The following is a 71,781-nucleotide window of genomic DNA, read 5'->3' as shown; positions in this document are numbered from 1 at the left end:
TTTATCAGGTGATAAATAGGAAAAAGTTACAACTCTTTTGAGTGTCTGATATAGGTAGTCAACACAGTTTTACAGCATCAGTAACTTGCAGCATTAACATGGTAAAAAATTACCAGCACCGCATATTTTGCCTTTTCTAGTCAAAAAGTTCACATCTACAAAAACATCAGAGGCACTTGCCATTACTCTTATCTGAGAAGAGTTATCTGTTAAGACACAGCTGATCATTCTACTTGTCACGTATCTTAGTAAGCAGTCTTAAAACAACTGAACCATAACAAATATGAAATTATTAATATATTGAAAAACAGCAATTATACTAGTACAACACACACAGGACATTCTACATATTTTACTGTAATACACAAACAGTGTATTTCTAAATCTCAGTAACAAAATATGAAGTGGTTTTGTTACATTGTATAGCAACATTTCATAATGTATTAAAAAGAATAAAATAACTAAATATAGACTATTTCTTATAAAACTTGCAAATATATTCATTTGAAAAAGTTGGAAATTCACAGGGATCCCTTTTTCTCACTGCTACAATTTGCCAATGATAAGTGTTCCCCACATGGATACATGTCCTAATCTACATGCTTCTGTGTGTATTAGACACAGAATAACCTTTCCTATGCTAATTTATAATCCAGTCTCTAGAACAGTCATGTTCACAGTTTGACAGTGTACTTTATAATAATGAATATGTTGGTTAATTATCCTGGCTAGAGGGAAAGGGCAGAGCCATAATTCATTCTGGGAGTAGAGRTATGTGATCGGCATTTCTCTGTAGAAAGGCATGGCACTGACTGGAAAAAAACAGAAGCATCCGTTGGGAGGAACAACCAGTCTTGCTGAGCCTTAAAAAGAAACACAAGGCCAAGAAGGCTGGATTGTGCATGTGAGGTATCGTGGTGGCATCGAGAGGYATGAGACAACAGAAACAGCGATGAAACTGAACCTGCTTTTCTCCTCCATGTGAATAGCTCTGTTGTATGTTTGGATTCTGGCAAAAAGGACATGGAACAATTAAAAACTTACATATTAACAGTTGTTGTTTTTTGTTTGTTCAATTGGTTGAGGTTTTTTATGTCAAAGCATAGAGCCATAATAGAAAGCATGTTTTTTCCCCCTTCAAGTGTGTAAATGCTCTCTTTCAGCTTTAGTAAGTAGCTAAAATAAGTTACAAATTGAAAGTGTGGCATTTTTTACAATCTCCCAGGAACTTTTCAGAAATCAAATTCATGGCATGTAACAAAGCTGTTAGTTCTAATACCGTTCAGATGCTTTCAGATAGCAGAATTCCTTTGCCTTAACCATAACATTTTCAGGTTCTAGATGCCGAAATTATACTAAAATCCAGAGGAAACAGACCAAGAATTTAAAACATTGGCACACCACTGCTACAGCTAAAAACAAATGTTGTCTCTTACTTGAAACTGGGGTAGAAGTAAAATATATTTCTGAAGAAGAATTGACTCAGTTAATTAACATAATAAAAATATTGTGTTTACAGCTATCCAACATAGTTCTGTGTGTTCACCACTCTTCAAATAGTCTACTGACTACTGCATAAACATTAAAGGATACTGTGCTTACATTTAGTGGATGACAATAATTGCTCAGGTGACTCTCCAAGGAGGCCCTTCAATTTCTTCTTCAGCTCTCTGCTGGTTTTCTTATAGAAAAATAAATCTTTTTCCAGTTGCTGGATTTTAATTTCATACCCTTTCAGGGTTTCTGCAACACCTTGGCTGTCTTGTTCTAGGAAAAATAAACCCGGTTTAAGTTTCTTAATTAAGTTTCTTCTTGTTGTTGTTTAAGAACCAAATATCTCTGTGTCAAAAATCAAGATGCTCAGATATACAGACTATTCAGTGACACTTTGCTTGCAATGTGCGCATTTTAATTAATACGAAACAGGATCAAAAAGGCTGTGCCAATCCCTCTTGTTAGTTTTAATAGTATTTAGAAGATCAAGATCAGCAGCACTGGTATGTTTCAATTTTCCAGTATCAATAAATTCAGTATGAAAATACAACAATTCTGATACTTCTTTAAAAACTATTCAATTTTCCATTCATACAGACACCATATGTCTGTATGTTCCTTGACATCATACATAACATCAAATTAGTGGCAGCCAAAATATATCCCTGAACCTTATTTTTTTTTCTGTTGAAATACAGTATTTCTCTGTTAATGACCAAAGACAATACATGATGTATAATCCCCACTCAAGAAGAAAATACCTTTGAAATTATTCAATATAAACTGTATTTTTTTCTCATGTTCTTGACGCTGGTGAGTCAGTTGCCTGTCACACTGTAACTTGATGTGTTCGAGTGCAGATTCTAATTCATGCAGGGTGTTTTTCTGCTGTATGGACTTCATTTCCTGCTCTTCAATCTGCACTTGTAATTTTCGTTCAGACTCACGTAAGCCAACAATCTAAGAAAGAAACACACTTATTTGGATTTATCAAACCATTTTAAGAAAACCTTTTACTCTGCAGCCTAATAGATTAAAACATACAGAAGCAATGATCTCTATAATTCATTACGCTTATACTGGAGACAGACTTGCCACTTCTACAAGCTGACACTTTAGAACTGAACTGCATACATTTTGATCACACAGACTAGTGGATTTTTTCAAAGTCCTGTGTGAAATTTAAACTGAAAGAACAGTCCTTGCCAGATTTTGAAAAACTTCCAACTTGCCTCCCACAACTTGCTTACAAGGTTACCAAAGGCTCACCCAAGGTCACAAAGACAAACCATGCATGCAGCTGCCCACACTGCAGGCAGTGTATGCAAAATTAATTGATACTGGATTTAGGAAAAGGAATATAGGAGTCTAGCCTGAGCTTTATGAAGCTTTCTGAAAGCTTTCAATCAGAAAGAATTTGAATACATCATCACTGTTTAAACTGTGTCTCCAAAAGTTATCAACATGGAGCACTGGAAAGGGGCAAGGTAATTTCCAGATTTGCAGCATTTTTCAAGGTAATGACCCCAAAACAAAACATTCAAAATTAATCCACAAGTATCCTGTTTTAGGTTAACATAAAAATTAAAATTTAATAGCAAATCTATGTAACCTGAAGCGATTTTTACCAAAAGCTTTTAAAATTTATTTTTACTTCTTGCCACCATCACATTATCTAGAGTATAAATAGAAAAYGTGATAAAATAATATTCATTAATCAAAACAAACCTTGTTGAAATAATTGATGATGATAGCTCTGAGCTCAGCAGCAGACAGGGAAACTAATTTCCCTATCACATTATGCTCGGTCTGTGAAAGACTCTGAGAGGATGACCGAAGTAAGTGCTGGCGATTATGAATACTTTCATTCTTGAAATCAATTGCAGCTACCAGGGCATCAATGCCTTCTTCTAGCTGGAAAAGAACATGCTCTTCCTGCAGAGAAACACATGAGTGAGATCTTTCAAAAATAAAAAAAAACTACACCAAATCCAAATTAATCTTTCAAGGAATCTTTAACTTCATTTTTAAGTGCAAAACTGAGCTTAATGGTAAGATGAACTAGTTGTAACAGACAATGGAGTAGGGAAAATAAGAAATAGAGTGCAAATCTAGAATATTTGTCTTTTCTTGCCATAGCATTCCTACCACAATACAGATGTTAATCAAATGGTTCATCACAAAACTAAAAGTCATGTTTCTTTTTTTATCCTTCCCTCATCCTCATCACAGTTTAACATCTGCTTGCTTTTTTTTTTTTTTTTTTGGATTGTACTAGTTTTCTGTTGGATTAATGAACAAATTAGGTCAGTAAGGAGTTTGGTGACCGTAACTTGTATAGGGAAGTGGCAGAAATGCTTGGYCTGAAGCACTGCATATTTTGCTGAGTGAGGCAAATAAGGCTCTTTCTGGAACATTATCACCTCAGCCATAATCTTATATTGCTTCTCAAGACCTAAAAGTAATCTGCATTTTATATGAACTTATTGTATCTTCAACATAATGAATAATACCGATCAGCTCCGGCTAATGGGCCATCTATTAATACAACTTGTTTTCTCATAAAAATATGGAATGCTCCAAGTGAAGCTTGCTTTACATCAAGATTCTATGAAAAAACATTATAATTATGTGAATACATTGCTTGTTCCGTATCCTGACATTTAAAAATCTGCCTATGATAAACTGATGAACTTCGAGTTCCCTTATTTCTCATTATATGACTCTTAGACCAATAGAGTTTGGCAAGGCACTACCTAACTTAAGTTCCTCTGAACTGGAACTTTTTTAATAGTAAATATTTGGTGCTATCATAGCAGCATTCTAATATTGCTATTTACAAAAGTACCCAAACTCTGCTCCTTATTTCTAGCTCATATCTGATATTTGGAGGCATTTTAGGTTCTCATTGGAATGCTCCATTATCGAACAATACCTAAAACCTGTATTTATCTCAGAGGTGCTTACTTACTTCAGCCGACAACACTTTATCATCTTTCAGTTTCTCAGCCATACTATTTCTCCTTCTGAGCAGCTGATCCCTTTCCATTTGGAGAATCTGAATTTTTTCCAAAATGTCTGACTTATCTTCAGGGGTGCTGCCCTGAAGCTGCATATTTTTATCACACAGCTCCTGATCCAGCATACTTAAACGGGTAGACAATTTCATACTATCTTTGTTTAAAGCCTAAAAAAAACCACAGCAACCATMGATATAAAAAGGAGATACTCCTTTCCAGTAAGAAAAAAGTAGGTGATACTGTCACATTCTGAGGTTAAAATATTGCTTGTTTCTTGCAATGGGACCCRTTTACTTTGAGTGGACAGCTACCATAAAATATACTATTTACTCAAAAAGCAAAACAAATATGCGCAATGTGCAGTTTTCTACATAATAAAAATTTAAAGGGCTAGTATCATTATAAGTAACAATGATAATTTGTATAGATTTTTTCTGGTGAAAAAGAAATATTGCAAGATACTCCCCTTTTATGTTCTCTAGATTGCAAAAGTATTGAGTCATATTCATAAATGTGTCATARATGTAATATAATTTAATGGTCTGCAGTAACAGAACTCCACAGTTCAGATTTGGTTTGGTTTGCTTGGTTTGTTTTACTATTGCAATTTTGGGGGAAAAAATGAATAAAAATTTTTGTCTCTGTTAATTACATTTTAAATGTTGATTAGTCAAAGCTACACACTATCTATATCACAGTGGCAGAGACACAGGAGGGTCACTTGAGCCTCCTCTGCTATCTTATCTGTCTTCCCCTACCACCAGTCTTTCAGTCAGCCTTACAACTGTGGTGAGTTTTATTTTTTTGCCTAAATCACCTGACTAGATCTCAATTTCTTGATTTCCAGGTGGCTTTTCTCTTGCAATAATGCTTCTTTTTTTGCTACAATGGCTTCTCTCTTCTTTAAATCTTCTTCTAGTTCTGCTAACTGTTGGTGTTGTTGAAGAATTCTTTCCATTTCTTCATCCAGCCACTTCTTCTGCTCTTCGAATTTCTAAAGTTTCAGAAGAAATCCAGAAAGTATTAACCAGGACATTTTGAGTCAGAATTTTATGATTGTGTTTTACCTTTCTTCAGAATTACTGATACAACTGTGGGATATATTAATATTTCTAATGTCAATATCAATTTTTTCAACATAAACCTTATTGAAAATAACACAGAAAGTGGACTGACTTAAAAAGGGCCTCAGCAATATTACATTGCTACATCTCATATAAACAAACTAATATCAAATGCTATGTTTTCTAAAGAATATAATTCTAAGACTAGTTATATAAATAGATGTCATCTACCCAAGCAGAGCAACTAGGTTTAGAAGGTRCTGCAAGAATTCACCTCGTTGCATTATAATTGCCCCAAAACAGCTCTTTGTGGAAAAACAGTGACAAGAAATAACGATACTGAAAGAATAAAAGACAATAATGACAGCTCTGATCCTGCTAGCAGGGTCCATTATAAATTTATTCTGAAGCCATTGTTTATCAGTGGATATACTCCTGTTAAGGCTAAAAAAGTTTCCTTTATTTAATTGCTAAAATTTCTTTTCACCTTTGAAGACTTAGGGTAATTCATGTTCCAGTGTCCACGTGTGAAATAATGTTGGGGCACTGCTACATAGGATACATACTTTTCTAACACTTTTATCAATAAACAAAAGCAGAGACCACTGTAATTGATATCAGGATGGAAAACAAAACAAAATAACCAAACAACCCATGGAATTTACAACACAACACATCAAGGTCACCCTCCAACCCACCAGACAACAAACTTGCTGAATTCTCAGGTCTTTGAATCAGCATTTTTGACAAATTATAGAAAAACAAAACAAAACAAAAAAAAAACCCTCCTTTCTCTGATTCAAAAAGAGTGCAAGAGCTGCTAGATTGTACTTCCAATTTTTGCAACARCAAAAGAAAAAGACAAAACTATGACAGAGTACTCCTCTTCCAGTTTACAAAAATAGATTACAAGGGATTAAAAAGATTTTTTTTATTTCAGGGCTCATAAAGGTTTAGAATAGATTTGGAAACCTGTAGTTTCTGTGGAGTTCCCGCTGAGTTGTTTTTCTTCCTTTTAAATGCAGCAATTTCTTTATCCTTAAGTTTAAGGATCTTCTGTTGTTGCTCCATCTTAAGTTGAAGTTCCTATGAACAAACAAAAAGCACCATTCTTCCTACATCAGTCAGTCAAATGCATTTCATGTGAGAGTCCCCACAAGATATAGTCTGAAATACTGACCCTAAATTTATTTATAAAATTGCAATTGAGAACTAGACATAAGGTAATAAAAATTTAAATAAAAGAAAAAAGCAAACTACAGATTAATTACAGACAATTTCTTTGGTGCATTTATCAAAAAAGTCATTAAGTCATTATTGAAAATCAGGGAAAGCTGGCAGTATGATTTATTGGGGAAGAGGGGCAAAACGGATTAATCTCATTCTCTGTCAAAAGAAAACAGGAAGAACCCTACTTTAATTTGTTGCTGGTCCTGTTGAAGCTCTGCTTCCAGTTGCTTCTTTTTTTCACTTTCCTCACACAGTCTCTTCTGTATCTGGGATTGCTGATGCTTCATCTGAGCCACTTTTTGCTCAAGTTCTCTTGCTTCTCTCTCACTTTGGTTAGATAACAAAGCCAAATTCTTGGTGTCTTGCTGCTTTTTCTGTAAAGTCTGAATGTTCATGTCAAATTTCAGCTTAAGAGCAGGAAAACTTGTAACTAAAGTATGACTCCATTTCATTCTTTATTTCACTGAATTCTTAGGGTGAGCAAGACTTACTAACTTCATACTGTCACTTGTTGTTGCTGTAGTTTCTGAGCTATCTGATAAAGTTAGCACAAGCAGAATTAAACAATATGAAACATACAGTTCGTGCTTGGCAATACAGTGAAAGTACTAAAATCTAGCAGAAACCACAGCTMTGGAATATTTGCAAGGGCACAATGGTGTCAGAATGCTGGTCCTGAGCTCAAGTCAATAACCCAACTACCTCTTTCTCCAAGGCAGTTTTCTGACCTGCAATTCTAGGATAGAGAGGCACAGAGCACCTAATCTAGTCCGACACAGAATATTAAGTTAGATGTATCCGAACTTAAAAACAGAAGGTCAGTGTCAAACCAATATGCCTGTGTTGGGCCTGATCTTGCAAAGCATCACAGGGATTTCCTTAGAGATAGAATTTATGTACTATTTTAATAAAACATCCTTTTTATTTATGGCAGATAGTAAATTTGTAATATCCTCCCTTGGACAGGTTTTTCTATTGGACTATATATAATGATGCATAGACAACTCATATCTCCCACTTTCTTAGCTTCTTATATTACCAAGAAGATATTTTATGTATCTAACCATGCGGATGTTAACTAGCATTTTGAGTATAACAGTATTAAGTTTCTCATTAGCTACTTCAACCAGCTTCCAGTGTGTGAAGCTGATAAGAATTTTACATGCAGAGTGTTAAGGTTCAGATATGACAGTAAGACAGAGATTTGTAGATCTTAATGATCAGATCAGATATACCTGTACTTTCAACTTAGCTGCCTCCATCTTCTTCTGGCACTCTTTTTGTAACATGACTTTCTCAGTCTCTCTCAGCTCTTTACTGTCCAGCTCCTGAAGCTGCTTTTGTGTTTCAGCCAGTTCTCTTTTGGCCTGCTCAATTTCTTGCTCCAGTTTAGTTATCTTCAAAGAATACTGCCTGCTTACAGACTGAGCATCCTTACCTTAAAGACAGCATATACAAATAGTTTAAAAACAACATGACAAGCAGTTGAAACATAATACTCACTTTTGGAGTTGAAACACTACTTATTTTGTTCTGGCGAAGTCACTAATTTCTGATACATTTTTTCTGATACAACACTAAAGGAACATGCAATTCCCTTCTAAAGAGTCTTAAGTCTGAATTTTTCATGAGTCACCTCATGCCACCAAATAAAGCCAYCTGAGTATCATAGCTAAATTCTTCTGCCTACTATAGATTTTGGCAAAATTGCTCTCCAGTATTTCATGATTTTATTTGGGTTTGGGTTTTGTTTTTTTTTTTCCAAAAGGATATACCATTTATTTGTTATTCAACTTTCAGCTTAATAATTAGTAAATAACCTTGGATTGTGTTTCTGCTCTGTGACTTGCMCTGTTCAGGCAATCTGGAGTGGCACAGAATCTTTCTCAGACAACCTCAAAAGAGGGTAAGCAAAGCAGAAGAGTGAGATTGAAGGGGCTGAGGAAAGAGATCCTTACTGTGATCATAAGGCTAGTTCCTGTATCAGGACAGATGTGTAAGGGATATAGACTGACCGGGACACTTTCATCATCCACTTCTGACTCCTGTTTCTCTACTGTCATAGAATATAGAATATACAGTGATGTGTCTTCTCTCCTATCCCAGACACTATRTGACAAATACATGTCCACAGAGAGATCAGTAGCACTAAGCATACATTAAAAATTATACTGTTAGATACAACCARTAATCAACAAAGCACAAAAAATATTTAACAAATTATCTGCATATCACAGTAAAGTAGGCTATAATAAAAATKTACAGCTTTCAGTGCAATCATAGCAAGTAATTAGCAAAAGGTACGAATTTTTAGRTTGTTGTAAGTATTCTTGTCTAAGATAGTTTTGTAAAAACTAAGACATAAAGGACTTCAGGTTTTCTATGCCTTTTCTTTTGTTTCTGAATATCTTCATTTCTAATAGTCAGTTACCTGTTCGTACTAACTCCTTAATAAGTTCCTCTTTCCTTTTGATATTAAGTGCAAGTTCTCTTATTTTATGCTCAGCCTCAGCAAGTTTCAATTCTGAATTCTTTAACTTCTGCATGTTAATAATATGGATTTTCTGGAGGCTGTTAACCTCTTCACCTTGAAAAAAAACCAAAGCAAAAGAGAGTTATAAAATCTGGAAAACATGCTCTATTCAAAAGGTAGTTCTGTGCAATATTGACTATGCGAAGTTCTTCCATATGAAGTAAAAGAGGCAAAAGGAGAAAACAGAGCACAGAGTCTTTTTCCCTGCCATGTGCCTAAACAAGAAAATAAAGGAGGGTATGTACTTGCATTTCAAGGCTCTAAATCAGAGGAAAAATATTCCAGAAACTACGTCAATATTTCTTATAAGATAATAAAATCCATTTTCTTTCATTGAGGCAGTACTAAAGATTTTTATCAAACTAGCTTTTTGATAAGTGAACTGCTTTCTTACTAGCAAGTATTACTTTGAGATTACTAATATCAGCTTCAGAAAGAGAAAGAAGAACAGAAATTGAATTATAATTAAAAAAATACTTGCAACAAATACACTTATTTTGCTGGGAGAAATAATTACATGTGCAAAAGATATTATTACATGTTCTGATACTGTAGTAAGATTTGCTCCTATGACTTCCATTATACCTGTGACTGTGTCAGTCTGTAGTGCAGATTGATTGGATAAACCAGACTTGTCTACATGACATTTCATGGCACTTACATCAGGAAGAAAGCACAGAGAAGTGTGGTTTTGTGTCCATGTTTGGTTTATGGAATACCTATGGAAGAATTATAAACATGCTACACTGCAAATACACAGGGTTTTTTCTTTTCTTTAAGCATCATGCAAAGTATATGATCTTAACAGAGAGGAATCTCAAACTCACAAAAGCATTTAAAACTTCTTACTCATCCACACCACCCTCACACATACCATCCCCCCAACCTCCCAGTCTTCAAGATAGATTCTGACCCCCAAACAAGGACTATGCAATCTTTGCTAAACCTACATTTATTAAACTTATTTTGCAATATGGCCAGTTGGTCCCACAGGTTTACCCTAAGTATCATTACAGATGGTCTCATTTTATGGAAAGATTAAGCAGTAATACTACCTTTGCTATACATTTGACTGTAACAAAAGTCAAGAAAAAGAAAAAGAAAAAGAAAAAATTACTTATATGAGGTTTTCTCTTCATTGCCTGTATTATTTTCCTCTTCATCACTCTGATCAGAGAGGTNAAAAAGAAAAAGAAAAAGAAAAAGAAAAAGAAAAAGAAAAAGAAAAAGAAAAAGAAAAAGAAAAAGAAAAAGAAAAAGAAAAAGAAAAAGAAAAAATTACTTATATGAGGTTTTCTCTTCATTGCCTGTATTATTTTCCTCTTCATCACTCTGATCAGAGAGGTGGCAGTGAAGGACTTTATCCTGATCTTCTATCTTGCTCAGTATCACCTGTCTGCGAACACGGAATTCTGCCATTATCTGGGCCAGGGAGAAGACAGTGGGGCTTGTATACCTCTGTCAAAACGCACGCAAAAATAGTGATGAGTAAGAMTACTGCAACAATTCAGGAATTCTTTACTCATTTTTTAAAAAACATTTCACCACCTTGAGCTTGGAAGCAAAATTACAAAGGTTTTCTATAACAACCCTAAATACCTTTGTAACAAAAGGGTTTGCAAGAACTTAGAGGACTTGTTCCAAGTGTGAAAGAGAGCACTAGCCCTCTGTTAGCAATTCATYATCCCACACACTCAATATATTGGTAAGAACAATAATTTTTTTTTTGTAATGTTTCATACTTGAACATTCAAAACCTCCAGGAAACCACCTGGGGGGTGAAAACATGAGAGTCTTAGCACTTGTAGGTGGAAATTTTAAGCCTAAATATTTTGGATAATTGTGGTATAGCAAGTGTTGCAAGACTAATTTTTCAGAGTCTTCARTGGGAAGTTATGCAGCATCTGAGAAAGACACCATATGTTATCATGTTATGTCTAATCCTTGGCCTATAATCATTATGAAGTACAAGGAGGAAAACTTAACAGTTTTCCTACAGTTAAGGGTAGACCTTACCTTTTGGTTCTCTGTCCCTGAAGGTAGGCAAAGAGGGTGTAGCAGTTTTTTTGTGAGTGGGACACTGTAGGGTCTCCTAGCAAATGCCACAACAGCAGGCCGATCTTCATAAGCACTTGRGAAATCCAAAGCTTTCACATCTGTAAACTTCTCTAATTTCAGTTTTAGCTGATCAATGAGCATTTGCTGTTCCACCATTTTTTCAGTCTCATGGGAAAAAAAACCAAAGCAAAACTGAGCTCYGTATCATATTCATCACTCCTAATTCCTCACAAAGATCATGAATCTTGTAAATCACCCACTGACCCTAAATTATCCTGCAGGGCACAGACAAATTCTATAAAAAAAACTGAGAATTCTGTGACATATCATTAGTCTCTCTCCCCTGCAACCCACAATCCAGTAAATTTTAGACATATTTTTGTCCAGAAAGACCTACCCACCATCTCAGTATCCTGGGTTACAGAAGGAGAATGCCAATGTGGGATGTAACCAGATTGTGTACTCCACTGCCCTCTATGCCATTCCTGACAAACTGTTAATGATGGGCTGTTTGCAGTAGGTTCCCAGTGCACACCTGACACCTCAGGCTACAAGCTGGGTGTTAAATTAGGGAGAAGGGGCAAACCCTGAGAGGAGGGTAGCATTTCTTTTTTTTTCACAAAGGTCCCTGCAGTGGTAAGGACCTTTTCTCAAAGGACTGCTTCCTCTGGGGAAGCATCTGCAGAGTCCTACCCATCTTGAGGGGGTCATCTCTGCTAATAAGCCACAAAGGCTCAGGGGTACCATCATAATGGGCAGCAGTAAGTACTTAGACCACCAAGGATTCCCAAAAATATTCTATGACTCACGGGATTATTTCATTGCCACTCACAAACTGCATGCCCTAGGGGAGATACTTAGCATTCCCACCTGATTCTGACCMTATATAATTGAGGGATTCCCCATGCCTGGACAGATCCAGAGGAGGACTAGCACTTCCACAGAACTCCCACTTTCGGCTGCAACCATCATTTCAACACCATTTGATAGGACTGTGACCACTACCCTCATCCACAGGGTGCTAGGCTCTAGTCTGACTTTGTGGGTCTAAGCCAGTTTTAATGTGTAGCATTGCATTTATTGTAATTTTTCTATTAAATTGTAACTCTGACCTGAAATCTCTCTCATGRTAATTGAGTTGGGTTCATTTTTCCCACTGGTTTACTTTCAAACCAGCACACCCAGTTTAGTTACATTAGCCTATCCAGCCATCTAGTGACAAGTAGATGACATAATTAGGAGCCTATGGTCACTTTATATGTGTGCTTATGGAGAAATAAAATGAGGGTCAAGCATTTTCAAATTCAACCTGTGGTCCGAGTCTTATTAATTAAACATGTAATACTGGCTTTCTCTTTGAGCAGTTCCACTTTAAATACTATTGTATTAATAAACAGAAACATGTACAGGATCCCAGAATAATTTGCTGCTTTTTCTTCCACACAGTCTCAGCGTTGTTGATAATGCTAATTTGAAGACCTTATCTGTTTCTCCCGCAACATGTGTTCTCCATACATTGTTCAAAAGTACTTATGCTACGTAAACAAATTCATCCATAAGACCAAGATTATATACTCTATTGCTTGTGATTCTTTTTGAAGTATGGTTAAAATCTGACCTAGCAACAACAGAGAAGTTGACGAACAGCTTCAACTGTGATACATTCTGCATTCTCCKACTTTAAGTAATTAAATTTTATTCATTCTTTATGTTGTTGTCTTAGATTAAAAGCTCCTTCCAAACACAAATATGCAATGCCTTACAAATTGATGTTGTGTTGGCATAKAATACATCTTATTCCTAAGTAATAGGAAGTAGAATATATGTATGAACATCATATTTGTTATAATTTTGGAAGCAGTAACAGCCAGCTGATCCACCTTAAAGCTATTTGCCCCGATACAATTGTACATAGAACTCCACAGTGTAACACCCTTTGCATAAATACATGTGTATAAATATATATTACCTCATAACTCATACCTATTACAATTAAAGTTCTAATTCTAGCATGCATCATTAAACTACATATATTTGTGAATATATGTAAAACATTTGACAGAAGCATTTGCTTTTCATTATTGTACCTACATTGTATATTTTTAAATATAGGTGACAGTTTAATGAAATAAATGCCAAAATGGTCCCTGAAAACTCAAGTTTTGCTCCTTTCTCTGATACTGAGATAACCTTCTACCTACACTATGACTGCTACTTTGTATCCTCYAGAATTTATATAAGCATAGTCACAGTAGAAGCTGACACTATGGTATACAGGCTAAAAGAAAAGTCTAGCCAGAGGTGACAGAAAAGACAAAAAGTGACAGAGGAAAGAAAAAGATCATGACTAGTTTACTTACATTTACTTACATGCACTGACTTTCTCCAAGTCATCAGCAAAGAAGAGGAAAAAGGAGGAAAAGTATAATAAGGAGAGGAGCGCTAGCTATCCATGTTTATGCTTTTCTCTTCTAAAAAGTCATATAATAATTTATCTATAATCCACATTATAGAATGTTATATACACTAGGAGAACACCAGGGAATGTTATCTGTTCTATTTGCAGTTTTCTAAACCTTGAAATATCATGCACATMCTAGCCATCATAATTTCATTAGCAATCCAAGATGTACAGAAGGAAAGAGGCAAGCAGCCTTTGTCAGTATGTCAATTTCCACTGTGTCACCCAGTTTTCTCTAATGGTAAAAGATCAGAAAGTTAGGATGGAATTCTGTCTTAAAAAGTCAAAAGGGGCTAATACTGTAAGCCTTAATAAAGGTGTAACAAAGTAAGTTTTTATATAACTTTTCAATTAAAGTGTTCTATAGGACCTTTATAGCCTTTTTCAGATTCTAAAGTATCTTTCAAATGCTTTCAAATTCTAATCTATGAATTAGAAGTCCTGAAACTAAGGACTCCTGATACAAATCTGCGGAGAGGGTTATGTGTAATGCTTCAGAGAGCGTGGAGAGCAAGAATGATTCACTTGAAGTCATAYAGGATGCTTGTGGCACAGCTAGGCTCATATACAGTCTCCAGGAATCACATTATTGTGATGCATCCACTAGATGAACCCAATTCATTCAGTGATATAGCTCTAATTCAAACAAGGTGTCTCTAGTATTGACCAGCAGTCAAGTAAAAAAAATTCRGAGGGGCCTGTTTAATGTACTCACACAGCAGTAGGATGGACGCATTTGTACCAGTGGAAAAATACCTGTAATCTTTGTGTTTCTTGAGCCTCTTTTAAAAATTCCAGCTGTTCTTCCTTTTCTTGTAGTAATGCCTTTATCTGATTCTGCAGTATCTGCATTTCATGATTCTTCTGGCTAAATAGTTCTTCATCCATAATTAGTACCTGCTAGATAATAAAAGAAAAGTTCAGCTGGGGGAAAGGGACATTATTATTTCTATAACTGGAAAATTAATCAAAATAAAACAAAACCTCATTTGTTGCTATAAGATGTGATCAGAACAGCAAAGTCTTGGGGTATGTATCACAAATTAAGTGTTTATCTGTAGTTTCCAGTCTAAGTGGTTATCTATAGTTTCTAGCAGTTATTTCTTCAATTCTGTTTCATCTATTGGTTTTGTTCTGACAAGTTTCATTCTTCCAAATGGAATAATCGACTCACAACCAAAGCTACCTTATTGAAGTATATATAAATTCAATTATTCTMTTTACTATGCTTTTACATGTAGCCATAAGATCTCAGCATTTTGTGATTAATACACTTCTCTTGTTGAAGAAAACAACAAGACCAGATGTCCTCAATCTGCAACACAGATAACAGCTTAAAGAAAACATATCTTCAGATATTCTCATGAACAAACTGATYGAAGAAGACTTCCAAATGTTGTTACCCTTCCAGAAAGCCTGCGRAAGCTAAATACAAAGTATTGAAACACGACATCAACCCACAAATCTTTTCAYTTCTGTTCTTCCTGTTTTTTTCTCCTGGAGCTCTGCTAGTGGACATATAAAGTTTGACATATGAGTTTGGGTGTCAGCTATGATTGACATTATGCCAGTATTTTAAGATCACATAAGACAACATCATCCAGGTAATAACAGCTGGTAGCAAAGAAATATGTATRTACAAACAAGAATAGGTCCAATACTAGTTATTAAATCTGTCCACACGTAAACCCTGCTCTAGAGTCTGTAGTGTCTCATTTATTTTAGCCTTTCTCTAACCATATCTTCCCAGCTGTGGATGGCATACCCACTTGGGGAAGTGTAAATTTAAGCTCAGCTCTTCCACTGTTTTGAACCTGGGAAAYAGAGGTTTAAAATAAGCCACAGAAGAAAATCAAGAAGGAAGAAAAAAAAAACCCCTATGATTTAGATTGATTGAGAACAAAGAAAAGACAAAATTTGTTTTATTCAATTGCCTGATAACAATCTGTAGGCTAACCAGGTCAGTTGTAAACTAAAAATGAATTGATGCTACAAAGTTCTAGCATCCTTCTACTATGTGGCAAATTCAAATTAGTTTTTATGAGCTATTCATCTGACATCAGAACTTCACTCTGTTTCCAACTAGTGTACAGTTGTTTTGTCATAAAATTAATTTTGATTTGAGAGTCTGTTCAATGTAGAATAATCTGCTTTTTTGTTTTGTTTGTTATTCACAGTCAAYATTTTAACTCAGCACATTCAGTATACATACTTCCTAAATGTATATAGGGATATTTTCTTAAAAAATTATTTATTTGATCATGTGCCAGGTCTGTTAGGAGGCTTTACCATGTTTGAGAAGGCTGAGAGCTCTTCACCCCATAGGTCATTGTCTAGGCTATTATCAGAGCTACCAATATGACAGGATTCTCATAGGATATCTGCATGCTAAGACTTAGAGATCTTGTTTTGAAATTCTCACCTAATTTGGAAAACTGTAAAGAAGTACGATATTACCAAAAAGCAGAAGTTGAAATTTAACACAAAAGCAAATGTTAGCAAAGTGATTAAACAAAGAGSTCTGCAAATAGTTTAGAAACTCAGTTAGCTAGAGGCATGGCAATGGAAAAGGAAAAMCAGGAGATTTTGTGAAGAAATACAGTTTAGGAAACTACTAAGAGATAATAGATAAGACACCTGTAACTTCCTAATATTAGGCAGAGTAGAATATTACATACATAGTATTAGATAATACTGGACATAAGTTGCAAAACTTAGTCCCTGTGTTATCTGTATATTCACTGATATCTGTGAAAATATATGTATTGTAATTATATCTGTAATGCTTCTGACAGAATAATATATTTGCAGGATCCAAAACAATTTCCAAGTTCATAGGAAAACTGTTGTATGTTTCCCTGAATAGGCAGCTAAGCACACATAGCCACTCCCTCACTTTCAAGCTCCTAACCTCAAGGAAGAGTAAAAGCAAGAAAACTTGACGGTCAAGAAAGAAATTGCTCACTAAGTGAAAGTGAAGTGGAAGAACAGAGAAAACAACACAAGTAATGCAAAGGTAGTTAATTGAGGCAAAACCAATCGCTCACTGCCTCCAAAGGGTAGACTGATGCCCACCAGCTCCTGAGGAAAAAGAAAGCTAATGTAATTAAATCCTCCTCCCCCTCTTTCAATCTCTGGGCATGTCATATGATTTGAAATATCTCTTTGGTTGACTTGGGCTGTCTGCCTGGTTGTACTCACCCTGCCCCTGGGGGCACGCCCCCATCTATCCACTGGTGTCACAGAGAAAGAGACTCAGTCCCTTGATGCTGGGCAAACAATCCCAGTGAGACATAAAACACTGATGTTTTACCAGCATTGTACTAGTTAGAAATGTAAAACATGGCACCCTGCAAGCATTTAAAAAGACAATTAACTCCATCCCAGTCAGACACAGTRTAATCTCCACTCCATATTCCACACCTTTTATGCCACATTCAAACCCCACATTATCCAATGCAACCTTATTAACCATCCTTGCCTTCTCATCCTTTGACTTATGCACAGATGTCATTCCRTTAGAAGTGAGGCGAGCARACAAACGAGTCTTAGTAAAATAAGRAAAAAARMCTGACTGGTTGAATAAAAGAAGGTTATTTAGCTAAGACAGGAAGAAGTTTCTAAATGTAACAGATATGAACCGCCTTAGTCCACAATAAGTTGTAACAAACATTTGTTCTGAAATAAATGGTCTGATGCTCAAATTATTTTTTCTATTGGCTGTTTAGAGGCATGCTATTTTAACGTGATGGTGAAAATATTATAAAAACTGTACGCATTTCTAATGAATGTTTCTGGTTATACCACAACTGGAGACTGTGCATTATTCACAGCCCACAAATGATGCCTGCCTTAACAGGGACCTGCAATCTCTGAGACTATTCTGGACCAGCCATTCCTGYAAAACACTCATAAAATGTCCACTGAATTAATTTAGTCCATGATGTGGGTTTTGTCTGRTTACAGTGATCACTCAGGACAGGAGCCCAGGCTATGCTACAAGGACTCTTGTATGATCCTACAACAGACCAGCACAGACTTACCATGGTGTCACAGATTGAAATGTTATCATTCATGGCTTAAACATTGTCATAAAGATTTTTACCCATTATGGCAAAACTGTATAATGAAGCTGCACCACTGAAGCCCTCACTGAATGGGCCTCCTGACTGAAACTCTGAACTGTGAGTTAAACTAAGGCCATTCAAGTGAAGAAAAAGTGACACACTATTGTTCAAAGTATCTCAGGTCTGAGAAGTAATGGAAAAGGCTGGGAGAGCCTTCACAAAGGGCCAAGACCAGCAGCTTCTGGGTGGAGGCCATAGCTCCAGATTTACTGATTGCTAAGCTTGCACAGACTATTCCCTCCTCCTCCCCCAATCAAAGGAGGGAGGAGAACAGCTTTGGGTGCAGGCAAAAACCTCTGGTCAGAGGCAGTGAAGGCCCATCCTCCACTGAGGGGCCCCCCACCCCGTGAAAGCCACATCCATGGRACATTCACTTGAGGGGCAGCTGAGGAGGTGTTGTGGTCTGTCAAAGACCCCCCTGAAGGGTTCCCAGACCCTGCACCAGAGGACWGCTTGTGTTGCCAAATAATCCAAAGTCTACCAAGGGACAGTGTCAAACTTGCCCACTCTCAGGGGAGGTATCTGGGCATTCCCATCTGGCCCAAACAYATATTAATCCATTGTATTCTATGCTTTTGGCAGGAGACCCTCAYCCCCAAGAAGAACAGATGGAAAGGATTAAGGAGATGTTATTAAGATACATGGAGGGGTAATGTTTCTACCCAATCTGTCTCTGTCACTCTTCCWGCCCCACCCACCTCTTTTTCTATTTCTTTCTATCTCTTACTTACAATGAAAGTCACCTCTTTCACTGTTACATAAMATGTATCAATTTTTTGGTTTCAACATACAACTTGGTTTGGTTTTAATCCCATTTCAGGGAATAATCAAACCTCACAATTCTTCTGTTTTGTTCACAGAGAGAGTTCTCTGTGATCAGGGCAGAATGCAACACGTGGTAGAAGCATGGGGYTCAAACCACAGGGACTTAAGTCCATTGAATCAGTATCATAAAGAGATTACTGCATCTCAGGAATTGCTTGACAGCAACTCTAACAGTAATTTCCTGGGACACCCTTTTTAACCACTGCTTTTTGTCCCTATTCATGTACACAMAGAGTTTCAGGACCAAAACAGGTGCACTGCCCCACTTCTCATATCCTTTTCACAGTCATGGACATAGAACTGGAGAGTAGTATGTGCCCATGGCTCCCTTTCCCTTAAGGAGAGAAATTCCTACTCATGTTAGCCATTATGCTGACCTGCCCAAGCAAGGAGGCAAAGAGATTACTGACATTTTCTTTTGAGTAGCTAGACCTTGTGTAACAATCTTCCCACAGCTGAGATGCAGGCCCATAGCAAGGAGACGGAATAGAGCTTTTCAGTAAATCACCAGGGCTAGCAGACTGGTCTGTACAAAGTTGGTGCCACAGAGTCAGCCCAATTCAGCCTTGCTAGGTTGCTGTTATATTAWGTCTTTGTGTTTTGTACAGACTTATGCCACACAGATCACGGGCACTGTATATTGTTCAGATCTTTCGTGGCCTGATTATTGTCCATGTTATTGCAGACCACCTCCACCACCTCTAATTCACTCAAACATTAGATACATTCCTCTGTGGTAGTCCACATGGCCTCACTGGGTGACAATACCTTCTTAAGAGTAACTTTGTCTTCATGCTCAACAGGAGTTACTGCTGGAGCCTGGAGGTGGCAGACCCTCTTCCAGCCCCTCTGTCAATTCCACAATACCTAGCAAAGGATCTCAGCTGATGTGTTTCCCTACCTTCTAGCTCCAGACTGTTAGCCCCACTATTCCGGTTCTGGAGTAACCAGGCAGCAATTAGCTCATCTTTTCAGGCTAGGTCATGGATAGGGACTGGGTTGCTTCCACCTACTGCAATACCTGTCTCTCTCCTTTCCTATCCTGCTGTGGAGCAAGCTGCCTGTTCTGATTCTCCCTCTTTCCTCCTCTGAGCAGAAGCTRCTTCTTGTTTTACTAATTTGACCTCTGCTTACACTGGTTCTTCTTTACTACAAGATCAACTATTACATTTGAGGGCTCGGTCTCRGGTGTAGTGTCTGTGTGACCTCAGACCAAGTGACCTTCCTGATCTCAGACCACCACAAGCCTGTTTGTGGGCTTTTAGACCAGAATCTCTAGCATTTTGAAGGGCTCTGGACACTGACTTTATAGCCATGGGCCAGATCCAGCATAACTATCGAAGTCACTGTGTTTGACTGTCACTCCTTCAAATTATGTTTTATTATTTGATGGRTTAATGAGCCTGTTCTGACATGAAATCACAAGCTGTCAGAGACAGCAATGGTCCTATACCTCCCATATATACTGATGCCCCAGGGATCAACTACCTCAGAGCATGTTCCTGTGTGGCAACCCCAATAGCTGTTTAACCTTACGAACAATAATCAAAGTCAGGATCACAATACATCAATATGAACAGTCTGTTTACATAAGGATACTGAAGGAATTCAGAAGCCATTACATAAATGGCTATAAAAAACTATCCTGGAGGAGAGGAAGGGATAGGTGCCATTTTTTCCCCTCTCACCACAAAATGTCTCTCAGAGAAGAAGAGGGTGAAAGTATAGTTGCTGGTTTTATCTGTGAGGTGGTTCTTGGAGTACTGGGAACAGTGTAAGATCCAAGTACCAGATTAGGCTGATGACCAGTGGTTTTAGTCTCCCAGGCAAAGGAAACAAAGTGGTAAACAGCAAACAAATCAGCAAAATCTGAAAATAGTAATTAGTGATTCTTGGAGCCTATTGTACTGATTCTTGGAGTCTATTTTACAGATAGAAAGATATCAAGCATTTGAATATTCAAGGACATAAACAAGTCAGCACCCAAAGCAAATATGCAGCTTCATGGCCTGCAACAGTCACTCAGCAATTTAACTAAACAGGGATTAAGAACTGCAAATTTAATCTAGCACATTGTAATAAAATCTGTTATTATCTAGAAGGCTTTGAGCCACAGGCTGAGCTCCCACATTTGCTTTGATGTGTGTTTGCTTTGTGTCTCCAAGTATTCATGTACTCCCCAATTTATTTACTGNGCAGAGGAAGAAAATGAGAAGGCTTGTTGCTGTGCAAAACACCGTTCAGCAAGAGCAGAAACATTACTGTATTATTACCATTGTATTGGCCATAAATCTAAACACAGCATCCTCAGAGATACTATACAGAAAACTAATTCCATCCCAACCAGACCTAGCACACCAGCACTGTTAAAACTAAAAATCTAACAGACAAAACAACTCAGCTTCAAGAATCATCTTGAAACTGACTAGAGAAAATACAACATTACTTCACTTTTCTCTGTTAACACTTCGACATATGGTATGAGACAAAACCAGGATTCCTTACTGCAATATCCATTCCAGATGGATCTTTATCTATCTTTCAAAATGAAATTCGAATTTTGCAGATTGCTTTTTCCTTTTTCCTCATCTCAATAAATAGTTTATAATTAAATACCTGGCATTTCTTCAGTTCCCTCTTCAGCTGAAGAATTGTGATGTGGTGAGGCTCAGGGATGGTCTCAGTCCCTGTGTCAGTTTCCTGGGTGGTGGGAGCTTCCTTCCTTACTTTCTGTACCATAGTGATCCAGCTCTGCAACCTGTCCCGCTGACTTTTTCTTAAACTAACATCATCATTCAAATCAACCAGAAAGGGGAAGGCCTCATCTACACAATTTCTGTAACTGAAATATTGAACCTGAAGGCGGGTGAGTTGCTCCTCAAGTGAACTGATACGAGCTTTGTCTTGATTTAAGTCATGTAAATGCTGATCACTGACATGCTGGTTCTGCAAAGCCTCCCGAAGCAATCTGATTTCAAGTTCCATTTCACCAATGCGGTCCATTTCAGGGTTGTAGTTTACAACTGGTTTATTTCTAATATTTTTGGCTCTGTTGGCATATTTGAGGGAATTTAAAGATTCATCAAAGTCCAGTGAGGATGGACTTATACACGTTATCATAACAGTCTTGGCATTTCCTCCAAGGGAATCTTTCAGAATACGAGTGATTTTAGCATCCCTGTATGGAATATGTGCACTTTTCCTTTTCGGATCTCCAAGGGCACTGATGACATTTCCCAGGGCCAAGAGACCACTATTGATCTGAATTGATTCTTTGAAGCGTTCACCAGTATTTCCAGTCTTTGCTACCCTCTCTGATCCTGCCAAATCCACAAAATGAAACTTCGAAGCAATTGAATCCTGTGTAGCATCAGTATTTTTCTGATACTCTGCAGACTGCTTCTGACAAATACTGATGGTAAAAATGGCATGAGAGCGACTAGAATGCTCATTCATCTGTGTTGTGCCTGTGTGACGAGCTGCATTGCCACTTTCCAGCAGGCTTATCACTTCATCTGCACATTCTACTTGAAATTCCTTAGCACCGACAATCACTTCAAACACCAAAACAGGTGAAAGTAAGAATAACTTAATTAAYTCTAAACACTTCAGAAAAAATTTACAGCAATAACTATAAACACGTTAGAGAAACATACAAGCTTGCATTATTATGAGTCATAGCGTATAGCTATAGAATTAGAACATACAATATGTGAAAAGCATGAGGTATAACACAGATATTTAATGTATGGGTGTATTGTGTCATAACATTTGAAACAATATCTTAGACAGAAGACACAACTCATTTACACATTGCACATTACTTTATGCAATTTACAGTCCAGTGCTAGCTAGAAAAAGTATGAGCAAAGTCAGGTCAAAAGATACTTTGCCAGTTTTAAAAAAAGAGTAAAAACAGAAAAGCTTTTCTGAAAAATTATTCCCAGCCTGTACTAAGAATAGAATTTTTATTTTGAACAGTGCAGATAGTTGGGCCTTTGGGACAGGTATCTGTTAGTAATCGAATAAAGTGTAAGTGCACTTCTACCAAGTACACCCACTAACTCTATTTTTTTGTYGTATTTTTCTTTTAATGAAAGATGGAAAATGTCCTAGCACAATTTAAAGAAGCTGGCTTTAACAGTACTGAAGATGATAAATAATTTAAATTAAATTATGGGATCCTTTTGAAACAATTATATTAGCGGCAAGATTTGTGCTAAACTAGCGCCTTCTCCTAGCCACAGCCAAAAACCCCATGACAGCTCAATACAATACTCTAGCATAGTATTACTAAAGAAAACACAACAATTAGAATATAAAGAAGAAAAAAAAAACTAAACCTAAAACAGATTACATACTTTCAGAATAAAATATCTCTTATGTGGATTATTCTAGTATTTTCATGGGGTGAACAGGATACTTAGAGGGCAAGGGTTAATCTCGAAGCCTCGAAAAACATCTACTTCCCCTCATCTTAATGAAGTGGTCTCTTCCACTCATTTAATTGTAAAAGGAGAGAAGATATTTACACTATAATTGATGAAATGATTGTAATTTTGAATGATTTAATATTGAAATATTTATTCAAGTGAATAATTACACACTATTTTGTTTCTAGACAGAATTTGCAGAAACAGTAATTTTCACTTTATCATTTGTTGCCATTTCCATCCATGTAATAGAACATCTATATTGCTCACAGGCATCTAAACCCCAAACTACTTCAAATCAGTTTAATTGAGTTTATATTCTGAAACTTTCACAATAAGCACTTTCAGAGAAACCAAGAATAATTTGGACACAAACTGAGACCCAAAATACAAATTTTACAGCTGAAATCCTACCTGTATTTCCCTTCTCATCTTCTCGGATATGTAGTTCTTTCACAGAGGTCTCCAAATCCAACAAATCTCGAAGTTCTTCCTTGTAAACCTCTATATATGATACCTTCACATGGAAGTTGATGTTACAGTGTTCAGAAATATGCTGGAATAATTCCTGAATAGCCCGTGGGATTATGCCCCTTTCATCCACTGCAACTGATGCTAAAATATAAGCACAAATGTCACAGAGACTTGCAGTCGTTCTGTCACATAAATTATAAAAACTGAAAATTGAAACAAGTCTGTGATATTTGATATGCAAAATACTAAGGAATCTGAAGAGCTCATTGCTCACAATAATTTTTGTAATTTTTTTTCTGTGTCAGAATTTTTGTTTGCATCCAGTACTAGGATTCAAATTTAAGTTCTCACAGTCATTAATGTTATAAAAATATGAAGTCTGTTTTAAAATCATACTCCTCAGAGTACTGATTTCTTCTTTATCTCTACTCATTATGGTTGGCAATGACATCTCAAGGATTTGAGAATTATAAATTCTACTTTGTCCTGCCCTTGAGTCACAACAGTCTCCTCAAGCACAACAGGCTGGGTGAGGTCAGAGTTGCTGGAAAGCTGCTCAGCCAGAAAGGCCCTGGGGGTGCTGGTCAGCAGCAGCTGAACGTGAGCCAGTGTGCGCCCAGGTGGCCAAGGTCAATGGCATCTTGCCCTTTTATCAGCAACAGTGTGGCCAGCAGGACCAGGGCAGGGATTGTCCCCCTGTATTCTGCACCGGTGAGGCTGCACCACAAATCCTGAGGTCAGTTCTGGGCCCATCTCTGTAAGAAAGACATTGAGATGCTGGAGTGTGTCCAGAGAAGGGCAATGGAGCTGGGGAAGAATCTGGAACACAGATCCTGTGAAGAGCAGCAAAGTGAGCTGGGGTTGTTTAGTCTGGAGAAAAGTGGACTCAGGAAAAACCTTATCGCCCTCTGCAGGCACCCTACAGAAGGATGCAGCCAGGTAAGGGATGGTCTCCTCTCCCAGGCAAAAGCATGACAGGACAAGAGGAAATTACCTCAAGTTGCACCAGGGGAGGTTTAGATTGGATATTAGGAAGAATTTCTTCACTGAGAGGGTGCTCAAGCATTGGAACAGGCTTAATTGTGGACCTGGAAATGCTGGGTTAACAGTTGGAATTTATGGTTTTAGGGGTCTCTTACAACCTAAATGATTCTGTGATCCTATGATTCTAAATAAAAGGAAGACCTTAACAAGAGGCTTACAATAATCTATTTATATCCATTTGGAAGAATTAAATAATAAATTTCTTTAATGTCACAGAAATTTCCTTCAAAAAAATCCAAACAAAGAAACTTAACACAGAGGCAGCAAGCAAACAATTAGGTGCCTAATGCAGGCATTTTCAAGGTAAGATAAACATAGCAAGAACCTTCAAAGCTTCTATATTTCAGAAAACAATTTCAAATTGCATGTTGAAATGTGGAATGTGAAAGAGCACTTAATAAATTCTTTTTTCTTAGATATTTTTGGCATAGTTTAATTTATGAAGAAGTTTTTAGAACTTTAATTATCACATAAACTTTGGAAGCTTTTTCTTTTACTACAGGATTTTTTCTTAGTCTTTAAAATAATGCAGCAGCATCTGCTATGTAATAAATATTTAACTTGCACAAATACTCTTTACCAATTAAAAAAAAACCCAAACCCAAAAACGTTTCTACAACCTACCAATGTGGTCACCACCAATCGTGTAAGTCTTCCCAGAACCAGTCTGTCCATATGCAAAAACTGTAGCATTGTATCCTTCAGTCAGAGACACCAGAAGAGGCTTAATGCAAACAGCGTAAACTTCTTCTTGGGTTGAATTTTTGCCAAATACGAAATCAAAAGTGAAGACATGGTCCTTTCCAATGATAACTTGTTTAGCATTTGGGACTAATCTGACACACACTTGGTGGTTATGAAGTATTTCTTTGGAAAGCAGAGGTCTGATTCGGACTGCAACTTTAACTGGGATCTCTTCCATGCCAGACTCCACCCCTGTGCTTTCCACTCGGTATTCACATAGTCAAGGAGAAATCTGTTACTACTGCTCTGTTTACCTCATTCACAGTTGTCTGCAGCTAAAAAATAAAGATTTTCCATGTTATATAATACAAAAGAATTAATTTCATGAAGTGAAAATTTGAGATTTCCTAAGGAATACATAAGCACTATCACAATCTTGAAAAATACCTGATATAAATGCAGCTCTAATGATAACTGCTTAATCAATTATTAATTTTGCCTCTATTAATTTCAAAGCTAGCAGACTTAAGTCTGAAAGTTGCCTGATTTCCTATTTGAATATAACACAGCCAAACAAAGCAACAATGTTGTCAGAGCTTGTTAATAAACACTGTTGATAAAGCAAAGGCTTATAACGGATCCTCTCATTTTCCTATTCCTGCATTCATATTGCATAGGCAATAAAAATCAGACTAATAGTTTTTCTTCCAAAATTGTGCATATATAYGTTTCAAAACCCTCTTCTACTTACGAAGCAACACGCAATTCTAACTCAACAAATATAAATAAGTGTCATTTTAAAGGTACTACATGTAAAGCATTCCTCTGGTTTTAATATAAAACTTTAAGCACATGTAGTTATCTTTTAGTAATTATAATTTTAGGATTCCTTATGCAGCTGGGTGCATATTCATTCTTCCAGCATAAGCATGGCACAATAGCACACCTGTAAATATTAAGGAATTGCCTTTCTTTAAAGTTGTTTTTCATTAGAATTCAAAGATCTGCATGGGGTCCCACACACATATTTTCTGTTGTTTCTAATTCTGAGAATCTTTGTCATGCAAGGTAAAGTTAGTCCTGCTCTCACACACATTGCATTCAAGAAAGCTGTATTACTGAACTGGCAGAAATCAGCTAAGCCCCCCAAATTCAAGTTTGTTGAAAACTAACAGCTTAAAACGGTGTTGTCTTGCAGCTGCAGAGAAAAAGCTTTTGCGTTTTTTATTTTATTCCTTTTAGTTTGAGGACTTGGCTATCCACAGCTGAAAAACCATCTGAAGTCTGAAAAAAGAAAAGCCCCATTTTATTGACTGAGCATAAGAACAAGCAAGCAAAACACGAGTGAGTCAAGACRTGTATCATAAGGGACATGGAAATCAGAAACAGATACATAAACATACCAACTACAGATTAAAAACACATTTTGAATGATAACTGAGCTATCTGGATGCAAAAGAATGTAGGAATATGAAATATGCCTAATCTAGAGAGATACTTCAGCGCCAGTGCCGAAGTTGGTGGTTGCCATAAGGCGGGAGCAAACATACTGGCAACCTTTTCATTTGCAGTGAAACTGTGAGGGCGGCCCAGTACATTTTCCGTGTTTGTCGCGTCTGCAAACCTGAGGATAGCTGGGGTCGGTATCACATGAGGGTGTCGGGAGACGCCGGGGCCGTGCCGGAGTGCCCTGGCCGGAGTGGGGTCCGGAGGGAGGGCCGGAGAGAGGGCTGGAGGGAGGGCTGGAGGGCGGCTAGAGGGAGCGCAGGAGGGAGAGCAGCAGCGAGGGCCGGAGCGAGGGCAGGAGGGAGGACAGGAGGGAGGACAGGAGGGAGGGCAGCAGCGAGGGCAGGAGGGAGGGCAGCAGCGAGGGCAGCAGCGAGGGCAGCAGCGAGGGCCGGAGCGGGGCGGCAGCAGTAGCGGTGAGCGGGGCGGCAGCAGGCCGGGCCCCGCGCTGTTTACAGCCCTCGCTAGGCAACGGCCGCCACGCCCGGCAGCCAGCCCGCCCACACAGCGCCCCCGGTGGCGGGAGGAGCAGCGCTCCGTCCCTCCTGCCCGCCGCCAGCGGGGCTGGGCCGCTCGGGTCAGCAGCGACACTGAGGGSCTGCAGCGTGTCCAGACAAGCGCAACGCAGCTGGGGACCGTTCTGGAGCACAAGTCCTGTGAGCAGCGTCTGAGGAGCCGCTGGACAAAAGGAGGCTCAGGAGAGGCTTTATCACTCTCTACCACCGCCTGAAAGGAGGGTATAGCAAGATGGCGTTCAGCCTCCTTTCACAGGCGACAACTGCCAGTACAAAAGAAAATAGCCTCAARGTGTGATAGGGAAGGTTTAGATTGGATATTAGGAAACATTTTTTCTCACAACGTGTGATTAAATATTGGAACAAGCTGTCCAGGGAGGTGGTGGAGTCACAGGTCCTAGGGGTGTTTAAGGAAAAGACTGGATGTGGTGCTCACTCAGTGCCACAGTCTAGTGGACAAAACGGTGATCAGTCCAACCTGACTGAACACAGATTTGGTCGCGATGATCTCAGAGATCTTTTCCAACCTAAGTGATTCTGTGATTCCTCCCCTCCCTTCCTACCTCTCTGCCCTTGTAGACTGAGATCCCCTATCTCACCCACAGCAGTAAAAACACAAATGCACCTTTTGGTACATCTGTCACGGCACTGTTTATTGGACAAATGGATTGCTTTCATCTCTGAGCAGTAAAGCAYATGCTGAGCACCTGCCACGTCTCTGCAGGTATGAGAGGGGATGGGCAGGCACGGGGAGGGGCTGGGGAGGAAAGTACATGTGAAAAACGAGGTTCACTCTCCTGTTAAAATTTAAAAGGTTTTAATAAATGACAATAGAGTACATAAAAGCAAAAGGATACGGCGCTGGGTGTTTGGCTAGCTGCCAGAGGCACATCTGCTATTGACAGGAGACATCTTTAAATACATTTCRGATTACATCAGCGTAATGGCTATTCATAGGCATTTACGCATATTCAAACTTTTCTAGGAACTGTTTAGCAGGGCATCTCCTCCGGTGTACCCCCTTTCCCCYGTTCAGTGGTTTCAGTAGATGACAGTTGTTGATAAGGAAGTGTCCATAGCAGGGGCCCCTGGGCTGTCCATGCAGATAAGCCCATCYGAAGACTGGGGGTCCCACCAACAAGCAGAGGACACGACTATGACTAGAGACTTTCCACACACGTCCCAAAGCCTCTGTTCCTTCCACCTCTACCCTTTCGCTGTCAGGGCCTGTGCTGGCCTGGCATCTGACAGCCCTGTCATTGCCTGGGGCAATGGCCTCCCCACCCCGAGGGTGCTAAGTATCATGATTTCTTTGTGAATGTATGAATCCTTTTCCCCAACTCTGAGCTGCTTCTTATCTTTAAGGACCACTGGCCCTAGGGCCTCATTCAGGGCTTTTTGGTGACTTTCTTTGCCAATTTTGTATAGTTTTGCTATCATATGAAAAGTATCCTTTATGGAAATGTTTCAGTCACAAGCCATAACACTTCAGTTTAACCACAAGTATTCTATAACTGTACCTGAGTTACAAAAGAAAAACAAACCCATCAGATGATTTTACCACTGTGTCTGCATAACTAAGCTACTTATGCAAAAAAGGCAACATTGTACACATATCACTCATCTTAACATTTGCGAAAGCCAACACTATAATACGTGTTTATAACAGTACACCACAGCATCTGCACACACACCTGGCTGTGCGCACAGGCAGCCACATACACCAATACAGAGCACAAAACAGGAGTAACAAACCCTGCCTTAACATGGGTTGCCTGCAAAGTTTACACTTGATTTGATTCAGGGCAAACAAAAGATTAAGAGAAAAGGTAACAAAACAATGGACAAAAAACAAAGTAGTTAATACATCACTAGAAAAGAAGTATTTGATGTAACAGTTCCGAATTAGTGCACAACAAACCACCATATGAAAAGCAAAACGGCAGTTCAAGAGATAAGGCAACAATACAACAGTTATCAGACTGGACTTAGTAATATATACACCGTACTCGGTGAAATGGGATATCTTTCATGTCTTCCCTGTGATCCCTGGCGTAGTCCCAAAGATAGTAATCGAGTAAAACCGCATTGATCTTTCCATGCATGTCCTGACCCTTCTTCTGATACAGCTCCTGAAGGTGCTTACAAATCAATGCACAACACCAAATAGAACAGCCACGGATCTCTACCTCTTCTTTATCTCCAGACTGAAAAAGCGTTCCTGCAGACACAAGACACAGTAATCCATTTACATGCAACAGACAGAACACCAAGGACTGCCTAAATTTGTTCATTATTTCCCCCCTCACATTTATTCTGTTCTAGGATTCCAGTTCTCCTGACTTATATTACAACTGTTAACAATGTTGCTACACATTTTCTAATGATTACTTCAACATTACCATATGCACTTAGAAGCTTCCCTCCCATTCAATTCAAACAACATCCTGCATTCTAAGGAACTGCTGTAGGAACAGGATGTCCTGCAAATCATATGATCACTTCTTTGCTTGTAGAGACAAAAAAGATAGTCTTTTATTATAATATACTTTTTAGCATATAATTATTATACTTCAAAATGTATTTTCTGCCAGATTAACTCAAGTCTAAGATTTCAAAATTAAAACCAAACAACCCCCAAAAGAACTAAATGTAAAGAGAAACGCTATAATTATTTAAATGGAAATGTTCTCATTAGAAATCATGGGAGGATAAAATGTCTATTCTGTCTATTTAATATATAGACATGCATAAATACATAAATACACGTATGGCCATTCTATTAAGATCCATGGGTGACTGCATTCATCTGTTTATCTTCCTAAGCATTTCTGAAATTCCATAATAGCAGTTCTACATCTGAACACAATCATTTTACAATGCAAAAGAGATTTGCTTATTTTTATTCACTAAAATTCATAGTTAGTAAGTACTGGAAGATGAAATCATGCCTACAGAATGAGATTCTAGTCATATGTATAACTTCATTTAAAGCAATATTTTTTTAATGGATGCTTATAATATTGTTCTTGTTAACCAGCAGTTCAGTATAAATAAAGAGGAATTCCCATGCTTTTACGTCATATTTGAATTAATGAAATCATTGTTTCTTTTATGTAAACCTCAAAAGTCATAACTATTCTCATGCTGTAAAGTGGTTTTGCAACAGCAGCTTTCCAGAAACTCAGAAACCAACTACCTGGGAGTCTCTTCAATACCTCCCTTATCAATGTTTAATCCACAAAGAAGTTAAGTCTTTATAAAAAGTAGCCTTAAGATCTCATTCGAGATCATGGTTAGAAAAAAAGCTCCTTTTTGTTATCTCACCACTACGCAAGAAATCCTTGTTCCCTGGAGGAAAAAAATGGACACATAACTCTTACATGGACAACATATTACATTTTAGAACAAGCCTTAGTYTACAATGTCAAGAGGCAACATTACTTGATATTACCAAGGGCAGAACAAACCTTCACGTAGCTTCTTCATTAACTCTTCAGAATACTTCATTGCTTTCAGGTGAACAAGAACTTGAGGAATTCTGTAGTCAGCAAATATTGTCAGACTAGAAATATCATCAAAAGAGCCATCTCCTTTGCCTTCTAATACACTCCATGTGTCAGCCACAAGTATTTGTGCTCGTTTGTAGAAAGACACCTTCTTTTTCTGAAGAAAGAAATGTATAGATTATTTAAGTACCTGAAACATCAATTAATATAGCAAGTAACATGTTAAGCAAACATTAGTTAACTAGAACAGAATAAAACTGCAACACTCTTAAACATCTTAAAATCTAAACAATATCAAACTACAAACAAGCATTATGTGGAATGCTCATAAATAAACTAAAATAAAAGAATAACGTAATAAAAACCACTGCATTGAATACAAGTTGTTCAGAATATGCCTGGATCTCAGAACACATTCATATTGGTTTACTTCCACCAGGCAAAAATTACAGTTGAAAGTCCAGCAACATTAATTTCAAGAAACTTTCAAGATTTCAGAATTTCAAGATTTCATCAAACCTTTTAATTTCACAAGAGAAGCATAATAGCAATGTAATATACTAGACAATTAAAATGTTTTGTTAATCCATTTATCTGTACAACTCTTACATCCTCAAAATTCCTACCTTCCCTGAGCCTCATTCTATACTTGACATAGACGCACAAACTTACTTCTAGAGAACATACATGATTTTTGCATGTTAAGTAACAAAACACCACCTGAAACATCATACAAGAAGTGGTAAGAAAATGTAAAAAATTAACAGACCAAATTTCATCATAGCTCCTACTGCCCCAAAGCAAGGGTGCTCTTTCATAGCATTAAGATTTTTCCAGTAGGAAAGAACTGGGTGTCTCCAGCATCACACTATTTCACAGGAGCAGAGGGAGGCAGAATTTGAATGGAACTTTTCATTTCATGCTACAGTTCAATGTGGAAGAAAAATATTATCTGGGGCTCATCACTCAGCAGATGAATTTATAATTTCATTGTTTCGACTGCTAATTTTTATGTTGCATAGAGCTTATTAAGTTCATATAAAAATCTCAATATGAAAAATACTAAGCATTTCTAGTAAATTTTCCCACTGTTTATCAGAAAACAAGGAAAGCACTAGGTGGATGATACTACATCTCAAAGAGGAAAAATCCAAGAACTACTTTACTGTGCAGGTGACTGCACTGGCACAGATTGTCCACAACCTCCAACCAACCAGAGAGGTTGTGAACAGTCTCCCTCATGGAAGATACTCAAGAACCGCCTGGACACAATCCTGTGCCATGTGCTGCTCTAGGATGACGGTGCTTGAGCTGGAAGGTTGGACCAGACGACACCCTGTGGCTGCTTGAAGCTTTAACTAGTGATTCTGTCTGTGAAAGACAGAAAAGATAGCACAGCTTATCAAATAATGGAACTTTTTATCAAGATAGCAATACAGCTGTATCTTTTTTTCTGCAACACCCTGCCTTTCCAGAAAATAGTACCACATACAAGGAGATTTACATTTTCTCTGCAATACAATGTCCTAATATTAAGGTATATATCTAATTATGACCTAGTGACATTAAAAGGAAGGGGGTGTAATGTGTTGGCAAAGAGCAAAACGTAATAGCACAGCCAGTAAGTAAAAAAAAAAAAAAAAGCAAAGAATAAAAGGATCATGAGAATTTTACACCCTTGGTCCCAAGTGATGGATGGTAAATAAAAGATAAATACATGCAATGTCTGGAAGATCAGGAAAGATTCTACTAAGTCTCTGTCAGAACACAAGAACTTTGATATGTGAGTACAACGTAGCCTAAAATTTAAACTCCTGTTGGGAATCAAATGCATCACAGCATCCAAGTTACCCACCAACGAGTTAAAAATGTTTTGGAGATTTTGGGTTGCATTTTCTTTTTCAGAAAAAAACTAACACTGGCAATTTCTGTGACTACATGTGTACTTATTAAAAGTATTTTGTATATGTATTCAGAAAAACATATAGCCAAGTATTTATGTTAATTTTAGATGTTTCGCTAGAAGGTCAGATGTAGCAGTCTGTGATAGAATGATTCTATTCTAGGACTTGTTTTATAATCATATCTTTTTCTTTTACAGGGAGTTACTGAAAAGCACTGGTTTTCTGATGGATATCTCACCATCTTGCCAGTTYCCTACTATCCCTTTAAAAGTCTTACTTGTGAGAGGTCAACCTGCTGCCATAAAAATGATATGATCCATGTGACCACCTTCAAAATACACATCTTGCTTAGTAAAAGCAGAGAAAATATTTCCATATTCATGCAACAGGTTTATTACTAAGTCAGTGCTTACGGTCGGGATCATTTTTGGAACACCTTTTCATTCTGTAGTCTGCTGCTGCTTTTAGGGAGGCTTGCTTTATAAAACACTCATCACCATCTCATGAAAGACATAACGTCAATGAGTACAGTCACTATAAAGATAAGAAAATACCACTTTACTTAGAAAATATTTCCTTTTTGATCACAAAAATTGTCAAAATATTACTTTATATGTAAAAAAAAAACTCAACCAAACTGGGTAGCTTCAAAGATTAATTAGAAAGAACCTCTGATTTTTCATGTAAACATATCTTGCTTCACAGCAGGAGACAAAGGGAAACAAGATCATGCCTCCTACTGAAGGGCAATAAATACAATCTGTTCAAAGCTTCAGTGACTGGTATTCCAACAACCTACCTTGAAAAGAATGCACAGACTAGTAGTGTAGGCTGTATTGTCACTAATATAAAGTCTTTTGGATTTAATGATGTAACAGCTGAGTACTACTGCACATGCAATCAAGCACAGGAGATGCTACATAAGTCTCAGATGCTAAATGAAGATCATGCCTGTATAAGACAAAAAGTACCAGATGGTCTCTGTTTAATTCCCATCAGTTTCTTTTAGAAAAATGGTTCCAGAAAGCTTCTGTATACTATCAAGATTCATAAAAGCGTAGGTTACTTCTATTCTGCAGTTATTTGTGTAATGCCTGTTGAATCAACAACCGCTAGAGGGTGGAATCCCAGTAGCTGTGAATTAATTCTATCAGAGTTTCATTTCCTTCATTAGCTGCAGAAAGCCTCAAGGTAAAAAAAAAGAAAAAAAGAAGATGGCAAGAGRAGAGTTGTCAGCAATTCAAGGGAATAAAAAAAAAAGGAAAAAGGATTCTCATTTTCCAGCACAAATTATCTCAAACACTATGCATTTGCAAGCAGTATAAAGGAGACATGGCATGATCTAATTCGGAGYGCAGAGTATATCAAAATAAATTAGAGCAAAGTGATGAAGACAGAGACAGCATATAAAARAAAGGCACTCCTCTGATGGGAAAAAGAAAGTCACTCTTATCCTGATTAGCTGCAGGCTACCAAGACTCTTTTACTGTATTACTAAATTGCAAAGTTTTTTTTTCAAAGCTTCAGAACTAGCTTACCTCAAATACAGCTTCATCTCTGTAAGAAGGAAAATTTTCCAGTACAAGATGTAGCAGTTTCTGAGCACTCTTCTCACTCATTTTAACACAGGTGAGGAAAGAGCCTCCAAACTTCTCTAACAGAACTATTCCACTTTCATTCAGCACCCGATGTCTTTCTTCAATCAAAGGTAAAGGCACTTCTGTGTCAGAGCGAAATACATGCCTAACCTGGTCAAGCGTCATGGTGGCAAAATAGGATGCACTGGTGATAGGTATTCCTTAAAAAAAATAAGATATTTAGGCTATCATATAATGTAACATATACACTTAATCCAGTAGTCTGCTACAAGAAAGCACTTCTACACAAAGATCTAAAAAGGCTATAAACTCTTAAACCCACCTTTGTTTTCAGTGATAGCCGCACTCACAGAGCTGCTCAAAACAAAGTTTTTGAGTGCACACAAGGCTTTCTTCCACAGAAAACAAATTTCCAACACAGAAACCATGGAACTGTTCTTACTTTTTGTATCTAATTTTTTCCAGCTGCTTAGTCTTTCTATTTTGAGTGTGGTGTTTTCATAGAACACTGGCAAATATAGTCAGTAWATAACTACTGTAGTTAGTATAGGCCTGTTTTCCCTTGTATCCTAACCACAATGTGCATTCACAGAAAGTATCTTAATGCTCATGCTTCCTTAATTTACAAATAACTATGCAGAAAACGGATTAACACTTTGATACCTACAATTTTTTTTTTTTTTTTCTGAGAATCGCAAGGAAAGTGAGTCCTTAAGTACCGGGTTTAAACACAAAACTTTGAAATACTGTTTTGATGGCCATGTGGGTTTTGAAACTTACTTTAGCCCCTCTGGCGTTAGATTAGTCCAGAGGATTCTCAGTCTACGCCTTTTCTTTCATTTGCCACGGAAATACACAATTTATCTTACGAACACATGCGAAATAACCCAAGTCATGTACAGCTGAGTACTGTCAATCCTTAAAGTCTTTCGAATGGAAGAGATAACCCAGTTAGAGCCACGAGTTAGGTAGTTTCAATACAAGGGTATTTTGAAAGTACTTCCAGTTCCCTTCCCCAAGCTCCACGGGACTCTTGCACATACAGAGCTACAGACACAGCGAGCAGCAGTTCCCTAGAGCGGGTCTCGCTTCCAAGGCACCGCCTTTATTTAATACGCGACACTCGCTTCCGAAGCCCCTCGCCCGTTGCCCCGGCCCGGCCCCCCTCCGCCGGCGCTCACTGACCGTCGTCCAGGGCCCTGTTGACGGCGGCGCAGAGCGACCAGTAGCCGCTGTAGGTTTTATCCTTGTACTTCACAAGGTACTTCCGCTCCTCCTGCTCAGACCAGAAGGAGAAGTTGAGGGTGTCCACCAGGAACACCCAGTCCACAGCGTCCTTGTCGGCGGCCCGGGGGTTCAGCTCGTGGAGGCTTTTCCAGCCCGCCAACCCGAACTCCACCGTCGAGGCTTTGTCGAACAGGCTCTCCGCCACCCGCCGCGCCCCCTCCTCGTCCACGGAGACATCTTTGCTGTGCTCGGCGATGAACTTGGCGGACTCCAGCGGGGACGGGAACACCTCCATGCTCGCCAGGAAACGCGCACGCTGCCGAGGCCAGCCCTGCGCGGCGCTTCCCGCGGGGCGCGCACACGGAGCGGCGCAGGCTCCCCGCCCTCAGCGCGGCTCTGGCGGCCCTGCCCCGCTCCGCTCCCCGCCCCCGCGGTGCGGCCGCTGCGCGCAGGCGCGAGWGGAGGCGGGGCGCAGGCGGCTCTCGGGGGCGGGGGCAGCGCCCACCCCAGGCTCGCCGGAGCCCCTGGGCCGGCACATCCCTACTGAGAATCGCCCCCTCAATTCCTGCCACGCTGCAGCAGTAGGCACTCAGCTTCGTGGCAGCCAAGTTTGCCGGAATGTTCGCGTCATTTAAAAAGAGGAAAAAAGCCAAACGAACAAAAGCATGCTGAGGTGTTGAGCTTTTCTCTCCAATCAAAACAGAAAAACTAAAGACCATCCACAACCGCTCCTGCATACATTTTCAAATTGAAGGCACAGAGAAATTCAGCACCTGTTTTACTTCATTTGCATTTTGCTGAAAACCTTTGCCTCCATTTAAGTACCCTCTGGGTGACAGCATTTTGACTTTCTATAGACTTCGCTAGTGCTCAGCCAAGGGTGCCAGCCTCATGTGCAACACCTCAGGCTCCTTGCTTTTACCATTCCATTTTAAGAATAACTGCATGAAAAAGGCCAAGCTCATGCACCACGAAACCTGGGGAGGAGGGAAAACATCAAACCAACCAATCAAAAAAAAACTACAATAAAAGAATCCACACTTAGTCTAGTCCCAGCATATCTATATGTGCCACACACCTTTGCACTTTTTAATCTGTTTTTATTCAGGAAGTGAAATTAAAACTTTTAACTATAAATACAAATGCCAAGGTATTACATGAGATATCCAGGTTTGATATTTTTTTAATTTCTCACAAATAATTTTTATGGAATTCAACATACATCTGGGAAACCAAACAAGTTGAAGTTTTGCATACAATGAAAAACAAGTTACAGAGTTATACTGTTGATTTGCCAATTCACAATTTCTACCTCATACAAACAAAAGCTCAGGAAACAGGTATAATTTATTCAGTAATGGTAGAGCAATTGTCATTTCTAACAGCGTTATCTGCATTAAGCAAGCTGTCTATAACCAGGTGTATTTCACTCCTGTTTACTCAGTGACATCAAAACGTTTTAAAATATTTTATTTATATACTGTTACCAATATATATATGTATTGTAAAGAGGGCCAAACACTTGCAAAAATGTAAGGTTTTACACAACATTTGCGTAAATATCTTCACTTTTTTCCCCCTCAAACAGCAAAGCAGCCTTTGTTTTCACACGATTTCTTTAATGTGTCAAAAACCCCATGTAACTCCACCTATATATCAAGGAAACTGAAGAGCAAGCTTAACAGCAATTTTAATTTATATGGGAAAAAAAATTCTAGGTGTATCCATTTTAGTTATTACCTTAAGTAGACCTGAAAGAAAATGACCACCAAGAATAGGTTCACTAAATTTATTTAAAAATCCTAAAATGTTTCTTACAAAAAAGCATTACATTCTGCACACTGCTCTCAACAAATGCCAGGGAMATGTGGCCTACCATATTCTCCCCCCTTCAAAGTAAGATACAGTGTACATAAAGCAGGGTGTTCACAACAATTACAGAAAAACAGTACAATTTACCACCAACGATGAACAAAAATAGAATTCACTCTCTCTGCTGCTTCAAAATTTCAATGTTAGTCTCGTGCGCCCTTCCCCCCCATGTATTTGCAAGGAACTAAAACATTACATCTGGTGTACAGCAAAGATTCCACTACACCTCAAATGCAGAACACCTATGAAGCAGAGGAATGTTGGCTTTTTAAACAGAAGCAGATAAAAAAAAAAAAAGGGGTGCAGGACTCCTTCAGTTCTTCACTAGTCTTAGAAAAACTTTCCAGAATACTGCTTCACACTATAAAAAAGAAAAAATAATCTTGCATTAGAATCCTTCAACATCTGCATACTGCTTCACACTATAAAAGAAAAAGAAAAAAGCATGTATTAGAATGATGGACCATACATCTTGCATCAACATTAATATTGACATTCTTAGAGCATATTAAATTAAAAATTCCTAATGCATTTAAAAATAAATAATTTTAAAGTATCAATGGCTAATGATTTTATTAGTATATTTCAGGCATAGTTAAATATTAGTAATCTAAAACCAAACACTCCAGTTAAGACATTAAAATCTGCTACAGCGGCCAGAATGTTAATACAGCAAATGATATCTGAAGCTGTTAATACTTGGCAGAAAAGGCAAAGTACTGTCAGCAAGGTGTGAAATGCTGCATAACAGTCCCAAATCGATTTCAACTTGTCCTGTAGAGGCATGGTCTGTGCCATATGGCAGACTGTGATTTGTTGTCAATTTAGTTATCTAAAAACAACAAAATCACTAGTCTTCCACACAGAACTAGGCCAACATCCACTGAAATCTTCTATATTTTCTACAGGCTCTATGTAATTTATTACAAGTAGTTTTTTTGCAGCAGTTTTCACCAGAGAAAGTAGAGGACTGCTTGGTTAAGATGTCTTCCAGCAAGATTAGTTTTGAGGTCTTCATTTTAATTAGAATGGAAAACAGAAGAGAATCAAGGCAGAACTACCACTGGAGAAGTTAGGTTCAAATAGTTACTTAAAAACTGCCTTCTTTAAAAACTGATTCGCAGAGGACAGCAGTTTTACAATACACGTTAATTTAAAACTGACAGCAGGGACAATATTAAACTTGCCTGTTCTGCAGCAAATACTGTGCATTTTGTATCTGGTCCTGTGTTCCTGTAATAGTTATTATCCGATCTTCTGAGCCTTCTAATGGTTCATCGATTTTGATCGAAGCTCCTGACTCATGACGTATTTGTTTGATTCTCTGGCCTCCCTTTCCAATAATAGATCCTGCCAACTAGGGAAGAAAGMAAAAAATTAATTTGCTGATACAACTTTCTTTCTGAAAACTTAAAGGAATTACAGCAGCATTTGAGTAGTTCCAACAAATTCAGTTTTAAGTRTTACAATGGGAGCTTTATAGCCTAAACATACCCCCTGCAGTATTAATTCTATGAACATAGGTGGGACAAAACTGGGAGAACCAGCTCTCTCATTTGCAAAACACAAGTTACACAGACAATCTCTATTATTGATTATTAATCATTAGTAAAATTGTCTAATGTGTCTCTGAAGACAGAAACCAGTCAAACAATACACTGCTGGTAGTTTAGTATACTTGTTTTGTATTACAAGTGTTTATCAAGCACTTCAAGTATTTCTGATTTACTTAGTCTAAGAAATGGCTACAACTTTTTTTTAAGGAGAAGGCATGAGCTGAAAGCAAGTCAATTTTACTTACATCTTTGGGAATCGTTACTTGTGTTGTGATGATGGGTCCACCAAGATCTCCATAWGAACCACGTCCCCCTGCGTAAGAATAATCTGATTTAGGTGTATGCATCAAGCCCTTTACCAACTACAAAATGAACTGCATGTTAAAGTTCTATATGAACACTTACCATAACCAGAGCCACCCTCAAACTGTAAGAGAAAGAGAAAAAAACATCCAAGTGAATAGCCATGCTTCATTAACGCATTTTTGTCTTAAGCATTATACTGTTAACTTTGAGCCCATTTAATCAAACATCTGAACCATCAACCTGATATAAATACAACAGTGTTGTGACATCAAAGGCACCCTGAAGCAAAGAGGGAAGACCAGGAAAAAAAGGGGTGGGTGAGAAAGACCTCATTAACCTGTCCGTTTGGACCAAAGGCCACCTTGTGCAAGACCATGAGTTGGACGTGGTAAGCATTGCAGGTCCCACCCAACTCCAGATTTTCTGTGATTCTTATCCTGCCCTGTCAAAACCTCTGAGAATAAGGCATAAAATGACGTRAGGGATTCAGCTATGGTGTTTATCAAGGCAGACTATCTCAGCTTCTCACAGGTGCCTCTTGATGCTGATATACCTGTGACCTTTGTATTAAAAGAAACATTTAAATTACAAGATCAGAATAGAGCCTAATTAATGTCATCAATACAGCTCACAAGAGACTTCAATCTTATACTGGGGCAAGAAATCTACCCAGCAACTGTCAATCCTACTTCATCTACATCTTTGGGAAAAAAAAAACAACAATGCTCTACAACTTGTCTCTTGATTTAGGCTGTACTACAGCCCTTTAAATCTCCAAACAAATAATCATGTTACTTCTTTTACATTTGAACCCCCATATACCAAATGCAAATCACTGCAGTGAGCATTCTTGGCACTTTTATTTTTAGGATTTGTAAATTTGCATTTGAGACCAAGTTCTCATTTAATCTAATGCCTTCCAAGTGTGTGCAAGACCCCACATTCATACTTTCCTAACAAAAGCACGGCATAAATATACATGGYTCTCCCAAATTCAGCTTCTGAATGATAAGCCCACGAAGATAGGCACACTGCACCCATTGAGGGACGCCGAGAACAGGCAGATATGCCCTGGAGAAAGCTGCAGTTTGTGCAGACTCCAAGCAGGCACAGAAGCCTGGCAATCACATGTGGTCTGTGAGGGTACCAACACCGAATCAGTCTGCTCCTGAAGGAMTATACCCCATGAAGGGGACTGATACTGGGACAGTTTTTAAATGCGGTACACTGGAAACAGACTATTTGAGCAGTTTACTAACAACTGTATCATCCCATGGAAGTGACCCTACATTGGTRCAGGGGAACAGTGCAAGGAGGAAGGAACAGCAATAAATGTGATGAACTGACTTGGAAACCACAAATCCCTATCACCCCTGCACCATTCACAGCAGAGGAAGTAGGAAATGAGGGAATGCAGGAGTGAAAGTTGAGTCTGTGAAGAAGTGAAAGGTGGGGGAAAGGTGTTTTTACCTTTCTCACCAYACCACTCAAAGTGGCAGTAAACTTACATGAAGTCAACAGTTTTACCCATGATGTTAATTACTAAGTGATCTCCCTGTCTTTATTATGAGCCACCGACTTCTGTCTTCTCCCCTCAACCTACTAAGGAAGGGGCGTAAGAGTACCTGGGTGGGCCCCTAGTTCAACCAACCACAATCATCTGCTCAAGGACCTAGAATGTAACAATTTTCCTAAAATATTCCTTATCATTCTTCTTTTTAGATGAAAATGGAAGCTATTCAGATCAAAGCACTGAGYTTATCCTCTGTCTCTAAGCAACTTGTATTGTCTAATCATGTTACTAAGAAATACATACTGTAAGACAAAATAATAAAGCTCACAATGGAGTCCAAAATATAATACAATGAAGGACTCAAGGTTTAATTCAGAAGCTGATGACACAGCATACTGCATACATGGACACCCTCCTGCTGGCAACTGCCATAGGATTCCATTTTGGACTATTTCTTGAATGAATAAARTCATTCCTTGATCACATCTGCCTCCCCAGACTACAAAACAACAGAATCTGATAGCAGATGCTGTGTATAGAAACTAAAAACTGGTATTTCGTATGAATTAATCAAAGTATTAATCTGGCAGCATTTTGCCATCTTCTGCCAACATCTGATGTACTCAATTTCTACCATGGAGTGACTACATCATGAACAAAAGAAAGGCTTTAGACAACATGTACCTGGACTTCTGCAAAGTTTTGACATAATCCCCACATCCTTCCCCTCCAAACCTGAAAGATGGATTCCATGGGTAGATCATTTCACAAATAGGGATAGATGCATCCAGAGGGTAGTGTCAATGGCTAGGAATCTCAATGGACATCAAATGGTGTCCCCTAGGGACTGGCCTTCACTGGACCAGTGCTATCCAATGTCTTCAGCAACGACAGAAACAGATCAAGTGCACCTGCAGCAAATTTGCAATCCAAGTGGTGTGGCTGACAGACATGAAGGACTGGATGCTTCGAGAGGAACCTGGGCAAGCTTGAGAAGTGGAATCTCATGCAATTTAACAAGACCAAGTGCTGCACCTGAGCTGGGGCAAGCCCCCAGTACCAACAAGCTGGGAGATGAACAGATGGAGAGCAGCCCTGGTGAGAAGGACTTGGAGGTGCTGGTGGAGGAGAGCCTGGTCATGACCCAGCTACATGCACTTGCAGCCCAAAGGGCTGCATCCAAAGTCAATGGAGGTGATTCTGCCTCTCTAGTCCATTCCTTTGAGACCGTAACACGAGTACAAGCATCAAGCTCTGGGGCCCCAACATTAAGGGCATGGATCTGCTTCATCATGTCCGGAGGAGGACCATGGACATTATTAGAGGGATGTTAATACGTCTCCTGCAGGAAAGCCTGAGAACTGGGATTGTTCAGCCTGAAGAAGGCTCCAGGGTGACCTTACTGTGGCCTTCTAGGAGGGAGCCTACAAGAAGGCTGGAGAGGAGTTTGCACATGGGCATGTAGAGGAAGGACATGGGGTAACAGCTTTAAATTGAAGTAAGTTAAGTTTAGTTTAGGTATTAGAAAGAAATTCTTTACTGTGAGGGTAGTGAGACACTGGAACAGGGAGTCCAGAAGATTATCTGGATGCCCAACACTGGAAATGTTCAAAGTAAGGGTCAATGGAACCCTGAGCATCCTGGTCTAGTTCAAGGGGCCCTACCCATGGCAGGAAGTCTGGAACTAGATGATCTTTAAGGTTACTTCCAACCAAAACTATTCTATGATTCTGTGATAATTTCCCAAAATCTATCTGATCATATCATGTATTTTCAAATACCCTGATAAATAAAGCATTACAGTTTATTCACAAGTAAAAACTATTTAAAATACTTGCTACTTGAATGTTAAAATCCTACATTATGAAAGCAACACAAAATATAAATCCTAAATGCATGCATCTACAGTGTCATTTCTCAAAATGAAAACAGAGCACAGAAGTGGCAAAAAAAAGGTACAGAAAAGCTCCTCTATTTTTACCATGCTGCTGCATAATTTCACATTTCTATTAACAATACAAGCCTTCAAAGGATGCACTATTAAGACTTCCAATATATTACAAGTCAGAAGAATGGCTTTATATATTTTAATAGGTGCAAGCTGCCATGGACTACACTCAAGATCTCTTAAAAATTTCACTTTAACACTTAACTCATTCAATAAACAAATTCAAAACAGGCTGAAAACACTCACCAACTCTGGTGGCTGCATGTCATCACAGGCATCCACATGACATTGCATCATCTTCCAGATACAACATAAGAGGAAGAAGGTAAGTCTGGGTCACATTGACTGTTAGAGAACTTGGCAAACAAACACAATACATACTGGTACAGAGAAAACTTTACACTCTTATAAAAGACTTAAAATTATGTAATTTAGATCACTTTCAAGACTCACGGCCTTTTAATTTTCCTTGGGGGCAAATSTGAATGATTACACTCATGTTCTCCTTTTCCTGTAGCATTAGCAGACCTTTCCTCTAATTAAGAAGCTCAGAAAACTAACGGCAAGGCAAAGCTTAAGTCCTTTTTTCCCTTTTGGAAAACCTTTAAGTGCTATTACAGTTAAAAATACCTTATTTTTACTATCTGTGAGAAAAAGGTTTAATAAAATTGAAACACATAACTGCAAGCGATTATGTCAACAGCAGGTTAAGCAGGAAGGACATTCTGTCTTCATGTTCTACTAATTTATATCCATATACCTCATCTAGCCAATAAGTAGACTAACAATCTACTGCTGGCTTAGCTATATTAGAAACTAAATTTTGTTTTAAAAATGTATATGGCATTTCTTGCTTTCAGAATTTCACAATTTCTTCAGTTGATATTTACTTGTGCAAAACGAGTTTCTGAAACAGGGTGTCTTAAAACATGTAACAAAATATTCTATGCTGCAGGCTAATTTGTACTAGTCACTACGCAGTACTAGAACAAACCAGATGACAGATGGGCTGGATAAGGCAAAGAGCTTAACTTTTACATCTAATATAAAACTCCCACTTGCAGCTTCCAACTCAAGTAAGACTTTTCTATGCTAAGTTCTTCTGGTTTCCCAAGAGTGACCTAACAAAGTGAAATTCTGTTACTTCCTTCCAGCATCTGCATGAATAAATAGCACAGCTGTCATACCTTCTTCTTTACTAATTTTTATATATGGCCCTGAGTATATTTCCAAAATAAAGAAAACTCAGGATTTTTCAGATCATAATAGCCCTTATGGTCTACTGGATTTGATCTAGGGTAGTTAACACACTGAAATATCTAGTTCTCTATACTGAGAAACAAGTCTTTACTTTGGCAAAAAAGCTTCAGAACAGATTGTAAGTCAAATGAGCATTTCTGACAGCAATACGTAATTATACCAGAACTTTAAGTCAGGCTAACAGCTAAGTATCRTAAGTGATTAACTCTGTAAGTGATTTACTCTGTACAGTCAAGAGGAATTAACCTATCTTTTAAAATCAAAATGGGTTTTTCTGATCTCAGCATTTACAAGGCTGTCAATTCTGTCAGACCTCTGGAATTCAAGAAAAGCCACAGCTCAGTATCCAATCTTAAAGGCTGTCMACTATTCAATCTTTCTGCCTTTAGTGAAAAGGAAAAATGCCAAAAAAATTTGATTTCTACATTCAATTTTTGCAGTATTTTTCAGATATTCATCTACCGYTGCATTTTATTACACCTATATAAAATAGAATCAGTGTGAAAGTGCACTTCTGCTCTCAAAGAGCAGCTTTTTCCATCATTAGATCAGAAACCAAATACTGGTTTACTTCAGCTACAGAACAGTTTCTATTTGAAACGAAGGGTAGCATAGGACAACTTTACCTTTTGGCATAATCCTTGAAGCTGTGATGTCACACTCAGTGTGAAGATTTTCTTTTCTGCTTATACAATAGGATACTAGGATCATGATTAATTAAAACTAGAAATTAATACTATCTTYGCTGAGAAATAGTCCTCCTTTTAACCATGCTATAATGCTTGGTCATAAAGGAGCCAAAGTCATGAGCAGCTTCACTATGGAAAGGAAATAAAAATGCTTTTTTCTTCCGTGAAAGAAAACAAACTAGCAGAAAACACTCCACTTGCTTGTACAAACTCATGTCGACAAAGTGAAGGTCAACCTGACAGGCTAAACCTAAGTCAAAATGGATTTTTTATTGTAGATGGAATGGAATAAAAATAGAAGACAGTACTGCCCAAGAGTCAAACTAAGTAAGACTGTGCTCAACCAAATACCCAAAGGAGGGCAGACTGCTCAATTTATATGCTCTACTACAGGCTTTATTAACTGCAAATAGAGGAACACAAAACTTGAGCTCTGAAAACATATGAAGACAGGTAAGAAACCTTCGAGTTGTAACACCCAATTCCTCTAGTTTCTTAGCATGTGAAATGCATTTTTTTGTAACTGTGCACATTTGTAACTGCACATCTTTCCTTTTATTTTAAGCACTTTCTTGGAATTCGTAGTTCCAGTAACTCTTACTCCCAAGGACATGTGAAGCCTATTTAAGTAGCCCATTCCACAGCTCTTCATTTCTCTCTTTTACATTCACTTAGAAGAAAAGAAACAGTGTCAACTGTCATCTTAAAGAAGGTGCCAAGCACAGCCAAAGAAAAGAAGGCTGTCACTACAGTAATGCACCTCTGTGGTTTAAGACCAGCAGGCAATTAAGCACTACAAATCTCCTTGCTCACACTCTCCTATTCAACCCTCAGTGGAACTGGGGAGGAGAATCAGAAGTAAACCGCATAGCTTGAGATAAGAAGTTTAGTAACTGAAACAAAGTAAAAAAACCAACCAAGAAAAAATAGAAAAAGAACAACTAAAACCCCAAATAAAATTAAAAAAAACCAAAAAAACAAAAAAAAAGCCACCCTCCCCACCCCAAAAAAAAACCCAACCAAAAAAAACCCCAACCCGCTCGGCACCAAACCAAATTAAAAAGCCCCACTCCAAAATTAGTAAAAAAACYAATAAAACCAAGGGAAAAAACAAGGGTACACAATACAACTTGTTTACCAATGCTAGACCCCATCCTCAAACCCCGATCGGCCTCCCTTTCTGCATATCTCCCCCAGTTTATACACTGGGCATGATGTTCTRTGGTGTGGAATATCCCTTTGGCCAGTTCAGGTCACCTGTCCTGATTACGATCCCACCCAGTTTCTTTTGTGTACATACTCACTGTCAGAGCATGAGACACTGAGTAAGTCCTTAGGATAAACACTACATAGCAACAACAAAACCATCAACACTATTCTCATACTGCATTCAAAACACAGCACTGACCAGCTACTGAGAAAGAATTAATTATTCCAGCCAAAACCAGGAAACCCTCCAGGCTTTTTTTCTTCAGAGGAAAGTGGAATCTTTCCCCAGAATAGCAGATTTTCTGCTGGGGAGGACAGTTCAGAATGCAACATGGAAAACTATCTGTACCCTTTGTCTCAACATTCCATAAGCTATGAGATTTCTTCCTCCTCCTTGGCAAGCACTGATTTAGGATTTAACTTAGCAGTAGTTCTACTTCTAAACATTTGGCATGACAGTGGATTTTCTGCAGAGAAACCAGAAAATACAGAGGAAGTGATTCAAAAGAGCCATCACCTTCCATCAACTAGAGCTCTTATCAGATACTGTTCCATAATCTGTATTAGTGTACCTATGCTCATGTTTTCCAACATTTAGTGTTAAGAATGCTTGTATAATTCATGAAAGAACTCATTGTTCTGATAAGTTTCCCCTATCTGAAAAATCTACCAATTGCTATTTCTGTCACCCTGATTAAAAAAATCCCTAAGACAGCCAGAGCAAGAAAACCTACAGGGCTGAGTACAGTCAAATTATCTGAATCGTTTTTGATCACAAGAAGGAAAGAAAGAGAACAGAAAACAGAGTACCATTTACACCACAAATATTCATCAACAGGAGGAACACCCGCATGGACGAAATATTTTGGTTTTACTGTAAAAACCACACATGAAGTGCACATGTTCAGCCACAGGAGGTCAGCATGCTAACTAYGCTTTGAGAACACAACAGGGCGAATTTTAAACTCGTACCATGCCATCGTAGCGGTCTCCTGGTCTGCCCCTTCGGTCATAGGACATCAGATCTCTAAAACAAAAAGGGTAGCAGTATGTTGTGTTATGTGTGTTATGGACTACCATGTTTATTCTAATCTAACTTTTCACATTCACGGTCCACATGTAAGTTAATATCACACTACTCTACCCAATTACTAAATAAGACAAGTTCCAGAACTATTGACTATAGTCCCAGCAACTTACTGTGGCGCAGCAGGTAATTAAATTTTAGTGATTTCAAAATACTCTTGTGTGCTACAGGCTCAACACTGCACAATCACTACCAGCATGAAAGCATGGAAAAATCACTGAAAAGATGAGTATGACTCAGGAGAATATAGATATRAGTTTTTGTATAATGCACTTATGCAACAACTCACCCGCCACGAGGAGGTGGTGGAGGAGGAAGAGGAAGATTACGAGCTCTGCTGCCACCTCTACCCCCACGACCTGGTGGAGGTGGTGGAGGTCCTCTGCGGGGACTCATATCATCATAATCTCTTCTTGAGGGAGGCATAGGTCGTCCGCCACGACCAGGAGGCATTCGGTCAAAACCTCCTCTTCCACGCATTGGAAAGCCCACTGGCCGTCCCCTTCTATCATCAAACATCATTGTGAAACCACCATAGTCATATGTTTCATCATAGAAATTGGGATCGTAAGGTTGGGCCCGTCCTTTAATCGGAGACTGATATGAACAAACAAACAAAACAACCCCCCAAATCAATTAGTTCTATTACAACTGGCATGTTTAAATAAACTAATACAGTGAATATGTAAATACGAATTGATGCATTTAGCATATGTTCTTGATTTCACAATGCTACCAAGAAAGGAGATATTGATGTGCTTCCTGTGAACTTAAATGTGACAGTAAAGCTTTTATAAATTTTATTTTCCTTCATCTTCAATTTTTCCATTTTGATGACATGTACAGCATAAATGGCCCACTAGTGCTTTCCTCCCTCATACTATACGTAAGATTTTAAACAGAAACAGTTTCCAAACTTCCTAACTGTCAATCATTTTGCTGCTGAGAAAGTAGGAAGTGCTGAATCTATACTAGAAACTGAAAGATTCAGTTTTTCATCCAACTGTCTAAAGAATTTATAAATGCCAATRAAAGAATAAAATAAATTTAAAAACTTTACCTCAGAGATAAGATCCAAGATAATCTTGATGCATTCAACAACTCTATCAGGTTTTCCACCAATAAGCACCACTCTGTCAGTTGAATGAGGACAACACTCTTGAAAGAGCTTAATGGTGGTCTGAGTGTTCTGCAGAAGCAAAAAAAATCCAAAGTTGTCAAATATATCTTAAACATTATAAAACCATCAAAATATTTTAAAAGAAAAAATTYAAAAGACAATTAAGTTCCCAGCCACCTAAACTTGCATGCTTGCTTCTGAGTTATCACAACTAATCTGAAGATGACATCTTTCAAAGATCTTGCTGACATAAGTGCTGTATGAAGATAAATCCTATTTTGACTCATATAAAGTATCATTTAATTAAATATTAAAAAAAGGACCACATAGCATTGTGAGCTTACAGGCTGTATTAACTTGCAAATTAAACATGCTTTAGATACTAATGCAGCAACGGTGCAAGGATTATGTCTAGTTATGTTGCCTGCCTTAATCCATGAAACCAAGTCTTGGCTTATACCTAGAACTGACCAGAAATAGCCTCCAACACAATGCCAAAACCCCAACCACATTTTCAGCTCATACAGACCACTGAAATTTTAAAATATTATTCATTCACTTTAAAATAAATGGTCTTCTAGGAGTTAGACTTAAAAAACACAAACATTAAGTCCTTTTACAGCAATATTCAGTCATCTCTTGTGGAGATGCTTTCCACTCTAGACTGTTCTGCATGTCCAACCACACAAATAATCCTACACTATGCAGTTTGTTCTAAAAGGAGAGACGAATATAATTTTAATAAAATGAAGTAAAAATACTTTCTTTAAAAACACCACCACAAATACTGCTCAACAAGTCCCGGCTCTGCCACAAACTTCACTTCTTCGGATCTGCAAGAAAGTTGCAACTTGCAGGCCCATCTCAGCGCATCAACAGCATATATGCAACATGTTCAGAAGGAAATACTGCACAGGAGATACTTTTTTTGTTCAGTAAACATTTTTCATACGGGGCACTTAAAAGTATCTCAAAAGAACACAAAAGCAAGTACCTCTCTGAGTTCTTTAATTTTAGCACCCTTGACACCAATAATTCCTCCTGCCAAACTCTGGTGAATAAGAAGTCGAAGTTCGCAGTCGAAGTCACTGCCTTTGTAGTGCTGGTACTGCAAATAAGATGCATATAGGGACAAAAAACTAAAGATTAATCACAAAAATTCAAAGTACTTAGGGTTTTAAGCTTTTTCTTCAAACTCAATGGTATGACTTATTACTGAATTGTTATTGAATACAGTAATCCTGTGAATGAATACAGTAATCCTGCACTTCTGCTACAATCACAACAACTTAAACATCTCATTTCAATGTGAAGTATCAGTTTTTTCTATTTTTTTTACATTAGTTACACTGCACCACTTGCTTCAGACTTAAGACTGTATCAAATAGTGCAACACTTATTTAGAAATGGGGAAGGCTGATCAAAATATTAATTTAGTAACAATGAAAGACTCTGCCCTCTACCGAAAAAACATGGACATGCAGTGAGAGCCATAATCCTTCTTTAAAGGCTTTTGGGATATTTTGTTTTTCTAATTTCCTGTATTTAAAAAGTAGCCATTTATATAGAACCATCTCATGCCAAAAGCCAATCTTTCCCTTCTAAACAGAATAAAATTTGAAGATAAATACCTCTTCTAAAGTAGGGATAATCTTCTTCAAGATTTCTCCAATTGTCTCTATATCTGCACTTATACTCAAGATGCTGTTGGAAGCCATGACGCCAGACAATATGGAGAAGGTAGAAAAGAAAAACCAGAAGTAAATTCTTTCTGTTATACACAAAATTTTAACAAGATTTACTACAAAGAAGATTTACAATTAAGATTCCCCACTTAAAGTAAACCTGTTTGCTCAATTTACAATACATGCATGTTTTGTTTATGCCCAGGATATATGCATGAGAAATTTAAGATTAGGTAGGTCTTGCAGAGAGAAAGAATGGGCTTTTGGAAGGGCTCAGATTAAGTGGGCAAGAAATTGACGCAGAACTGAAAAGTAGAAGTGAATATTCATGTTCCCCGCCACCACTAATTAGGATACCCTCGCTATTACATTCGTAGAACTGGCACACCTTCTCATATTAAAAGTGAGGATATGCAAGTGGTGAACGTTGTATCTGGAATAAGGTTATGAACTCAGATTACTTATGGGCTCTCCAAGAAAACAAATACAAATGCAAGACAAAAAAAGACAAAACAAATGAGTAGTGAAGGAAAGCGAACCGGAATTAGCATTTCATCAGAAATAATTATGAACAGGCAATGTTGAGGGGAGCAAGGTGGGCCACAAAGACAGAGCGAGAGACTATTTTGAACCAATTTGATTTACAATGCAGCAAATATGCAACACTTGAAGCTGTGCTCCTTCCATTGAAATAAAATTAGTGGATTGTTTGGGTGGGCAACTCACGTAAAAGTTCAGTGACAAAAAGACTTAATGGGGAAAATAAGACAGAAAACTTGAAAAAAAAACAATACACCGTCTATAAGGGGGATACTATTTAATTATATCAAAGGCAGGTAATAAAATACATTTCTCTCTTTCTAATCAGGCAGTGAGGCATAAACTGTTGGGACATACCGCTCGGGGCCACTGCTGTCTGGGACTGAAACACTGGCATTGTACTGCATTGGTCATTGGCGTTCGTGGATGTTGGCATTGGGCATGGGTATTCAATCAGAAGTTGTCAAGTATGGTACCCGTTTGGCAACGAGCACATTTTTGGGCATAGCCAACCAGGGTTTTCACATGGGCGTTCAGGGGCGGATGGGCCAACGTCATGGTGGGCAACGCAGGGGCAAGTCGATCCAGTACATGGGCAACGGAGATATATGGCCAAAAAAACAAGGAGAGGGAAAAGGGGGAAAAGCAATAAATTTTAATTTAATACAAACTATACTCATTACTCTCAATTAATGAAACAAGCTTAAGTTGTTCTGAAGACTAACACAATAACGGATTGCTACACCAACTGTGGCCTAACAGTATGGACCCTAAAAATGAGTCTCTTGATCTGACTAAACTACTTTTTACTTTTAACAAATGATGTTTCAGTAGCAGGCTGGCTCATGAGGGTAGACACAAAACCTGTCGAGACTGATAGCACTAGAACTTGGGCAAACTGGGAAAGTTCATGTTCCAGACCAATCTAAATTATCTGGACTTAGGTGACATACCGATTTACTCAAAAAACCAAACRAAAAAAACCAAACAAAAAAAAAACCCGATAAAAAAACCCTAAAAAAGAAAGGAACAACTAGCTGCCAAAGTTAGTAAGCATACGTATGATTCCTGACCATTTCAACTAAAATCTCAACTCTAGTTGCAGTACTTCATGAAGTTCGTCGGTACTGATTTGTAATGATGTATTGCCAAATCTTGTGTTGAAAAGTCTTGATCAGAAAAAAAGTTGAAATTGTAGCCGATGTTAAGTACAGGAGTGTAAACAAATGGAATTTAAGAAGCGTTGCCAAGTTTTATAAATACAAAGTATTAATGCTGAGCATGTGTCTTATCACCAGAGTCAACCCCCTGTAAAATGTGAACGGGCGTTAAGTCATGACCATTTCAAAATTCTTCCAAGTAAGAGAACAGAATGTTTCTTTAGTGTTTCATACCCATATTTAAAGTAAGAAACCTTAACATTAATGCTTTTGTGATCCATGTGCAGGCTGTTAAAGAACAGATGGATGATTCTGCTTTTTTAAAGGAAGTAAAAGAATTCCTCTATCAACTGGGTTAAGCCAGCCACCTGCAAGGGTTTCAGTAGTGCTGAAATTGGTTCACACATATGGGGAATGGTACTATTATGGGGGTTTAAGCTTTGTCAATATTTTTAATTAGGATTGTAACTCACTTTAAGTGTTTAATTTACCAAAATCCTATTAAAAAGCGAAGAGATTTAATATAAACCTCTCCTCCCATGTGTCAAGCTGGGTTTTAATTAAAATAGAAATTGAAGAACTAAATCATCTACTCTGACAATCAGTATGAATGGCTTGTAACTTGGATGTCTATAGAGTTGAATTGCTCCCATTTCTAGAAATGCACGCAATCAAGTTTTCGACGTAGTGCTCTGAAAGAAGTGGTGTTAAATTAGTTCAAACTCATATATACTCACGTCTGTACGAAGTGCTTTAATATTTTTGCCACCTTTTCCAATCACAGCTCCAGCATTCTGAAAAACAGTTTTCAGAAGTTATGTTATGACAACACAACACAGACTAAGTTTTTTAACACAAGACGAAAATCAGTAAATCTATTTTTCCTGGCCCAGGAGGTGGGGGCAGTCACTGCCTTAGAAAGGTTCGAATAAAACTGAAACAAACTGAAAGTTTGTCCATGTACCAAAATTATCAAAAGCTTTTAATACCATGGAACACAGGAGAAAGGTCTTTGTCACTAATATTTCAATTACAAACAGAAATTTCTAGGCAATTCTGCCCATATTGAACTTCTCAAACTAGATCTCTAAGCCCATACTAAATGAATGCAATGTATGCCAACTATTTTTTCAACTTCGCTGAGCAGCATTTTTTTTTTCAAATGGAATATGTTTACAAATTCCACTTTTGTGCTCCAAACACTTGATAATTTCAAGTGTTAATATTGTTTCATACCTCTATAAAAAAATTAATTTCTCAGAGTAATACACACTGAGAAAGGCTGAAATGAATGTTAACAGTTAACTGTTTCATTCAAGCCACCAACATCAAGAAGAATAAACTGGTAAATAATTAAAAACAGTAATTACAAAACTACGTTTTTACCAGGTTCTTTCAAGGATTATTTGCAAAGTATTGTTTTTATTACACGCATCATACATCATGCTAACAACATGTAAAGCATCTTATGGTACTCCATGTAACTTGACTATTGGTCAGAAATGCCACACAGAGTTAAGGCAATGTTCTTTCATGCCAACAAAGGACAGCTATTTCAGAAAGTACAAATCTTCTACAGCACTGGAAACACCTAAAGAAATATACATATAGCAGCAAATTTAACAACTTTTACACTTGTCAACATCACTGCAATCCCTGAAACATTACTCCCACACTTCTTCCTGATCATATAGTTGAACAGGCTTAGTAGATCAGTTCAGGAGAGTTAATAAAATCCTAAATGCTCATATTTAATTTAAAAACCTTATCTTATAATCCTCTAAACAGCTTTATTTCCAAAGACTCATATACAGTCATTCCCCTCAAAATAGCTACCTTACATTCAAATGTGAGCATACCTTAGGATCTCCTTGCTCTACTTCTCAGCTAGTGTATCTTTTTTAAAACACCCTGTATTATTATATTGATCCTTAGCGACTCTCCCTTTTAAGAGAACCCCAGAGACAATTCCATTGCAATACACCTGTGACTACTATTCTTAAATACTGAAAATTATTGTAAGAAGTTATCTCATTTAAAAAAAAAAAGACACAGTCTTTCTAAACTTATATCCCAACATACACTGTCATCACCACCTTGAACAAGACTGTACACAAAACCAGTATACAAAAAAGCATACTTTGCTTTGAAGCAAGATGCGCAATTCAACCATCTCATCGGTGTTTCGAGATCTTTTGAAGGCCTGCTCTTCCTCCATATCTTCGGCAGGACGTTTGCCTGTAGAGAGGTCCATAGGGTGGAAACATAAACATTTATTTAACTTTCTAAGTTGTAATAAAATGGAACATGTGCCAAATTTATGCTCTGTACTATTAATACATCCTTTCCTATTAGTGCAAAATTAATTACAGAAATCTATTCTTAGCATCTATAGCACAGAAACAGAAGTCTTCAACAGCTTTCTTACTGACTAACGAGTGAAAATTAATTTAAAAATCTATGAACTATGGCTTAATTGACAATATTGCACACAGCCAATAAGAAATCATCACACTTTTTCTAAAGGAGTCAGTATTTATTTTTAATAATCCACTCAGTATTTATTTATAATTTACRATTGGGGAAACCTTTCAGGCATAAAGCTCAAATGTAGTTTGTCCAGCACTGAAATACTGGTGGAATAACAGTAAAGTAGCACTTCAGATGCTGTTTAAGAAAAACTGGCACAAATCAACAGCAGTAAAGCCCCACCTTCCCTGGTAATTATTCCCAAGAAATTTTGCATGAAGCTCTTTAGCAATATTTCACATATGGACACTCCCGCATGTAACAACTGTAATGACCAAAATGCAATTAACAAATATGCCCTATAGCATGGATACATATTCACATTCTTCACAAAACTATGACGTATTTTATTATTTAATAATAACTTTCAGTTATTTATTTCACATCTAAAAGATGCCAACAGAAAGACTGTGTTTAKGCTTCAAAAGTATGTGTAAACAATCTGAATAAAATCAAGGATATTTAATGCAAAATGCAAAACTATTGCTGATGCAAACACATGGCGAAGTTAAATATACAAAATTCTTAGAAACAGTTAAAATTTCAAAAGGTTCTTTCTAAAAAGGAATAGTCCTTTAAAAAACTTACCATTTGTCTCTGTGTTGGTAAAKGTCTCCTCCTGTTGTTCAGTCTCCATTGCCTTATTTTCTTATGTGGACAAGGCAAACCTGTTGAAAAATAAAGATGGTACATTCTTCTGTCAAAAGGCAAACTGCACATCATGCTAAAGTTAAAAAAGRACAAAAATAAATGCCTGTTACTAGAACTTACCGTTATTATATATCCTTGCAGACAAAAACTCAAGTATTGTGGGCGGGATCAAAATCCAACAGCCTATTGCTTCAAGAGCCTATGAAAACAGCATACATCAGTTATGARTCTCCCCATACAACAGCTCTGATTCTCTCTACAGCCAAAAACCAGAGATCTGACCCAAGCTATCAACCCAAGTTTTTTCTTTATTAAAAAAAGGCACAGCCAAACCAAACACACCACTCAGAGAAGTATAGAGGTCAAGTCTGCAGACCTATATAAACTCTTAATGTTTGAATAACAGTTTTTGGGCACATGCTTGTTTTAAGTAACCACATGATCTCMACCTTATACAATATGTGCCTTGATTTCACTTTTTATAGGACATTACACCGGAATCTGGTCCTGAGTGTTTCACTCAACACAATTTACACATAACAAAAAGACCTGTTAGGGTAACTGCCAGCTAAATAAAAAAAAAAAAAAAAAAAAACCAAAACTTCCAGGTACACCTAAAAACACCTTTTTAAAAATACCACCCTCTGAAGTTACATAAAATCCCCTGCATGCACACACCCCCAAACTCTCCAAAAGCAGCTGAACTTCACTACAGTTTTCTGAAACAGATTGTGACCTGCTTTTATTAAGTTGATCTTAGAATGCTAGAATCACATTTGAGAGAAGCGTGGCCAAAAAAACCGATTTAGCAACTTACTATCTTAAAAAATGTGATTTACAAACACAGCCAAAMAATCACATATTTCCTCTGCTACTGCATTATGTTCCACTGCCTCAACAAACAGCAGGCACTTATTCTGGTATCCACAAACTGGGTAGGAAAGAGAGGSGKAAGAAGCTGATTTCAACTTTTTAARCACACTCTAAGAYAGCTGTGTATTTGCTGCCCTGCTCATAAGGGCTAAGAGCAGGCACTGCCTTCTCAGCACATGCTCGTCTTTCCAGGCACTTGAAACGGGCTAACAGGCACGCACGGATTTAATAATAGCGGCATCTCAGGCAGACACTGCCAAAGTTGTGCCGTTATGTGAACGGAAACTGGGGAAGAACCGGACACGGTGTAATAGCCCTTTCAGAACCCAATTAATCTATTTCCAACTATTCCAAGAATTTTAAGGCAGGGGGGAGCCCTTATAATCAGTTACAATGCAGAGCGCAATCTCCCCAAACGTCAGGTGTTCTCAGTAACCTCGTTCTGATACCAGAGTGACCAACAGCTCAATTAGGTAAATCGAGGATATTCACATTGAAGCACTAATAAAATCAGATTTTTGTATGAAAATCTAAAGGCTAAAGCGGACACGGAGGGACCAGCGATCACAGASCTAAAAGCTAAGGAACGCCGGTGCGCCTCCAGGGCACCGCCAGCCTCTCTGTCCTCCTCCCTCCCCCCGCCTCCGGCCGCCCGCTCAGCACGGCGGGGACAGGGCGCGGGAGCGGCGGCGCTGCGGAACCCCCACGGAGCCACAGAAATGGCGCCCTCCGAAATGGCGCCCGCCCGCCCGCTGCGAGGCGGAGCCGGGAGCGGAAGGGCCGCCGCCACCACCACGCGGCCGCGGGGAGCGTTACCCGGCTCCGCTCGGGCGGACACAAAGGAGGTGCCCGGCGGCCCAAAGGCCGGCGCAGCGGGCGGAGCGGGGCAACCCCAGCACCACGGGCGCTCCGCCCGCCCCCGCGAAAGCGCGACCGCCCCCCGATCGGCCTCTGCAGCTCCTTCTGCGCAGGCCGCGGCCCGGAGCGCCCTCTCGGCGCCCGCCATAATCCTCAACAACTCGCCCCAGGCACAGTTACCACGCGCGGGAAGGTGGCGGACAACACCGCGCCCCCGCCCTTGGAGCGCAGCCGCTGGCGTTGCGGAACCCGCGCTGTCCCCGCGGGGCAATGGGGACGATGGCCCTCTAAGAGCCCTCAGCAACAGCCGGCGCGGCAACAAACGGGTGCCCTCCACGCAGTGCTCTCCCCATTCCCCCGTCATCTCCTCGGGAGCCCACGGGAGCCTTGGAGCCAGTGCGGCCCTCGGCGGTCGAGGCCCCACGACAGGAGACACGGGCCCTCCCGCACCGCTGTGTCACGCAGCGTCGCCGAGCGGGTACGGCRGCGGCTCTGCCGGCCCGAAAGAGGCCTGGACTGGCCTATGCCCTTCCCCGCCCCCCTGCCCTCCTTGCCGGCCCCGGCCGCACGGCGCCGGGGGCTGCGCGTACCTGCGCCCGCCGCCGGCCCCGCCGCGCACGGGAGAGAAAGGGGAGAAGCCCCGGCCGCCGACGCACACATCCACCAGCGCCACCCGCGATTGGCCCCGCCACCGCCCCCCGCGCGGCGCCTCCGCCGCCCCGTTGGGTGAGGCCGCTGCCCGTCAGCACAAGAGGCGGCGTTGCTAGCCGCACCGCCCTCCGTGAGGAACGGGGCGAGACGGGCGCGGGGAAAAGATGGCTCCGTTAGACCCGCTYCGCGGCTAGCCGGGCTTCCCTACCTGGGCGGCGGGAGCCGCGCTGGGACCGGCGCGGACAGCGGTGGAACGGCCCAGGAAAGCGAGACCGGCTGCGGTCAAGCGGCGAGAAAATGGCGGCCGCTGAAACCCCGCCTTGTGCGCGCCGCCCGCCGCYGGCTGCCGCGAGACTCTCGCGATGATTCGGCATGCGCCTCCCATTGGCTGGTGGCGCGCGCGGCGGTTTCGCGGGGAGCAGGCTCGCGCCGTGCCCCCTCGGTCGGGCCGGGAGCCGGGGCCGCCGTGCCGGGATCGCGGCTCAGCCGGTGAGTTGAGGCTCTCGGCCCCTCATCTTCCTCCTCCTCTCGCCWCTGCTTCCTTCTAGCCCTCACCACCTTCACCTCCGTTGCCCGAAAGCTGACGCTTTTCATGGATTAAGTAACTACGCGATATCTTCCCAGCGTTGGATTTTCTGGGGAGAGCTTGGAGGCAGGTTGTTTTTTTGTTAGTTCTGAAAGTTATAATGGCAAAAAAAAGTCCCCGACAAAACCCACACCTGGTGTTTCTTAAATATGCTTACGGTAGATTTTGTTTTCGTTGTGTTCTGTAGAGAGATTGAGCTCCTCGGTCGCCCTTTCTAAGGTATTAAACATGATCCATGAACAGTGAGGCAGCCTAATATCTTTTGAACGTCTGTATTAGTGATATGGGTGCAGGAGTTGGATGCAGCATTAGCAAGTGTGTTAGCAATACCAAACGGATGTGCTGCTGACTCTTCTGSACAAGAGCCTTGCAGAGGGTCTGGATACAGTGGAGCACTGCGTCGTTATCAGTGGCATGAAATTTAACAACTAATAMCAAAKTTTGCCCGTGGAGTGCAGYAAAGSWGGGCACAAGTATCAKCTGGGAGAGGARTGTGTGGAGAGCAGCCCTGCAGAAAGGGATCTGGGGGTGCTGGGGGCAGCAGCTCAGTGTGGGTCAGCGCTGTGTGCCCGGGCAGCCAGGAGGGCAAACCCCACCCCGGGCTGCATCAGACACAGCAGCACCAGCCCCACAAAAAATGGGATCATCCCGCTGGATTCAGTCCTGGGGCGGCCTCACCCCGAGTCCTGTGTGCTGGGCTGGGCCCCACAGTTTGGGAAGGGTATGAAGGTCCCTGAATGTGTCCAGAGGAGGGGAACAGAGCTGCTGGAAGGGCTGGAAGGAGCTCCTGTGAGGAGCGGCTGAGGGCTCTGGGTTTGTCCAGTTTGGAGAGGAGGAGGCTGAGGGGACACCTCAATGTTCAAAGATTCCTGAGGAGGGGACCTGGAGAGGGAAGTGCAGGTCTCTTTCTGGGATTCAGCAACAAAAGATGTGGGAATGGTTCAAAACTGTATTAGGGGAGGTCTGGGCTTAACAATAGGAAAAATTTTACCAAAGACAACAAAGGTGATGAAAGCTCTAGAGGGTAAGTGATATGAGGGGTGGCTGAGGGAGCAGGGCCGAAGAAGCGGAGGCTGGGGAGAGACCTTATCGCTCTCCCCAGTTGTGTGAAATGAAGTTGTCGCCAGGTGGGGGCAGTCTCTGAGAGTACAGTTTCAAAGGTGTACCAAAGGAGAATCAGGTTGGACATCAGGAATTTTTTCACAGAAAAAATGTGTTTAAGCATTGAACAGGCTGCCCAGGGAGGTAATGGAGTTACCATCCCTGGAACTGTTAATAAGTGACTGGGCACTTGGTGCTATGGTCTAGATGAGATGGTGGTGTTCAGTCAAGGTTGGGCTCAATGATCTTTTAAGTCTTTTCCAAATTATTCTGATTCTAAGAGCATGACCAAACCTTGGAACAAGCTTAGAGGTGGCTGATGCCCTAAAACTGTTAGCATTGAAGATGCACCTGAACAATATGTTTAGTAATACGTTTTTATTTTTGGTCAGCCCTGAATTGGTCATTGGATGGACTAGATGATCATTCAAAGGTCCTTCCAACTGAAATTGTTCTGTTCTGTGCTTGTTCTGCAGCTGCTCTGTACAGCTACTTCCTAAACTAACAAGAAGTTAGGCACTGATGTCCCTGAGGTGATAGCTGCCAAGACTTGGCGCTGTTGCCCTGCGTTCTAGRTAACAATGTTTCAGCTTTCTGGTGTCAGGTACAAAGCTTTCAGTCAGGCTGAAAGTCACCCCTCTGACAGGAGTGTTGATAGACCACAGCTTGGCTCATTCAGTCCTTACTTCTGTTCATAACAGTGCTGGTGAAGTGGGAGAATAACATTTTAGGTCAATTTCTGAAGTAAACAGAATGTTAACAGCAGCACACACAGAAAGAGCACCATAAAAAAAAGGAAATACATTTAAAAACCTACTGCTGTTTTGGTTTGGGTTTTTTTTCCMTTCACTTTCCATTCATAAGAAAAGAATTTCAGTTATATATTTCTAATTAAATCAGCATGGTTGCTTGTTTAAGTCTCCATACTTTTCATATATTTTGCACATACCTTTTGTGCTGATAGTTGCACATACCTTTTATGTTGATTGAGATGTTAAATGTTAAAAGTGCTTGTGGATTTTACTGTCGGTAGATGTAATGGTTTTAATTTTTTTAATACAATGTGATCTTGAAACTTTTCATAATTTCAGTTTTTATCAGAAGATTAAATGTGTCTTTTTAAATCCTATTTTAGGGAATTCAGTCTCTTACCATAAAAGAAAATGTCTACATCTAGCATTGCAGCAAGAGTGGAAACCTGGCTTTCATCCAAATGGCACGTCAAAGTTCCTTTGACATGGCTGGAAGCATGTATTAACTGGATCCAGGAAGAAAATAGTGGTAGTAACTTAAATCAAGCTCAGATTAACAAGCAGGTATTTGAGCAATGGCTTCTTACTGATCTGAGAGACTTGGAATATCCCATTTTGCCTAACTGCATCTTAGATACTCCCAAAGGAGAGTTATCAGGCTTCTACTCCATACAGATTGATTCACTGGTTGATGTTAGCCAGCCAGCATATTCTCAGTTGCAGAAGCTAAGAGGGAAAAGCACTGTAAATGAAGAAGTAACAGCCAGTACTCAGACATTTCAGAAGCCCTGGGAAGCAAAGCCTACTCGAATGCTGATGCTACAACTAACTGATGGAATACATCAAATTCAGGGCATGGAATATCAGCCAGTACCTGTTCTTTGCAGTAATCTTCCTCCTGGAACAAAAATAACTGTACAGGGCAATATTGCATATCGTCTTGGAGTTCTCCTGCTTAAACCAGAAAATGTGAAACTGTTGGGGGGTGAAGTTGATGCTCTTCTTGAGGATTATTGTCAAGAAAGGGTCCTTGCTAGATTGATTGGAGAAACTGAAAACCCTAATCCTGTTGCACAAGCTGGACATGAACAGATTGTTTCAAGGCCTGTGGATGAGCTAGAACAAACTCTTGGCCCTTCGGATGAAGAGCTTTTAGCCAGCCTTGATGAAAATAATGAATTTTCTTTAAATGACAGGGCATCTTTAGAAAGTGGATACTGTAGTAGAAGCAACAATTTTAGTACAGCCTCAGGTTCACTGACTGCGCATMATAGAAATGTTTTGCTGCAGAAATCTGAAAGTCCTTTGCCTCACTCAGATGAACAAGTTTCACCTCCCACAGAATATGCTGATGGCTTTTTAAATGACTTTCCTTTAGAAGATGACTTGCTGCTGGAAGAAGAGATGCAAAGAGAGATGGAAGAAGTGCCACCAGTGGTCATGAACAGGAACATGGATTTAATTAGTGGCAGACTTCCACATACATCTAGAAGCTCCTGCAATTCATCTTTAAATGGCACTGTTGAAGAAGATGATGTGAGTGAAAGAGATAAGCTCAGGGAAACTGCCAGCAAGGAAAAGRACTTGGAAATACCAATATTTGATGAAGATGGAAATAGCGTGAATAACGTTTTGCAGCACAAGGGATTACAGCGGACCTGCAATTCATCAGATTTTTCTTTGGAAAATCCTCCTGAGGAAGGGCAGAATTATACAGACCAAGATGAAAGCAGATGTAGATACCAGCACACTTCTGACAGCAGGGTATTAAATGATGATCCTGTGTTTTCCCCCAGAATGGATCCTGAAGGAGATCAGCAGAAACATGATTCACAGATCTTTCCTTGTAAAGCAGTAGAGGCACATTTAGATTTACATTCTCCACCTTTCACATATATTTCCCTTCTTCTTGCAAAAAAACCAGAAACTGTTACAATTCTGAAAGTTAAATGTTTTATTGTTACTCTCACTGGAAACCTCACAAACAACGATGGCTCCTGGGGCATAAAGGCAAAAATTTCTGATGGTTCTGCATATCTTGAAGTAGATTTTTCTGATGATGTTCTAACAAGTTTGATCGGCTTTTCAGTGCCCGAAATGAATAGGATGAAAAAGGATCCAGCTTTACGTCTAAAACTTAAGGATGGATTAGAGAMATGTCAAAAACAACTGATAGATCTCTGTTGTTTGATGACTATTGAGTTTAACCCATGTCAATCTAAAGCTACTGTATTAACTCTTCAGGATGCCAATGTTGAGCATCTGGAACAATTGAAGAAACGTTTGAATAAATAACATTTGCAGACTTGCAGACTATATATTAGAAACCATTTAAGTCAGATTTCCCCTGAGCAACTGTTGAATGTTAAATTTTAAGTGGTGTGCCTTTTATTAGGAATTAGAATGCAAAAGTGARACAAGGAGATTGCAAAACTGGGCTGTTTCTTATGACAATATTGAAATACRCTTTCAAATATTTCTGTCTTGATTTAAAATAAAAACAGTTTTCATTTAAATTTTAGTGGAAGGTCCTTAGTCACTTTGAAAGAAAATATGTATCTTGTTGAGTGTATAGAGTATGAGAAATTATCTGATTAAGTTTTTTGTTCTTATTTCTTCTTCCTATCCTTTCCCCTTCTCTCTGGTATTTTTTGTTGTTGGTGTTGTTGTTTTGGTTGGGTTTTTTTTTCTTATTTTTCCCTTTGGTTGGTTGGTTTGAGTTGGGTTATTTTCCTGGGAATTTCGAAGAATTAAAATTATGGCAGGAGTAGGGGAACCAATGACAGGAGCAGTCTGCCCAGTGCTGGTAGTGTTTGCAAAAAATGTAAACTCTGTGGCCAGGAGAGGGATTTACCTTTCCCAYTGTGTAGAGGACCTGAGCAAATTATAACCCTGTGAGTTACCTTTGGGTTTATTTTCTGAGGTTTTGGGGAATTGCATATCCTTTACAACCTTAACAGGAAAAGCTTTAGCRTGTCTGGAACCTGCATTGCTGGATCTTTAGTTACAATTTCAGAAAAAATTGCTTGTTAGTAGGAAACTGACCAAGCTTCATTKCATGTAATCCTTGCATAAGTTAATAGAGCTGACTGTAAACTTTTAGTGCAGTTTTATGGAAATATTTCTCCTATAATGAGTTAGGAAACTTCCTTTGATGTTTTTGCCTTAACATGTAAAAGGATAGGAGTCCTTAAAGTTCAAATGGCATGAATAATCCACGGAWTTTATTCTGCCAGTGCAAAGCAAGAAGAATGTTATTCAAACTGCAAAATCCAATTACGTGTGTTTGGTTTAGATGATGAAGTARTACCTGCCCATCCTTTTTTTGTATTTGTGTTAAGGTTTAGCCATCTCTGCTATAATAATTGCTTGTCTCCTGTTCTCTTCCTCTCTCCCTTCCTCATCCTCTCCCCTATTGTCCTTGTCTTAATTTTCAACATGTTCTTCCTGGAAGGCCACTCTCATGCCTGTGGTCCAGTGCAAGCAAGAAAATCTCAATAAAGCTGTTTWCAGCTTGACTGCTCTGCAGATATTTCAGTGCAGTTTTCTAGTGTATAAGGTTTCCAGATTGTGTTCAAGCTTTTTGAATTAATGAGAAATATTGCATAGTTTTTCCAACATGAAAAGTGATATTGATRTTGAGAAAGCACGATTACTTAAGAGCTGATGTTGAACAGAAAATGGTTTATGTGGCTGTGTGTACCAGTCATTGGTTCCTGCCTTATCMGTTTTATTTGCTCTCAAATTCAACTTGTCTCATAGCAGTCTTAATGTTGTGRTTCTGTGTGTATGTATTGCATGCATATATTGCCTCACTGTGCCAGGTAGTRGTGTGTGTCAGAGCCCTTCAGGTAACCACTGTTCTTACAGGTTGAATTCAGARCTCAGGCTGCAACCCAGCAGAGGTATGGCTGCATTTCTGGACCACGCAAAAGAATTCCTGTACCAGCACCTGAAGGCAATTGTCATGGCAGCTGCTCTCACAAGTTACTTGCAGCCTTCTGGCAGAAGCAGCTTTTGCTCTTGAGAAATTATCTTTTTTCTACACTATGTTAGAAATTATCTTTTTTCTACACTACATTGCAAATTAACTTCTTGTTATCTTTGTGTCAGATGCTAAATAGACTTCTGCGCTTTCAGTGTATCTGACTGCAGTTTCAGAATTTGTGTTCTTCAGGAATGTTTTCCTTTTAATGGGAAAAAAAAGTGCTTTTTTGTTTCTGGTCACAGTGAAAACTTCCAACTAATTCAGCTTCAATACATGAAACCTACCACATAGGAAAGTGGCTGTCACTCTTAACAATGAAAGTTTGTTCTTGCCTTTCTTATGGTTGCTAAAGAAAATGAAACCAATAAATGTGCTATGGCAGTGCCAGGTACCTGGCATCAGAATATCTCCTTTAAAAGCTCTGTTGCTAAGGCAAGCTAGTAGAAAAAAAGAAGGGTCTCGGAAACTTTGCTGTGCCCTAATTATTTTCAAGGTATTCACTCTCAAACTGTAGAACAAGGGAGTGGCTAGTCSAAGAAATATGGCAGGTTTCCAAACAAAGTAGGCTGGCAAGAATAGCTTGAGGACTAGTCTAATCCTACTGGATATTAGTTTGGCCACAAATATGCATGTTATTAAAACCCAGCAACTTCCATCTTGTTGAATGCAGGCAGTGTTCTAGGGAAGCAACAGCTAGTTGATGTAATATATTTTCAACATATTGGTGGAGAGTGTGAATGGGTTTCCTAACAGGTATTCTGGACTGSTCAGTAATGTGACTTCACATTGCAAGCCTTATGTGTTTCAGGTCCTATCAAAAGCAGAAATTATCACAGTAGTGGAACACTATTGGATGGAACAGTAAACATAAAATTTGGTTCTAAATACAAACACCTGTTTCTAAATGTCTTGCTGTAATGATGTCAAACATTTCTGTTTTGAATGAAAAGATAATATTGGGAGGAAAGAATGATTTATAGTACAGTGTTTCTGAATTATCTGGTGGCAAGGAAAATTAAATGTATTTATCTGAGATGAAAGGGAAGAAAGGATGTAACACCTCATTTCAGAGCCAATTCCTTTGTATTATGGTCCTAGAAGAAACAGAATACCAATGGTAATGGCAGCAAATGAGATACTAAGGGTAAACTGATTAAATAGAAGAGGCAAAAGTTTCTTACAAATCAGCTGCTCATCCAAACGTATATGCAATGTATTTTTGTGTTGGTCTGTCACTTTTAATCCTTCTTTTCCTTAAGGATTTTTCTCCTAGTTGTACGGGGCTTTCTAACAGGGTGAAATTGCAGTGTGTTGCTGTTAGAATTTGTCCAGCTTCTGATTCTTAAGGCTCAACAAACCTGGTTCTCTTATGCCTTCCATGAAGCATGGCATGTGCTTCATGTCCCTGACCACCTTGGCAGTGTGTGCTGGTCGCCTGCTTCATTGTGTCAGTGGCTTYCTTGTGCTAGGGAACTCCAAATAGGACACAACACTCCACATGCAGTCACACAAGCGCTAAAAACAGAAGGCAGCTTGCCATCTTGGATCGGCTTCCTGGCTCTGATGGTCATTGCCACCACAAGGTCACACTGCTGACTTCAAGCTGCCCGCAAGTGCCCATGACTCTTACTCTAAAGCTTCCTAGCCCATTGGTTCTCACCCCATACTATTGCATGGAGTTATTTCTGCTAGGATGAAGGAATTTGCATTTGTCTTAGTCAAGCTTAAGGACGTTTCTCCCAGTTCATATGTCCAACTCATGCAGTACTGGTTCGCTATCACTTGTTGATTTCTTTCCTTTTCTTTCCCCTCTCTTTTCTACCACTTGCCYCTTAATTACACAACCAGAAACCTCTTCCCATAGGGAATGAGGTTGGGCAGACCTGACTTGACATTGATAGGCCTGTGCTGACTGTTTCAAAGTACCCACACCTTCATGTGCCTAGGTATGGATTCAAGGAGGATTTGCTTTAACCTCTGGGACTGAAGTCAGACTGTCCAGTTGATAATTCCCTGGATCCTGCTCCCTGAAGATGGGTGTGGCACTTGCCTTTCACAACTRGTCAGGTACCTCATGGTTGCTGTAACCTTTCCAGTGTCCTTGAGGATGGCTTTGTGGGGACATGAGCCAACACCCTCAGCAGAACCCTCTGGTTCCATGGGGAGCTGTACGTGTCTGCGCAGGGTAAAGTCGTCTGTTGCTGCACAGAAGTGCTAGTATATATGATCTCAGTAGGAAGAATCTAAAATACTGTTTAAAACACTAATTATTAGAACTAACACTTTTAGATACAGACAAGGCCATGCAAGTGGCATAAGCTCTGGTGTGAGTGGCAGGTGCCTGCTGTCTCCTCCAACATTGTGTGCTGCCTGAGCTTGTCCCACCACCAAGAGATTTGCACARCCTGAAGGCCACACTGGCTGTGCACAGCACAGACCTGCGCCTGCTCAGGTTGGCTGTGATGTGGGTCACTGACCCCTCAATATGTAATCATCTTCTGGTTAGCATCACCACATTCCCTGTCGCATCACTTACAGTAGGCTGTACTACCTTTCTACAGATACTGTTTGTAAGCTTGGGAAAATKGGAGCTTTTCTTGTCATCTGCTTATGGATCACCTGCTTCTTTTGGTATCTGTGTTGCTTATGTAAGCTGTAAGTTATGTAGACTGTATCACAGGTTTCAAACTAACACAAGTCACAGTTAATACTGGCTTTAAAATAGTTCTACTGTAGTGGAAGTGCAGATGGTGGAAGAACATAACATGTTTGACCAAATGAAACTATATAAAATGAGAACAACTGCTTTGTGACAGGTGAATACCAAAACATCTGACTGTTACATTGTTTTCATAGACAAAACTAACATTGATTTCAGCAAAGCTGTGCTAATACACAAAAGGGCAAAATGCAGGCTTCACAAATACCATCTGAATTGGTAATACATCATAAACAAGAAAGGTGAGCTGAGCTGGAAGAACTGAAAGATATTCATAGAAAGAGTTACAGATTAGAGGCCTTTCAGGATAAGAGTATTTCCTGAGTTACCAGGAGAGTTCTCACAGAGTTATTGTGGCATAGAAAATTTGCCTCAATTCTGTGGATATCAAAAAAGCAGTAGGAATGCCAATACAATTGACTGAGAGCATCTCATTTTCAGCCCTACTGAGCACCTTTATCTGTAGGTAGAGATTGGATCTGGGAGACATTCTGGTCTTGGTGCCTCTTAGTAGCTAAWTGAGTATCTCCCTGAAACGTGACTTTGTTTTCTTTGCTTAATTCCTTGTGCAAAGATCAGAGATACRCAGTACAGTTAATTTAGCTGGTATAGATGGCCCTTACATGTTAAACAACTTCTTTTTGTTTGCATACTTGGTAGGTTTGAATTTTCTTCTAGGTTGCTATAGGGGCAAAAAACACAGTATGGAGAGAATTGGAAAGACTCAACCAATGAGCTTAGGACAGCTGMATGAGGCTCAATAAGGCAAAGTGCTCAGTCCTGCACTGGGGTCACAGGCACCCCACACAGCGCCACAGGCTGGGGGAGGAGTGTCTGGAGAGCTGTTTGCCAGAAAGGGACTTGGGGGTGCTGGCTGAAGCTGGCTCACTATGAGCCAACAGAGCCAACACTGTGCCCAGGTGGCCAAGAAGCCAGTGGCATCCTGGCCTGTGTCAGCGACAATGCTGCCAGCAGGACCAGGGCAGGGATTGTCCCTCTGTATTCGGCGCTGCTGAGGCCACACCTCGAATCCTGTGCTCAGTTCTGGGCTCTCACTTTAAAAAGGTGCTGGAGGGTCCAGAGAAGGGCAGCAAGGCTCATGAAAGGACTGGAGAACATCTCTTGTGAGGAATGGCTGAGGGATCTTGGTTTGTTTAGTCTGGAGAAGAGGAGGCTCAGGGGACACCTTGTCGCTGCTGCAGCTCCCTGAAAGGAGGGAGGACTGAGCTTGGGGCCACTCTCTTCTACCACGCCTGCAGGGAGAGGACCGGAGGAAATGGCCTTGGGCTGACACGGGGGAGATTCACATTCGATATCAGGAACCATTTCTTCTCTGTCAGGCACTGGAATAGGTTGCCCAGGGAGGTGGTGGAATCACCATCTCTGGAGGTGTTCAAGAGGAGTCTGGATCTGTTGGTAGATAATATGATTGAAGGGTTATAGTGGTAATTCTGGATGGCACAATTGGATGATCTTAAAGGTTTCTTCCAACTTTGACAATTCTATGATTCTTCTATGAAAAGCAGATTATTGTTTCCAGTCAAGGATTTCTTTTATTGATGATGATAATCACAGTCCAGGAATGAGGCAATGGTAACACTAACTGCAGAAGATGCAAGGCTGATCTCACTTTTAAAGTATTGACAAAATCACAACCTTCACAAAGCATACTTGTAAATTTAAAAAAAATTAAATGCTATGATAAAAATATGCATATGTTCAAAGAATCTGATGGAAATTTGTGAGTAGTGGTAGTTAAAAGGAAATGTTTTTCTCCATTAATAGCATTTAGGAAATAAATGTAATTGCAAGTTAAATATTTACAACTGAATATTTAACTTTCCTGCTCCTAAGATAATTTTGTTTTATTTTTTTCAATTACAGTAAAATCTTCATTTAACTAATGTATACTATATATAAAATTTGGGCAAATATTATTGTTAYTAAAAAATCTACCATTTATTGTAAAGAAAAACAGCAACCCTAATGCTGCTGGCTGTCTAAGCATGTGCTTAGGTAATTTACCCCTTTGTACCAGCTATTAGTTTAATTCCCTCACAGTTTCTCCAAACTAGAAAGTGCCACTAAATAGAAAATGTGAAGAGTATCTTAAAGCATTCAAATATCTTGTATCTTAAAGCATTCAAATAACCTTTCATTAGATACCTCTTCGTGAAAACACATCTCTTTTGTCTGAAACCTTTTATTTATAGAGGGGGGACTCTTGGTGAAAAATTCCTTTCCATGCCAAGAATTCTGCCAAGCATATGTGCAGTAAGTGTCTACATAAGTATTGTGTTACTTTAAAATAAATGTTAGTGTACAGAAGAGCACTGGAATAGGCCTTACTTTGTTTTACAGGTGGTGAAATGCAAAGGCAAGCATACCCATATTTTGTGAAGTGCTATGGGATCACATTGGATAGTGCAGGCAAGGACAAAATGGGAGAAAAGAAGGTGTCTTTTTTACGGGATCTGTTCCTATTCAAGAAAGTACATGAGGCTGGTGCTCAAGGAATTTTTAAAATCAACATTCTCTTTAATCTATGAACTTTTTATTTTGTAATACCAGTGTTGTAAAATAGTTATAATATTTTAATGTAAAATAAGAGAGAGCCATGTGAAATAATCCTCTATCTCTGGCRAAGTACTTTGTCTCCTATCTAATATTGGTGATGGATCATGACTAATTGAGAGACCAAAAAGCCCTAAAAGTCTGGTTTTCTTCTGTCAGGTGATACCCATTAGGTGACTGTTGTTTTCCCAATTGCATGTAAGCCTCCTGATTCAGTGAACATTCTTCCATTTCTATTATTTGAAAAATAGAACTGGGAGTTAGTTTGGTCTAATGATATCTTCATAATGGTCTTTATAATAATCAGTAAATTAGGCCCTGGGTACATGGACAAAGAGGTAGAATAAATGTGAATACTGACAGCTAAGTMCTATTTCCCCATACATAAATATTGTTAATCCCTCTGCAAAGACAGAAACTAATATACAAAATGCATCATGTCCACGTATTTCTTTGTTTTCCGTATTTTTATTAGTAATTTATCCATGTGACACAGAATCTGTGATGCTTCAACTGTATGCCACGTATTGATAGAACTTTTAAAAAATCACTGTCTTGTAGATAGACATTAAATATTAAGGCCTCTGTTGCTGCTTCTTTGTAGAGGGAAACTTTCTTTATAGAAGTTAATTTTCATCTGAAGATACATGAAAACGTGTGCTAAGGAAAAGTATTAATATTTTTATAATCTAACAAACATTTAAATCCACAGTTAACATTATTTATGAAGACTCATTATTTAGTGAATAATATTGAATCTACAAGACCAATATTAAATCTTCAGTGTAATTTGTCCATTTACATCTTCCAAAGAAATACTTCCAKTACATCCATATTGTATTATACCAAGGATTTAAATGTTTAAGAAAAATGTTTACCGATGGAAGTAAGCAAACCAAATATTTATCACAACAGAAGCATATTCTAATATTGGGAAATTGTCTGTGTTTTTGACTTCATTTTGGGAGTGCAAGGGAGTTTCCTTAGAGATTAAGRTGTTTCCTTACTTGACTCAAGGGGGAAAGACTGAAAGCTTAAATAAAACAACTTTTAAAAAACCTCAAGCATCATTTACTAGTTTTAATTTATTTTAGTTTCTGTGGAAAAGACTATTTGAATAAACTAAGGTTGCTGTCCTAGGCAAGGAAGCAATGTGCTTTACACATATGATTTTGCTCCAGTGGTGTGTACACAGTAATCAGCAGCAAAATTTTTATTGGACCCTCTCATAGCAGAGCTCGTCTGCCAAGGCAAGCTGGCTGCTAGGCTGCTCTATTTTCTTTTTTTGGACCTTTCTGACCCGTTTGGGATGTTGAAGAAAGCAAACACTTGTAATTTAGTTCCACAAAAGAAGCCTGCAAACCTCTCAGATGCCTCAGGTAACCTCAGGCACAGGAAGTGAATTTGTTTGGTTTTTATGGAGAACAGGTTCAGTGCAACTAATTTGTGATACAATTGACACAGACTGACATTGTGATATGGTTRTAATTATGCTTAAGCATTTTGCAGAAATGTGTCATTTTGCAGAAAGCTGCATAGTAACCCTGATTAATAAAATAATGCCCGGGTTGCRCCTAAAGATTTAGGTAGAATTTGGCTGACTGAAAGACTATTAAGGACCTGTTAATTTCATATCTTAGTRCTGTGTTTGCTTTAGATCTCTGTGAACCATCCTGGCCACTAAAAGAAGATATTAAACCTTTCCTAGCCCTGTTTTCATGCTTGCATACCATCTTCCTTGGCTGAGTTACAAAGAATCAAAATCATCACCATTGGCTTTTGGGTTAAAAATTCTGCATAGCTGATGGGCTGAATTTTAGCTTGAATCAGTTTCCTGAGGTACAAAGGAGGAAATGCTGCAGGGGTGAAAAGACTCAGGGGGAGGGTGTTGGAGAACTGTATATTTTGATTTATTGTGTGTGCAGCCATAGCCACTGTTCTGCTGAAGGATAGCAACAGGCTTCCTCTGGAGTTGGGAGGAGGAAAATAGGATGAAAATATAGGAAAAGGCTAAGAACAGAAGGGAAGGAAGCTAAGAGGTTGAGCTCTGAGTATCAAAATGAGAARAAGCTTACTGTATTCTTTGTTCTCTTTTGTGAACCAAATAACCTTTATTAGGAGCAGTAAAGAAGAACAAAGGAGGATGGAAAAAGGGGAACTCAAAGCTTTCTGTGATGTTGAAAACTATAAGTGACTATAGAAAGCCCAATTCATCTGCAGAAGTGGGTAAAATTGAAAACTATACATAGTAATACTGATTAAAACTACCAGTGAGGATATACAAAATAATTGCAATAAATTGCGTACTTTGAGGGGCTTAGTATCTACATTATGTTTCTTGCTGAAATTTTCTTATCAAAAGAGAAAGGAAGGCACAGTGAGTCATTATTTTGCCGTAAGTATTCCACTGAACTCTAATTTCTYACATCTGGACGTGTTCAAGTATATATTGTACTTCTGTGAAAGTACAAAAATAATGTAAACAATAACAACAATAATATGCTTGTCTTTTTGAGGGGTGGTAATGGAGAATCGTAGAATTGTTTCAGTTGGAAAACATCTCTAAGATCATCAGTCCAACCATTAACATAATAAAACATTACATTTAATAAAGGTACCCACATCCCAATTCCTCTCAGCTGCATGAGTGAAGGACCAACTGGTTCTAATTGCAAGTCAGACAGCCATGCTGAATTTTGTAGCACTATTTATAGCYGTGAAGGGGAGCGTGGGTGAAATCTGAGAAAGGATTATCAAAGCTGAGATTTTCCCTGATGTTTTTCGAGCAATACATTTATCTGTTCTTTATTTCTCATAGTATCTTCTCCAGCTGTGCAGTTGTAATTCA

The 71,781-nt window shown here is 39.1% G+C and overlaps 4 protein-coding genes across 12 annotated transcripts in view; 1 reads left to right on the top strand and 3 right to left on the bottom strand.

Annotated features, from left to right (window-relative positions):
* The window catches only part of KIF27 (kinesin family member 27), a 25,897-nt gene extending 178 nt beyond the window's left edge, over positions 1 to 25,719 (bottom strand). The window contains 16 exon segments of the mRNA XM_057370028.1: positions 1,603 to 1,767; positions 2,256 to 2,454; positions 3,223 to 3,429; positions 4,466 to 4,681; positions 5,332 to 5,508; positions 6,551 to 6,664; positions 6,994 to 7,191; positions 8,044 to 8,246; positions 9,240 to 9,395; positions 9,927 to 10,060; positions 10,624 to 10,799; positions 11,358 to 11,564; positions 14,617 to 14,760; positions 21,429 to 22,366; positions 23,660 to 23,860; positions 25,388 to 25,719. Coding sequence (XP_057226011.1) covers positions 1,603 to 1,767; positions 2,256 to 2,454; positions 3,223 to 3,429; positions 4,466 to 4,681; positions 5,332 to 5,508; positions 6,551 to 6,664; positions 6,994 to 7,191; positions 8,044 to 8,246; positions 9,240 to 9,395; positions 9,927 to 10,060; positions 10,624 to 10,799; positions 11,358 to 11,564; positions 14,617 to 14,760; positions 21,429 to 22,366; positions 23,660 to 23,860; positions 25,388 to 25,685 — 3,733 coding nt within the window. The 5' untranslated portion in view covers positions 25,686 to 25,719.
* Positions 25,720 to 28,268: 2,549 nt separating this feature from the next.
* QNG1 (Q-nucleotide N-glycosylase 1) lies at positions 28,269 to 36,115 on the bottom strand. The gene is made up of 4 exons (XM_057370027.1): positions 35,665 to 36,115; positions 34,420 to 34,679; positions 30,939 to 31,134; positions 28,269 to 29,689 (listed from the first exon to the last, which is right to left on the bottom strand). Exons 1-4 carry the CDS (start codon positions 35,999 to 36,001, stop codon positions 29,457 to 29,459), a joined length of 1,026 nt encoding a protein of 341 aa, XP_057226010.1. The 5' UTR covers positions 36,002 to 36,115; the 3' UTR covers positions 28,269 to 29,456.
* A 919-nt stretch (positions 36,116 to 37,034) lies between these two features.
* On the bottom strand, positions 37,035 to 57,494 carry HNRNPK (heterogeneous nuclear ribonucleoprotein K). Of its 7 annotated transcripts, none has more exons than XM_057370021.1 (16): positions 57,422 to 57,494; positions 54,952 to 55,030; positions 54,770 to 54,848; positions 53,792 to 53,902; positions 52,389 to 52,445; positions 50,849 to 50,892; positions 49,898 to 49,970; positions 49,261 to 49,389; positions 48,207 to 48,335; positions 47,436 to 47,743; positions 47,032 to 47,086; positions 43,148 to 43,198; positions 39,540 to 39,561; positions 39,380 to 39,462; positions 38,766 to 38,935; positions 37,035 to 38,000 (listed from the first exon to the last, which is right to left on the bottom strand). In XM_057370021.1, exons 3-16 carry the CDS (start codon positions 54,815 to 54,817, stop codon positions 37,967 to 37,969), a joined length of 1,314 nt encoding a protein of 437 aa, XP_057226004.1. In that variant the 5' UTR covers positions 54,818 to 54,848; positions 54,952 to 55,030; positions 57,422 to 57,494; the 3' UTR covers positions 37,035 to 37,966. The 7 variants fall into 7 exon arrangements, with proteins under 7 accessions (XP_057226004.1, XP_057226002.1, XP_057226005.1 ...); XM_057370019.1 differs by lacking the exon at positions 57,422 to 57,494 and adding an exon at positions 57,153 to 57,219; XM_057370022.1 differs by lacking the exon at positions 57,422 to 57,494 and adding an exon at positions 57,153 to 57,219 and having other exon boundaries at positions 37,035 to 37,939.
* Positions 57,495 to 57,579: 85 nt separating this feature from the next.
* RMI1 (RecQ mediated genome instability 1) lies at positions 57,580 to 67,276 on the top strand. Of its 3 annotated transcripts, none has more exons than XM_057370016.1 (2): positions 57,580 to 57,702; positions 60,036 to 67,276. In XM_057370016.1, the coding sequence occupies exon 2, from the start codon at positions 60,064 to 60,066 to the stop codon at positions 61,945 to 61,947; it is 1,884 nt and encodes a 627-aa protein (XP_057225999.1). In that variant the 5' UTR covers positions 57,580 to 57,702; positions 60,036 to 60,063; the 3' UTR covers positions 61,948 to 67,276. The 3 variants fall into 3 exon arrangements, with proteins under 3 accessions (XP_057225999.1, XP_057226000.1, XP_057226001.1); XM_057370017.1 differs by having other exon boundaries at positions 57,580 to 57,865; XM_057370018.1 differs by having other exon boundaries at positions 57,580 to 57,869.
* The last annotated feature ends 4,505 nt before the right edge of the window (positions 67,277 to 71,781 follow it).

This window comes from Malurus melanocephalus, unplaced genomic scaffold, assembly GCF_030028575.1.
Source record: "Malurus melanocephalus ecotype Western Australia unplaced genomic scaffold, MMel_1.1 scaffold_117, whole genome shotgun sequence".
Taxonomy (NCBI): Eukaryota; Metazoa; Chordata; class Aves; order Passeriformes; family Maluridae; genus Malurus; species Malurus melanocephalus.
The sequence above is the reverse complement of the archived record's forward strand: the minus strand, read 5'-3'. Positions and strand labels throughout refer to the sequence as shown.

Excerpts from the sequence above, each read along its gene's own strand:
- QNG1 (XM_057370027.1), bottom strand. The coding sequence starts at position 36,001 with ATGGAGGTGTTCCCGTCCCCGCTGGAGTCCGCCAAGTTCATCGCCGAG. Across the intron at positions 34,680-35,664 it reads CAACAGGGCCCTGGACGACG|GAATACCTATCACCAGTGCA; the intron begins GTCAGTGAGCGC and ends ATTTTTTTTAAG. Across the intron at positions 29,690-30,938 it reads AATGAAGAAGCTACGTGAAG|GAACGCTTTTTCAGTCTGGA; the intron begins GTTTGTTCTGCC and ends TTGTGTCTGCAG.